The sequence below is a fragment of the Stegostoma tigrinum genome, unplaced genomic scaffold, assembly GCF_030684315.1.
Source record: "Stegostoma tigrinum isolate sSteTig4 unplaced genomic scaffold, sSteTig4.hap1 scaffold_57, whole genome shotgun sequence".
Classification (NCBI taxonomy): Eukaryota; Metazoa; Chordata; class Chondrichthyes; order Orectolobiformes; family Stegostomatidae; genus Stegostoma; species Stegostoma tigrinum.
Window position 1 is genome coordinate 107187 of NW_026728505.1, and position 72089 is coordinate 179275.

Genomic DNA, 72089 nt, shown 5'->3' on the forward strand with positions numbered 1-72089 from the left:
AGACTCCTGCACTACCTGTCTCTGCCTCACTTTCCTGGAGGTCACCCAACTAACCGTCTGCATCTTTGGTTTATGCCCCTCCCTGCAGCTACTATACACCATATCCCCTCACTCCTGCAAATTCCTCATTGCCTCTCAGTGCCACTCCAGCCTGTCCATGCAATCCGATAGGTTTAAGAACCAAGCACACTGTCTGCAGACATGAACATTAGTAACCTTGAAACGCTTCCCAATCTCCCACATCTGACAAGAAGAATACGTTACTCGATGGAAGGCCATTTTTGCATCTTAACGATGTACAGACCCAGAAAACAACACAGTCTTTCTGCTTTGAAAAAAAACACTGCTGCAGGCTGGTTTAGTATGTAAATTTTCATATTTTTTAAAATTTAAACAAGTGACAGATCTCTATAACAATATTTTTAAAAGGAACTCTACTCACTGTTGATTAGCAAAAGTAAAACAGTAAATTTACACTTTAAAAAGCCCACATAGTTGCTCCTGTGCTATTACTTGCCACCCACAGTTTTCTCCATGTCAGATGCAAATTTCATTCTTTGTTTATTTTTGTCAGAATGATCTCTGGTCCCCAGCAATACATGAAAGCAGGCAGCAAAGGCGGGAGCTGTGCAGGTTACTGCTGGGTCAGACAGTAGTGTAGGATTCTCTCTCAGATTGAATCACTTTCCATGCAGTCACTCTTCAGCTTTATACAGTTGCCGGGTTAGGAGGGAACTTGGAAATTCGGGAGCAGATTTTCAGCAGCAATTGAAGACAATGGCTTTGATTTGCTAACGTTAAAATGGAGGATATTCCTGGCCTGGGGTAATGGAAAGGGAGGGCGTTGATGCAGATCTGGTTATTGTCAGTGGGTGTGGGAAAACTAACAGTGCTTTTAGAGGATTCCATCAGTGGCAGCATGTTGATGAGAAATTGGAAAATCTAAGGATATATCCTTGGGGACAGCAGGTACAAGTAGAGCAAAGGATGTTTGCAGATAGATCAGTTGTCTGTGAAGATGGTCGGGGACAGGGTTATTTCTGAGGAAGTTGCTGAAAGTGAATATAAAGGAGTGAGGGATAAAACAAGAATAGAATGACAGGATTATTATAATACCAGTGACCATGGGGCAGTTGGATTATTGTCAGTTTAGCTGGAAATATTTGGGAGACATGTCCATGTATCGGAAATCTGACAAGCGAGAGCCAGAGAATGCTGGCTGGCAATAACAAAGTCTTGGTTTTGTTTCTGGCTGTGCCCGAAACACCCAGCCTCCCATTTATCAGCCGAATGTGCTTAGCAACTGCATCACATTCCTCCCCTCTCTAGCTCGTGGCACTGGGAGTATTCGAGATATTTCTACACTTGAGAATCTAATAGATGTGCACACAATCGGTAGGATGTTCAGTTCAGTGTTTCTTTGCCTTCTATGTTAAACGTTCATGGCTGTAAATTGTCTGGATCAAAATTTATCCATTTCCCAAAAATCACAGTTGAAAGACTGAATGGCTGCAAAGTTGAACACTACAGGGGCTTCACTATTTCGAATTGCAATATTTCAAATATACATTAGTTACCATGTTCACCGAGAATGTAAGATGGCCATGTTCAGGTCCAACGAAAGTGATTCTTTTCCAATGAAGAGAGGAAAAGGTGATAGAAAATACAGAAAGGCCATGCAATAATTCCAGAATGGAAAGGATTTCCTGACCAGAATTGACTGGGATTTTCGTCCGTCAACCCTCAACAACGATATTTGCAGATGAAATCAAACGCAAGAGGCGATTGCAAGCAGCAAACTTGAAGGTAACCATGTGAGTGGATAACTGATGGGTTGGGAATCCACTGGGTTCGCTCATGTGTAGGTTTGAATCCTACAATCTGTAGTACTGCTGTTTTCATAAAACAAGTGCTCGCAAGTTGCTAATGACACAAACACATTGCAATTTCTCGTGGTATTTTTGAGGAAGTTTGCAAACTGCGGGATCCCCTTAACCAGGCAGTGATATTGTTTTGCTTTCATTTGTTACATTTTCATTTCAATTCCCCCAGCATGTGAGAGGCTCACGGTTAGAAACAACAAATCTGTTTTGTTTCAACAAAGCGAGGAAAATGCAAGACACAAGCCTTCAGGTCATGAAACAAATCACAAATGGGTATGATTTTCATTCCGCTAACAACTGAGGTATCCATCTGCATCCTCACAACTGCGATATTCGCCAACAAAATCCAATGCAAGAGACCATGCTCGCTGAATCACGTAATTGTGGCCGAGTGATTAAAGTGATGGATTTTAAAGCCCTTGGGGTAACCCCCCCCCGCCCCCCCGGTGCAGGTTGTAATCCTACCGAATCCAATCTGCTCTGCTGTCGCTTTGCTGAAGCACAGGTCTGTCCTGTTAATGGCTAAAGCAAACCCACTTTCATTTTCTCAGTGCCGTTCGAGGAAGTTTGCTGCCTTTAATACTGCCAGGTTCATAAGTGTTCCCTGTGATTTCTGGCTGTTTCTCAAACCCGAGGGATTTTAAACCTCAGTGTCTGTGTTCTTCTGCGTGCCTCAATGAGTGCCACTTGTCTGAACTGCTGAACACGTTGTTACTGTCCAAAACTACCCATGTAGATCAGTTTTCTGGCTTTGCATTATAATTGAGCTCAGAAATAAAAGAAAGCTGGTTTACAAAACATCAAAGGACATTTTCCTCTTTCTGCCTACCATGTTTGCCAAGAGCACAAGACGGCCACGTTTCGAAACAACCAAGCATATTCTTTCCTAATAAAAAGAGGAAAGAGTAACAGAGAATGCAGAAAGGCCATACAATATTTCCGGAATGGTAAGGATTTTATTCCATGAATAGACTGGGATTTTTATCCACCAACGGTCAACAGCGATATTTGGAATGAAATCCAATGTAAGAGGTGACTGCGAGCAGCAAACTTGCTGCAATCTGTGGTGATGCTGCTTTCAAGAAGTGTTCCCAATGGGCCAATGGCACAAACACACTCGCAATTTCTCATCCGAGATAGTACAAATTGCCAATGTCAGAGAAAACAGTGTGGAGCTGGAGGAGCATAGCACGCCAGGCTGCATCAGAGGTGCAGGTAATGTATGTCAGTGTCAGTGTGTATGTGGAGCGGGACTGGTTGGGCCTGTGGTAGAGGAAGAAGCGGAGAGCTTTTAGACCAATCATGTGGGGAATGTAAGTGTACAGGGATTGGACGTCCATGGGTAGGATGAAATGATGAGGGCCAGGGAACAGGAAGTGTTGGAGGAGGTGGAGGGCATGGGTGGTGTCCCAGACATACGTGGGGAGCACCTGGACAGTAGACGAGAGCTAGGTAAACTCAAGCTAGACTACAGCTCCTGACACCCACCTTCCCACAAGAATGTGATCCTGTACTCCCAGTTCTACCACCTCCACCGCATCTGCTCCCAAGACGAGGCATTCCACTGCCTAACATCCCAGATGCCCTCTTATTTCAAGGACTGAAACTTTGCCCCTTCAGTGGTCGAAAATGCTCTTGACTGCATCTCTTGCGTTTCCTGCATGTCTGCCCTCACATCCCCTACCCTGAACAATAACAAAGACAGAATCCCCCTTGTCCTCACATATCACCTCAATAACTTCAGCATCCAATGTATCATTCTCCACCAAATCTGCCACCTGCAAACCAACCACACAACCAAAGATATACGTCCCTCTGCAACCCTGTCTGCCTTTTGCAGGGACCACGCTCTCCACAACTCCCTCATCCGCTCCACACTCCCACCAGCCTCAACAAACCCGGCACCTTTCCCTGCACCCACAGAAAGTGCTACACCTGCCCCTACACCTCCCCCTCACCCACATCCAAGGAACCAAAAAACCCTTTCAGATTAGACAGAGACTCACCTGCACATATGTCAATGTGGTCTATTGCATCCGCTGATCCCAATGTAGCCTCTTCTACATTGATGAGGCCATGGGGAGTCTCAAGACCACTTTATTTAGCACATGCTCTCTGTTCGCGATAAGCAACAACACTTTTCAGTCGCAAACCATTTTGACTCCCCCTCCCACACCCTGGATGACATGTCCACCACGGGCCCCCTCTAGTTTCACAACTTTGCCACCCAGAAACTGGAGGAGCAGCATGTCACATTCTGCGTTAGTAGCTTACAACCCAATGGTCTCAAAATGGGCTGAAACAGTTTCGAAATCTCCCCACCCCCAGCCTCATCCCATGACCAACCCTCCCTCTCGTCCCTGCCTCCTTGACCTGACACAACCTGTCCATCTTCTCTCCCACCTATCTGCCCCTCCCACCTCGCTGACCAATCCCCACCACTGCCCACCTGCTCTCACCTATCACCATCCCACCTGCCTTCCCCAGCCTCACCCCTCCCCGCTCTATTTATTTCCCAGCTCCCTTCCCCCTCATCTGTTTCTGAAGAAGGGTCAACCTTCCTGCTCCTCTGATGCTGCCTGGCCTGCTGTGCTTCCCCAGCTCCTCACTGTGTTATTTATGGCTACCAAGACCTGGTTTATAAAGCCCCAGGTGTGTCACTCAAACCCCTCTGTCCTTCCAAATCCCGGTACACCCAGCATGTTCCCAGCTCTCACTACCTGCAATATCCCCCCCAACCCTGCCCCCCCGCTCTCTGCCCTGCCACCTGGTACAGAGTAAACCAAGAGGCTTCCTTGTGAGATTAAAGGGGAAAGCGGGGTGGAAGGAGGTGTGAGAGAAAGCAGCAACTCAAAATTTCAGTCTAACGACTCCTGTCTGACCCTCCGCACCCCCCTCACACATTCACTCTGTGTCTCTCACACTCATTCATGCATGAGCACACACACACACACGCACACACACATACACACACACACACACGCACACACACAAATTGGCCGCAGACCTGATATACATAGAGAGATAAACCAGCTACATCACCCTTTTATTCACTCAGAGATAATAAGAACTGTTGATGCTGGGGTCAGAAATAACACGGAGTGGAGCTGGAGGAGCGCAACATGTCAGGCAGCATCAGAGGATTTGTCCCACTTTCTCATTGAAACTTCACCAGAAAAAGCTGGGATTTATCTGATTGACAGAAACTGTGTTAAACTCAGGGCAGAGTCAATTAATGCACAAATTTTGTATCTGTGGGCTGTATTTCTGTCTGGCTGTGTGTTCGTGTGTATGTGCCAGATGTTTCTTATGTGTGTGTATATTTCTGTGCATCTGTCTATGTGTCAGTGAGTCTGCATGCATGCATTTGTCTGTGTGTCTATGTGTGTCAGTATGTGTGCATTTGTATGTTTCTATGTGCATAGGTGGGTCAGTGTGACTGTCTGTGTGTTTGTTAGTTTGTCTGTGTGTGTGCCATTGAGTCTGTATGCGTGTGGATCAGTGTATCTGCATGTGACTATCTTTCTATATGTGTATGTGTGTGCCTCTGGATATTTGTCTCTGTGTATCTGCAAGCTTGTGTTGCCGTGTGTTTGTCCTGTGTGTGCCAGTATCTGTCTACATGTACATGTCTCTCTGTGTATGTGTGTGTCAGTGTGCCTGTGTGTGTCTATGCCAGCATGTCTGTTTGTGTACGTGTTTCTGTGGGTCTGTATGTGTGTGTTTCTGTTTATCAGGGTGTGTGTCAGTATCTGCTTTTATGTCTGTCTCTCTATGTGTATGTTTCTGTGTCTATGTATATATGTGTGTGTATCAGTGTATCTGTGTGTGTCTCTGTCTCCGTGTGTATGCATGTGTATCACTTTGTCACTCTTTGATTGAGTGAGTGAGTGTGTGTGCGTGTGTGTGTGTTTGTGTGTGTTAGTTTATACGGATTTGTGTATTCCTATATTTGTGTGCGTCTCAGTGCAGCAGGCTCTCTGTTGTTTTGGGATGTATCATTTGAAAATGGGGCTAGCCACCATCCCACAGTCTCTCAGTCTGTACCTCTTGTGTTTAAAGTGATACAACGGTCATGTTGATGTGTGTGCATATGTGTGTCTCTGCGTGTTTGTGTCTGTATGCCTATCTTTATCTTCGGTGGGACTTAGTGGAGGGAAGTTTAAGTGAATGAATGAATGAAGTAATTAAAAAGTGATGAATCAAAGTCTCACCCTCCCTCTCGTGTTTAAAGTGATACAATATCACCCTCTGGCGGACGCCTCTACACAAGTGGCAGAATTTTTTTTGGAGAAAGCAACGGAGCCTGTGAATCCTGTTGCAGAGATAGTAGGAACTGGTGATGCCGGAGAATCTGAGATAACACGATGTGAAGCCGATGAACGCAGCAGGTCAAGCAGCACCAGCGGAGAGGGAAAACTTGACATTTCGGGTCAGGACACTTCTTCAGAAATGGGGGAGGGGAAATTGATTCTGAAATAAATAGGGGGACGGGGGAGCAGGTAGAAGATGGATACAAGAGGTTGCAGCGGGAGAGGGATGAACTGAGTTTTTTTTTCGAGGGACGAGGGTAACATCTTTAAGGAAGGCATCCTAGTTTGCAGTTGTTTCGTGCTTTAAACACTGTCTTTGTACACACAGAGCAGTCTTGGCCGATCGATGTTGCCCCTTAAATGTGAGCAGAAGGAGAGATGAACAAGCCCACTGCTGGTCTCATACCCTTCACTTGTAAATACTTTTCCCAATTAGGATCTGAAAGAGTAGATTACAAAACAATACAAATTGCCGAAAGTGCAATAAAATTAACCATGTCTTCTTACAAAACGGCTCACGTAAACGTGTCTGGATACAGTTGCAGAAGAGACTCCATTTAATGTGTATAATGTCAGGAAAACTGTCCAAAGTCAAAACATTTCCACATTTGCCGAGGGAACACATACATTTCTGAACATGAGCATGTTTTACTCTGAGGAGCTTCAGCATAATTAGCATCCTCTCCACACCAGCACAGCGTGAATCGGTGTGTGTGTGTGTGCGCGCGTCTGTTGACGCTGCCGTGAGCTGCTCTTTCTCTTTGACTGAACCCGTGATGGTTTTCACGCGCCACCTTCTCTTCTGCAGTAGCGTGCGGCGGCCAGCAGAGGGAACCAATGCATTACTTTGAACAAAAGGGAGCAATTGAGACGGAGCAGTAAACTTCTACTTTCTCTCTCCAACTGGTTCCATCCCTTTCTCCCTCTGTGTGTCAGCGTTTGTATGTGTGCGTATGTGTGTCAGTGTCTGTATGCAGATGTTTGTCTCAGTGTAGGTCTCTGTGTCTGTGTGCTTCTGTCTCAATGTGTGTCTGTAATGGCTGTGTGTTTGTGCCTGTGGCTCTTTCCAGTGGGCTATCTGTTGTTTTGGGGGTGAATCCATTGAAACGGGGTTACCTCCCTTCCACGCTTTTTCTCTGTCTCTCCCTCTTGAGTCTCAAATTATTACAATGGTCATGTTGACATGTGTCTGCATATGTGTTTGTAGCTGTGTTTTTTTTTCCTGGTTGCAATCGGACTCACTGGGGATCCAGGTTCAAATCCTGCCACAGCAGATGGTCACATCTGAATTGGAGAAGATACCTCGAATTAAGAATCTAATGATGACTATGTTGAGGTTGGATGGCTCGCCGAGCTGCTTGGTTGTTCTGCAGACGTTTCGCTACCGTGCTTGGTAACATCCTCAGTGCAGCTTCTGATGAAGCGTCGGTGTGTTTTCCCAACTGGTTTTTAAACTCTTGGGTCTGTTCCGATGGATTGCCTCACTTCCGGGTTTCCTCTGTAGTGGAATGTATATGGGATTGAGTTCAATGTGTTTGTTAATAGCCTGCTTCGTGCAGTGCCATGCTTCCAGGAATTCTTGTGTTTGTCTCTGCCTAGCCTGCCGCAGGATCTGAGAACATAGAACATAGAACAGTACAGCACAGAACAGGCCCTTCAGCCCACAATGTTGTGCCGACCATTGATCCTCATGTATGCACCCTCAAATTTCTGTGACCATATACATGTCCAGCAGTCTCTTAAATGACCCCAATGACCTTGCTTCCACAACTGCTGCTGGCAACGCATTCCATGCTCTCACATTTCTCTGCGTAAAGAACCTGCCTCTGACATCCCCTCTATACTTTCCACCAACCAGCTTAAAACTATGACCCCTCGTGCTAGCCATTTCTGCCCTGGGAAATAGTCTCTGGTTTTCAACTCTATCTATGCCTCTCATTATCTTGTATACCTCAATTAGGTCCCCTCTCCTCCTCCTTTTCTCCAATGAAAAGAGACCGAGCTCAGTCAACCTCTCTTCATGAGATAAGCCCTCCAGTCCAGGCAGCATCCTGGTAAACCTCCTCTGAACCCTCTCCAAAGCGTCCACATCTTTCCTATAATAGGGCGCCCAGAACTGGGCGCAGTATTCCAAGTGCAGTCTAACCAAAGTTTTATAGAGCTGCAACAAGATCTCACGACTCTTAAACTCAATCCCCCTGTTAATGAAAGCCAAAACACCATATGCTTTCTTAACAACCCTGTCCACTTGGGTGGCCATTTTAAGGGATCTATGTATCTGCACACCAAGATCCCTCTGTTCCTCCACACTGCCAAGAATCCTATCCTTAATCCTGTACTCAGCTTTCAAATTCGACCTTCCAAAATGCATCACCTCGCATTTATCCAGGTAGAACTCCATCTGCCACCTCTCAGCCCATCTCTGCATCCTGTCAATGTCCCGCTGCAGCCTACAACAGCCCTCTACACTGTCAACGACACCTCCGACCTTTGTGTCGTCTGCAAACTTGCTGACCCATCCTTCAATACCCTCATCCAAGACATTAACAAAAATTACAAACAGTAGAGGCCCAAGGACAGAGCCCTGTGGAACCCCACTCGCCACTGACTTCCAGGCAGAATATTTTCCTTCTACTACCACTCGCTGTCTTCTGTTGGCCAGCCAATTCTGTATCCAAGCAGCTAAGTTCCCCTGTATCCCATTCCTCCTGACCTTCTGAATGAGCCTACCATGGGGAACATTATCAAATGCCTTACTGAAGTCCATATACACCACATCCACAGCTCGACCCTCATCAAATTTTCTAGTCACATCCTCAAAAAACTCGATAAGGTTTGTAAGGCATGACCTACCCCTCACAAAGCCGTGTTGACTGTATTTGATCAAGCCATGCTCTTCCAGATGGTCATAAATCTTATCCCTCAGAATCCTTTCTAACACCTTGCAGACGACAGACGTGAGACTTACCGGTCTATAATTGCCGGGGATTTCCCTATTTCCTTTCTTGAAGAGAGGAATTACATTTGCCTCTCTCCAGTCCTCAGGTACGACTCCAGTGGAAAGCGAGGATGCAAAGATCTTCGCAAGTGGCGAAGCAATTGCATTTCTCGCTTCCCATAGTAGCGGAGGACAAATCTGGTCCGGGCCTGGCGACTTGTCAATCTTAATGTTTGACAAAATTTTCAGCACATCAGCTTCCTCTATCTCTATCCATTCCAGCATGCACACCTGCTCTTCAAAGGTTTCATTCACTACAAAGTTCGTTTCTTTCGTAAAGGCAGAAGCAAAAAACTCATTTAGGGCTTCCCCTACCTCCTCAGACTCCACACACAAGTTCCCTATGCTTTCTCTGATCGGCCCTACTCTTTCTTTGACCATTCTCTTATTCCTCACATAAGTGTAAAATGCCTTTGTGTTTTCCCGGATTCGTTCTGCCAAGCCTTCCTCGTGCCCCCTCCTGGCTCTCCTCAGACCATTTTTGAGCTTCTTCCTTGCCTGCATGTAATCCTCTCTAGCTGAACTTGACCCTAGCTTCCTCCACCTTATGTAAGCTACCTTCTTCCTTTTCACAAGAAGCTCCACCGCTCTCGTCATCCAAGGTTCCTTTATCTTACCCCTTCTTGCCTGTCTCAGAGGGACATATTTACTCATCACTCCCAACAACTGTTCCTTAAACAGTCTCCACATGTCTATAGTTCCCTTACCATGGAACAACTGCTCCCAGTCCATGCTTCCTAACTTATGTCGAATCGCATCATAGTTTCCTCTTCCCCAATTAAATATCCTCCCATTTTTCCTAATCCTCTCCTTCTCCATAGCTATGTAGAATGTGAGGCAGTTATGGTCACTATCACCAAAATGCTCTCCCACCACAAGATCTGATACCTGCCCCGGCTCGTTTCCGAGCACCAGGTCTAGAATGGCCTCTCCCCTCGTCGGCCTGTCAACGTACTGCGTTAGGAAACCCTCCTGAACACACCTTACAAAAACAGCTCCATTCAAATCTTCTGCTCGAAGGAGGTTCCAATCAATATTAGGAAAGTTAAAGTCACCCATTACAACAACCCTACTACGTCCACACTTTTCCAAAATCTGTCGACCTATGCTTTCTTCAATCTCCCTGCTGCTATTGGGGGGCCTGTAGTAAACCCCTAACGAGGGGACTACTCCCTTGCTGTTCCTAATTCCCACCCACACTGACTTGGGAGGCAGATCTTCCTCGACAATGGAAGCTTCTGTACCTGTGATACCCTCTCTGATTAGTAGTGCTACACCCCCTCCTCTTTTTCCCCCCTCCCTATTCTTTTTAAATGCTCTAAACTCTGGAACATCCAGCAACCATTCCTGCCCATGAGAAACCCATGTCTCTGTTATGGCCACAACATCACAGCACCAGGTACTGATCCATGCTCTAAGTTCATCACTTTTATTCCTGATACTCCTTGCGTTAAAGCAAACACACATTAACTGATCCCTTGGTTCCTTCCCAGGAAAATCCTTCCCACTAGCTGGTCTACTTCTTGCTCACCTGCATCAACTCTCACCTCCGGTATACAGCTCAGGTTCCCACCCCCCTGTCATACTAGTTTAAACCCTCTGGAACTACTCGAGCAAACCTTCCACCCGGGATATTGGTCCCCTTCCAGTTCAGATGTAACCCATCCTTCTTTTACAGGTCCCACCTTCCCCAGAACACATCCCAATTATCTACATATCTGAAGCCCTCCCTCTTGGTGTTGTCCCAGTTGAAGTGGCGGTTCTCCTTGTCCATGTGGATTGAGATGAGTGAGCATTGTTCATGTCTTTTTGTAGCCAGTTGTTCAATGATAATGGATATCCAAAGAACTGGGTCAGGAGATGCCTACAGGAACAGCATCAGAAAGATTCTACACACCCTCGACACACACATCACACTACCCTACATCAGGAACACGTCAGAACTCACCGCAAGACATCTAAGGCCACTGGGCATCAGGGTGGCACACAAACCCACATCAAACCGACGACAAGTGACCACCCGAACTAAAGACCTACTCCCCACCATGGACAGGACCAATGTCATCTACAAAATCCCCTGCAGAGACTGTGAGAAACACTACGTTGGACAAACGCGAAGGAAACTAACAACAGTAAGAGAACACCAACCCTAACCCTCACTTAATCAGTCAGCAGGATGTGAAATGCTGGTAACTCAGGCACGAGAGCTTTTCACTTCTTGAACAAAAAGCAATTGCATGCTGTGAGTATCACTGTGACATCTCTGATCATATTTTACATTCAGAAACTGCCTTTTGTGAAACTCTAAATAAGCACCTTGGAATTTTGTAAATTTTACTCACTTACTGTTCCTTGTCTCCCACTCCGGTTTCCAAATCAGCTGGCTGCCACCTGAAATTAGTCCATGTCCAGGATTTGAAAGCTGCACAGAGAAACGTTGGGGTAAGGAGAAAGGCAAGCAAGATGGCAGCTCGTAGCTGCACCGAGGCTCGAATAGCCTCCCTATGTGATTTGTCGTTCTTGAATTCTAATGCTGGCTCAGTGTTTCAGACAGAGGGTTATCTTTCAGCCACTTCCACTGCAAAACTGGTGTGTAAGTCTAAGTTTGCTGCACGGTGTGAACTGGTGCACGATCTGCTCAGCTTGGTGCATTTCCCCAGTAGCCCGGTGGTTTTCATATTATGTGTTAACGCCAGAATTGTTCAGTTTCGAACAAAGGGTGAAATCATTCACCATCGTGAAAGTCTAAATTCCAGAAATGCCGTGCGGTTCATGTTTTCTTTATCCAAGCATAACTGTATACACTTTCTCCCAGGCACTTTACATTTGTTGCCTAACTGATTCTCACAAGATGCTCTCAGCTTTCTGTTGGTTTTTGATTTGATCGAGCTGTTGTCAGCATCTTGTGGGAAAATAACGTTTTAGTTAGGCACTGCCCGGCAGCTAAGAAAATGGATGAACAAGACAGGGATCCTTGAAGTCTTTCCCTGTGCCTTTGCTTTTGTTGTTTTGCAGTAACAACATCAGAAAGAATCATATTTGACCCTCCTGTATGGGTGTAGTGTGGCCGAGCGGTCTAAGGCGCTGGAATCAGGTTCCAGTCTCCTCGGAGGCGTGGGTTTGAATCCCACCGCTGCCATTATGCTTGTCGTGTTGGTCTGCTGAAGCTGGGTAGGGAAGACCTGTGTTTCAGTTGAAAGTAACAGAAGGCAAGGTTTTGTTTCTAATCAATGCACAATGCAGGTGAGCACAGAACATCTGCTCCTCATTTTCATCGCGTTACAGGATCAGTTTCATTATGGAAATGGAGAGAGCTGACAACCTTCGGTCTACCTCGCCAATATCGACCAGATATCCTAAATTAACGCAGCCCCATTTGCCAGCTTTTGGTCAATATCCCTCTAAACCCTCCCGATTCACACACACATTTGGATCCCTTGGAAATGTTGTAATTTTACCAGGCTCCAACAATTCATCTGGCAGTTTAATGCATACATGCACCACTTTCTGGGCAAGAAAAAATGGCCCTCAGGTCGCTTTTAAATTGCTGCCCCTCACTTTAATTGTACACCCTCCAGGTTTGGACTCGCCCACCGTGTGGTAAAGACCTTGACTACTCATCCTGTCTATATGCCTGATGCTTTTATAAACTTCCGCCAGGTCGTCCCTCATCCCCCGACCCTCCAGGGAAAACTGCCCCAACCTATTCAGCATCGCCGTACGGTCCGAAACCTGCAACCCTGGCAACGTCCATGTGAATATTTTCTGGGCAGGTTCACATGATATATTTTATTTTTCAATAGTGCCAATAACGCTGGACTACTTTGATCTGTTCGTAAAAAGAGACGTGAAGCGTTGAACAGCTGCAAATTTGAATGCTGTAGGAAGGCCAGAGTGCAGGGCAAAGCCGGGGCTGTGTTCCTGTAGTGTAGTGGTTATCACATGCACTTCAGCGCGAAAGGTCCCCGGTTCAAAGCCGGGTGGAAATAGTGGAGTTCCTCTTTTACAGCGATTGGTTCCTGGATGGACGTGGAGTGAGCTTTCTCGTTTGTTTTTCTCATCAGCCAACCTTTCTCGAAATGAAGTCGCCCATATCTGCTTTTGTTGTGGTAGGGAATTTCATTCTATTTCATTGAAGTGTGAATCTTTGTTAAATTTCGCTCCTTCCTGGCCATGAATGTGCGGAGGTGGTCACCCCTTTTAGAGTGCATTTTGCTTGCCCTAATCCTTTCTGTAGTGGAGTAGTGTCACCTTTGCCTTTCGTGCAAAAGTGCTCCAGCCCAAAGTCAAGGAAAAGCCTAATTTTCCCACGTCGCAGTGCACCGCGAATTCTTCTCTGTCAAGTACATCTCAAAGTAGTCTCTGTATGTCCTAGTTCCATCAGAATCTGCCATGTCTCAAAGTGCATGAAACTAAACCAGAAGCCCTCAGTCACATTTTGGAGTAGAGAAACATGTTTGCATTTCTTAGCAGCGAACACAATAGCGACTTATTCAGTCCACAACAGGAGTGAAGGGATTTACAAGCTCAGACCAACCTCATGACACTTGCTCTCGCAGAATCACGAGCATTAACGTATGCTCTCAAGTCAAAGACATGCTGGCATTGAAACTGAGGAAATGCAAGACAAGCTACCAATTGATATAGCATCCATTCATTTTTTTCTTTATATCAAGGAGGAGCAAGAAAGTCTAAACCAGGAGAGATAGGAAAGCAAGCCACATGAAGCTCAAGTGAAGCAACATGTAGTTTCATCACTCACCAGGATGTGAAGTGATGGTGGCTCAGGCGTGAAAACTTATTGCTTCTTGAACAAAAAACAATCGCATGCTGTTAGCATTTCTTTGACATCTCTGATCGCCTTTTACGATCTGTCAATGTGCTCATAAACTACCTTTTGTGCGTCTCTAAATAAGCAGCTTGGAATTTCGTAAAAGTTATTGCGTTTCTTTTCCTTGTTTTCAAACACAGGTGCCCGAATCAGCTGGCTGCCGTCTGACATTTGTTCGGGTCCCTGACTGGAAAGCTATGCGGGAAAATTGACTGTGAAGGAGAAAGACAAGGCAGGTGGCAGCTTATGCCTGCACCGAGGTTCAAACAACCTCACAACTTGATTTGTCGTTTTCGAATTCTCACACTTGCTTGAACCTTTTGACTTGCACTTTTGTACAGAAACGAATACTAAAGTATGCTCTTGAGTCGAAGCCACGTTGGATGTTAAACTGCAAAAAGGACAAGCCAGGTTACTAAGTAATGTTGTTTCCATTTTCTTTTCTTTCTTTTGCAAAGGATCAAGGAAAGCTAAACAAGAAGGAATATGAAAGCGAGGCTCGTGAGCTCCAGTGAAACACCTTCTCACTTATTCTGTCCTCAGCAAGTGACGTGAAGGTGACTCGGGCAAAACAGCTTTTCACCTCTTCGACACAAAGCAATCCCATTGCATTAGCACATTTTTGACATTTCTGATTGCTTTTTACATTCTGTCAATACGTGTAGAATCCGCCTTCTGTGTATCACTAGATAATTGAATTAGGACGTTGACATGAGATAATGGGAAGGAACATGATTTTCCCTCCCATTATGTCTTCCGACTTGTCTTCCAATGAACATACATCAAATGAAAGAGAAACTTCGCCATTTCACGCAAATTTTCAGAGACGAAATCTACCAGAAACATCTGCTCATCCAACATACCCGCATAATTATCAGGAAATCCAACATAGCATTCACGTTATTCATTCAATTTATCACCTTCAATATATTTAGAGATATATAACTGTTAAATTCTCAACGGGAGTTGTAAGGATAAGGTCGGAAAAATCATCAAAGTTTTAGATCCATCATGATGTTAAAAAATGGCGAGTCAGCGGAGCCAGGTTGAATGACCTCTTCCTGCTCCTATGTTTCCATCTTTCGGTGTTGTTTCGAGCAGAGAATTGTCAACAGTAACGTGGAACATAAAACAGTGTAACATAGGGCTGTGCCGAATGCTATTCTGAACTGAACTGATCCCACCTGCCTGCCAATGGTTGCATATTTCTCTATTACCTTACTGTTCATGTGTCTGTTTAAATGCCTCTTAAACGTTGCTGTCATGATGGTGAGAATGAATCTACAACACTGAGTATCAAGTCTCTCACATTTACCCCGCTGCTCTCACAACTGGAATGGACAGCTCCTGTTGCAGTTTTAGATAGAACAATGGAGGATGCTCACAGGTGCTCTATCTGACAGCATGCTCCTTCACATAGGTTTCCAACTGGGCACATGGAGCAAGTTACCATGTAGATGTTGGGGCTTCAGGGGTAGATTTCTCACTTGTCGGGCTGAAGTTCTAGCTGTGGTGCTAAACATGATATTCTAAACCCAGTTCTGGCCTCTTCTTCATTTACAATTTTAGATGTGAAATTCAAGTTACCTTTGTGTTACGTTCTTATGCATTCACTCTTCACGAAAGCATTGGAACGTGTCCTTGAATGAAGTCATGGTGAAAGTTGATGATGGCGGGTGTAGTGTGTGACCTGTCGGTTGTGTGAATTTTGCAAACGAATTTGGTGACTTGTTGCTGAATCAAATTCTATGAAGAGTGTCGTGGCATGAAAGGGCATGTGAGGGCAGCATGGTGGCTCAGTGGTTAGCACTGCAGCTTCACAGCACCAGGGACGCAGGTTTGATTCCAGCCTCAGGGAAACTGTCTGTGCGGCATTTGCACATCCTCCCCGTGTCTGTGTGGGTTTCCTTCAGGTGGTCCAGTTTCCGCCCACAGTCTGAAGATGTGCAGACTAGGTGGATTGGCCATGCTAAATTGCCTGTGCAGTTCAGGGGGGTGTGGGTGGTAGGGGAAATGGGTCTGGGAGGGATCCTTCAAGGGGCAGTGTGGACTTGTTGGGCCAAGTGCCTGTTTCCACACTGTCGGGAATCTGCTCTAAAGGCCCTTTGCCATGGGGATGTAATGTTATCTGTGAGGAATTGTTTTACTGACTCAAGGAGAGTGGACTGTGCTGTTCCCAGGAGTCAGTATTGGCAACAACCTCTCCTCAGGATAGATATTAATGAACCACACAGGTGTACAAGGTGCACAGTTTCAAAATTCTAAATGATGCAAAACTCGCAAATGGACTGAATAACGCAGAAAGCCGAATAACTGCTTTTTACCCACAAAATGTATCTTGCTGGGCATTGCTCTGTGTTCCTTTCCTGAGCCTTGTGACACGGAGCCATGGCACAATCAGGGCAACACTTGAGCGAGTGTAAAAAGGGTGCAATGCCAGAGGACATGCCGGGAGCAACACTAGGTACACAATGAAGTTAATTTCCCACAACAGGGGCATACCCCAAACAGCAGACTGAGGGGAGAGAACTCAGGGTGAGCTGAAGCTTTGAAAGTCGGTGCCCCAGAGACTGTGGAGGTCAGTTATTGAGTCTGTCCAAGAATGCAATTGACAGATTTCTGCAGAGCAAAAACATCAAGGGCTCAGGGGACAGTCGAGGAAAATCTTGAAAATGTACATTTCAATGCAGTTTAGCACTGTGTAATTAATCAAGTTCCTCGAACATCTTCGGAACCCACGAGTGAAGATTTCATATCCCAGCCCTCAGGCAATTTGCCAACCATTAAGGTATAATCCAAAATATGGAGCTACATGGATGTGCTCTGCTCCAGTGGCACAATCGGTCAGCATGTAGTACTTATTTGGCAGTATAGAGGTGTCTGCCAATGCTGAGGCTTTGAGTTCAAGCCTCACTTGGAGCAACTTCAGTTTGTCATGTTTCAAGAGGGTATTGAAGAAAGTCAATTCTGCCAAAGTTTGCAAAAAAAAGTTCTGTGCATTGTGAAATGATTCAACGATTGACAGACAACCTGCAAATATTCACAATGTGAATGAATATCTTCGGAGAGAGAAAAGAAGGTGATTTTTTTCAGCTCAAAGACATTTCTCACATGGGTGACTGCACTGAGTTAAATTGGGGGAAAAGGGCTGTGAAGATCATTTCAATTTATTCACTTTGCTGCAAACTCGCACAGGTCAGTGAAATACTATAAATGGAATCAGATTTATCGAATTCAGCCGTTCGAATGTTACGTTCTACTTTAGTTAGAAATGTTATCAGATTTAAATACAGAGCTGCTGAGAGGAAGGGAGCGTTCAAAATGCAAAAAAAAAAGACAGACCCTTGTATGTGGATTTCTTGGATGGAGCTCAGAAAGTATGAAATGTACCTCAAATCATCGGGATGTGGTTAAATCTTTAAGGCACCAGTGTAAAACGGGAAGCACGACAGTTCCCTTCCGAATCGAAAGGGTCTAACTTTACTATTTAATTGAAAATATATTCCATTTATAATGCTTCACGGAGAATGAACTGCCGAACTTATTCAGCTGCACGTGTACAATAAATTTCATTGCACGTGAAGTCAAAGAAATTTGAAACTATTCCCCACCTCCCCACAGCCTTTGTCTCACTGTTAAGGTGCCTGTTTAGGGACCGAGGGGTGCAGGTACAGAAACCTTTGAAGTTTACTGCACACTTAGACAGGGTGGTTAAACAGGCTTTTGGCGCACTTACCTTCTTTGCTTAGTCATTTGAATTTGGGAGTTGGGAAGTCACGGAAGTTGCACAGGACGTTGGTGAGGCCTCTTCTGGAATACAGTGCGCAGTTTCGGTCACACAGTTGTAGGAGCCATATTTTTAAGCTGGTGAGTATTAACAAGAAGGCTACCAAGATGTTACCTGTGTGGAAGGTTTGAGTTATAAATAAAGATTGGACAGACTGTGACTATTTTCTCTAGTCCTTCGGAGGTTGAGAGGCGACCTGACAGAAGTTTATAAAATAACGAGACGTGTAGACACTAATAATGGTAATTTTCTTTTCGCTAGTATGGGGCATGTGAAGACTAGAAGTCATTTATAAGTTGTGAGGAGATAATATAAAACAAAGATACGAGAGGCAGAGCATCACAATGACTGTGAATAAAACGATGGCAAGTTGTAGCAGTGAAACATGTGGCAGAGAAACGGGTGACAGTGATGCTGGCATGCGACATCTCAAATGTGTCATTTGCCAGTGAAATTCACCGCTTTACCAAGTGGAGAACATTGAAGTGAAGCAGTGACAGCAACTAACTTAGTTGGTTATTCATTCTGCGAATGCTCTTTCCGCGGATGTCCCTGTTAACATCACGCGTGGACAGGATGAAAGATGCAGCAACATGTGTGGAGCAGTGGGTGTAATTGGTAATGCATCTGACTTTGGATTAGAAAATGGAAATGTTGTATCTTCCCCCTCTGGAATGACATTGACAGCTTTCCCACATTTGCAAAAAGACAGTTGCTTCCAAAGATTTTTTTCTTTTTGCAGTTTTTTTTTGTTGGATTCCAAGCAGCTGAAGTGATTGGATAGCTGCATTTTGGACATTGAAAGTTGACCATGAGCAACTTCAGTGTGGGACTATTTCAACTCACTGTCCATTTCATATCTCAGCTCATGGCAATGGCTCCCATTGTCAGAGTAACTGCTTGTGTTCCACATAAAGCTGCCTTTTGCCAGGGAACCGTGTGTACGGTGAGGATACAGAGCACTTTTAATCCAAAGGCCTCTGTCATTCTCGGAGGATATATCTTTGTATCTCCCTCTGTGGCTTAAAATGAGGATGATTACTTCAAGGTGCTTTAGCATATTTTTATCATCTCAAACTTCAGTCCAATTCGTTGATTCCAGGGATAATCTCATTGAAATTTGCACTCTCAAATTAAGAAAACCAAAAGCAGTGGGAGAAACACTGGAAACTGGGACTAGAAAAGATCTGAACACACACACTGACAAGATGGACAAATGGTCTTTTTCGATACGATTAAAACCTCCAAGAGGGAGAGAGACTGACCTGCAGCCAAAATGAACAATAGGCTGAAAAGGCTAAAGCAGTGCCATTGAGAAAAGATGGCAAGGGCCACAATGCTTTCCCTGGTGGCCCAGTGGTTAGGGTTTGGCCCCCTCAACACTGTGGCACAGGTTTTGATTCCCATGTTTCGCCTCCCAACTAACAGATTTTGTTTTGTTTTTCATGTTATGGTTGGCATTGGGTAGTTTGGTTGAGCTGATGGTGAGAAATTCTTTCCACTGACCAGGCGCAGTAACAGTTCGATTCCCTCTTCTCCGAAAGTGAGACTGACACTGCAAAGGCCCATTGGCATCTCAGACGGTCTTAGATTTCATAATGAACCACATTCGTACACTCCCAAAGATTTTCGCGAGAAGATGTCAAACAGCGAAGAGAGGACACTGCTGCAGATAACAAGGGCTCAAGTGGGACTTAAACGTGGGACCTCTGAAATCCTCATCAACGACCCTCACACCTCTACACCAATGAACAGTTTCATCGAGCATCAGCTTTCTGCCGTAATCTAGTTGACTGTCATACAATGAATGACCTTTGGATGTTGGAGACAGCTTTCAAGTTCTATCTGCTCCAGAGGTGAGTAATAGCATCTTTGAACAAGCTGCTTACATTTAAAAAAAAATCTCAGTTCAGGCAGTGAAAGCAACAATGAACGGCTTTTTCCCATTCTGCCCCTGCTCCAAGGCTGCTGCTGTTTGCTCCTTTCCCCGAGCACCGGGCTGCCTTCAATGGCAGATGGATCAATCCATTTCCCCCCACGGACAGGCAGTACTTGGGAATGGTATATGTTTTGCGGCTCCTTCTTGAACACAGGAAAGGTGAAAAGCAGAAGAGGCAGAATCAGACGTCATGAAATTATAAACCACGATTGGAAACTTCCATCAAGTGACATTAATCAGAGACAAAGAGAAAGATACAGAGCTGCTAGAAAAGAGAGAAGTTGACACTGGAGACTATTCCCTTTAGAAACTTAATACAGGACATTTCTTTGCAGCGTGTTTGGTTTTCAGGATTCGACTTCATACAGCAATCTTGCAGAAAGTCTTTTGCAATGCGGACGTCAGTTTCTTTGTTGTGGCCGGGCTGGAGTTAATATCTGACGCCAACAGTTCCTAATTAAAAGAATCCAAGTGAAACACTCACTCACTGAGAGTCATCCCCAACGTCCCTGAGCTGCGGAGCTGCAGGCAGTTCAAGGGAGGGTTAAAAATGAGCCATTGTGTCTCCCTCGCCTGCTCTGTCACAGAGACAGTGAACAAAATCAGAAGTCACACGACACCAAGTTCTAGTCCAACAGATTTATGTGAAATCACAAACTTTCACAGCGCCGCTCCTCCATCAGGTTAAGTGACACTTTTCACCGGCATCGCCACATCACAGCGACAGAGACTGACGTCATAAACCCATGGCGTCATTCCCGTACAGGAAGAAGACGTTTGGCCCATCGAGTGCACGGAGATTCTCTGTCACTTGTCTCTCTCCATGGTTATCCACAATCGGTAATATCTGTCCTAATAACGGTGAACTGTATCTGTGACGTGATGCTGTCTCCGATCCTTTGGTCACTCACAACTTCTCATTTCACCTGAAGGACACTGCTTCCTTAAACAGCATGGGGAATTACTGCAGGGTATCCATTGCATGTAAAACACTACAGCTGATGTTTTTCAAATTCAGCACTTTATTCCTGCGATCTCAGAGAACTGGTTTAACAAATCAGACCATCGCAGGCCGAGACAGAACATGAGGAGGCCATTCAGGCCTTCAGACACGTGTCACCTCATTTGCGTAAACTTGGCCCATGCATCAATATGAGATATTTATTTCATTTGCATGGACTTATGGGAAGCAGCTCAAAACACATCAAAATGATGAGGTCTGATTTCAATGAGATCAATTTCAGACTGAGATCCCTGAGAGTGTTTGCAGTGAATACATTGTGCACGGGGAAGAAGGAAGCAAGTTTTAAACAAGCCCTACATGTAGTCAACAGACACCATCACTGGTGGTGAAAAGTCCTCTCTAAGTGCAGTTCTCTTTATGCTTCATGTTCTAAAATCCTATTTACCTGTTTACTGATCCTCACCTGTGGAAACAGTTTCTCACTGTCTACTGCCATGAAATCTCCATTTGACCCTCTTTGCTTGAAACAGAACAATCCTGGCCTTTTGAATATCTCCACAAATCTGAATTCCCTCAGCCCCAGGCATGATGAAGCCTGAAGATTGCAACAAAACTTTAGAAACAAAATTCACTTGGAAGGTGGTAACATGGAAATAAAACAAAACAGCAACAGAATCTCCTGCTTCACAAATCTTTCAAAACTTTCTGTGATCCAATTGGAAACAAATTGTATAATATTCACTCAATAGAGTGAACCCGGTGCCAGGAGAACAGGCAAACAGCACCGTCTCAGGAGCAGGGAGACAGATTGAGATCAAAATATTCTTGAAAGTCTTTGCTGCTTTGAATTCCCTGAACAAAGTGGGATGTACCTCACTCTGAAAGAGGTGTTCCTCTGTTCGATGGCTCGTTGGACTAGGGGTATGATTCTCGCTTTCGGTCTAATATGCCACTGACATGCGAGAGATCCCGGGTTCAAATCCCGGACGAGCCCAGATTTCTTCTCTTGACATTCACTGAATCACTCAACCAGCTTTGTGAGAAACGAAGCTGCTCTAACGTCATTGTGAACCCAGCACAGAGAAACACTTGTTCAAAGCACAAGAGTGTTTCCGAATGTGTGCTCCGCAATCTGAATGATTCTGGAGATCGCACGAACTGCAAACACTGGAGACAGAATTGTTGCAGTGTGGAACTGGAGGAATGCAGCAGGTCAGGCAGCAGAGGAGAAGGAGAAAAGTTGACAGTTAGGTCCAAGGCCAATCATCAGAATGAATTCTACCCTTAATTATTGGTCAATTATGTATGTGTGAAAGTTCAGGAAGCTGTGAGGCAAAGTGACTGGAGACAGTGCTGAACAGGTTTGCGTGAACACTGACACGTGTGAAGAATGTCATCAAGAAAGATAGATTGGAAAGTTGATATAGTTCTTCTTGGAGAACAGTAAACTGGTCTGAGTAAAGCTTTCCAAGTTGTGAATGGTATGAACAGGAGAACTCCCAGGATAAAAATGCTCACATGCCTGTAAAGATCGAGATCAATTAGGCAGAGGTGTAAAGTCATGACGAAAAGAAGTAAGAATTACATGACATAGCACATTTTTATACAACGACTAAGTGGACCTGTAAATCCCTGCCTGACTGCAACAAAGAGGCAGATTCATGCCACACAAAATGAAATTTGATGGTTCTGTGAAAAGCCACAATGTGCAGAGTTACAGGTAGAAGGCAGGAGAATGATATTAAAACAGACACTCGTGTACTTATTGTGGAGACCCGACGCACCCACAGCTAAGGCGAGCTACATGGTCTCCGTCTGCATTTTGACAAATTTTGTGATTCTGAGTGGAATGACAGCTCGACCAACAGAATGTGGGAACTTAGACAAAGGTAATACTTACACAAAGGTGACATGCCTAAGCCACAGAAGATTACAGAACAACAGTGAAGATCTTTTGACATCATTCTTTAAGGTACATGCCACACAACAGTTGAAAAGCTAAATACTTGTTGAAAAAGTCATGAGCTAGAGCAACAGAGTGATGCAGCGGGAGCATGCTGGGCCCATACTCCAGAGATCGAAAACTCGAAACCATTCTCTGCCTTTTGCTACAGGCATATTGCGCTCTGTCCCGCATCCTGTGTTTTGATCAGTTCTCTGTTTCCCATAGCTTCATGTGCCTGAAATAAATATCTCATATTGATACACTGGCCAAGCTTGCAGAGGGGAGGTGACATACTTATGAAGGTCTTCTGCTTTCTCTGTTGTCTGCCCTAAACTGAACTGTAAAACCTCTTATCTGAGATGGGAATAAACTGAGGAAGTTGAAGCACATCAAGTGCAGCTTTTTTTTCATTTCTGCCAGTAATACCCCATGCCGTTTCAGATGTGAATATTTGGAGGATCAGCAGTGTGAGAGAGCATGGGAAGGCACAATGGTTCAGTGGTTAGCACTGCTGCCTCACAGCGCACAAGACCCTGCTTCAATTCTGCCCTCCGGAGATAGTCTATGTGGAGTTTGCAAACTCTTCCGGCTTCCTGAAGTTGTTCTCGTTTCCTCCCACAGTCCAGAGATGTGCAGGTTCAGTGGACTGGCCGGGCTAAATTCCCCGTAGTGTTTGGCGATGCGTGGGTTATGGGAGGAGTGGGGTTGGTGGGATGCTTTGAGGTGCAGTGTGGACTTGTTGGGATGCAGGATCTGTTTCCACTTTGTAGGGGTTCTGTGAGCATTATGGTGCAGACACCACCATTAGGGAGATATATCACTGAGAAATACAAGTGGTTTTGGGACACTGTGGCTTGATGGGTTGAATGGCCATGGATTGATGACATCACTCTCCCTGACTCTGAGAGGGAGCGGTGGGAGAGAAACAATGGCTCATTTTGAACCCTCCCTTCTGCATTGTACTGTCTGCAGCCCCGCAACTCAGGACCGTTGGGGACGTCCATCAGTGAGTGAGTGTTTCACTCAGGTTCTGTTAATCTGGGACTGTTGGTGTCAGACATTAACTCCTGCTCTGGATGCAGCAAAGGAAAAGACTCCCGCATTGCAAAGGTGTTATTTGCAGGGTTGTTGTGTGCAGACAAATTTTGAACACCAAACAGGCTGCAAAGAAAGATCCCCTTTTAAGTTGTTGAAGGGACTAATCTCCAGTTTTGTCTTCTCTCTTTCACAGCAGCTCTCCAAGCTTCTGTCCGTCTCTGATAAATGTCATTCGACAGAAGTTCAAATTGTCATTTATTACTTGCTGCACAAGCCTGATTCCACAGCTCTGCTCCATCCCTCTTCCAGTGCTTGAAAGGGAGCGGTAGAGCATATACCATCTTCCAGCACTACCTGCCCATGGAGGGAAATTATTTGATGCATCTGCCAATGGAGTGAACCCTGTCCCAGCGGAAGGGACAAATAGAACCGTCCCAGGAACAGGGAGACAGAATGAGAAGATGCTCTTTGTGGTTTTCACTGCCTGAAGCAATGGGGAATAATTGTCCAATCAACATGTTCAGATATGTTATTACACACCTCTGGAGCAGCGAGAGCTTCGCCTCTGGTCGCCCACATCTGAGGTAGGGACACTACCACTGCGTGAGTGGCATCTGATTTATTGTTAAGTGGGGCTTCATCAGACTGGGTCATTAGTCTCGTGGTCTGATTGTCACTTCAGCTAGATGTCGTCAGTGCAAGAAGTTGCAGGTTCGAATCCTGTGTGAGGCTTTATTGCCTTTGACATGTGTTTCATTTTTAATATTTGGTAGAACATGGAGGCGGCTCTTTATGAAATCAATTTCAGATTATGATCGAAAGCGTCTTTGCTGTGAATATATTACATGCATCCACTTCACCTGAGGAAGGAGCCACACTCTGAAAGCTCCTGATTTCAGATAAACCTGTTCGTCTGTGACCTGATATCGTGTGACTCCTGACTTTATATCACATTCGGAGGAAAATGAGTCAAGTTTTAAACCATGTCTGCTCACAGTAAACTGGCTTCCTCATTGGGGATGATAAGCGCTATGTCAATGCAACCATGTCTCTTTCAACTGTCCTTAAATGAAAGTATCTGTTTACTGACCTTAGTCAATTGAAAGAAATTCTTGCTATCAGCTTAATCAAACTACCAAACCCCATCACTACCCACCCCCAACATTATAAGCGGCTCCAAAGTTGCCAGCTGGTCGTTGGAAATGTGGAAAGGAAACAAAACAGCGAACCCAGTCTCCAGCTTCGTAAATCTTTCATCACACTTTGTGATTCAGACTCAAGGGAAAGCAAAGGATCAACTTTCTGATTGAGCAGAATAAGGCAAGGCACCTTTCCCTTCTTTAAGGCACGGGGAGATTGATTCTGATGCTCTCGGTGTCATTAGCTGATCTGAGACATCGAAATAGTCAGAATTCAGTGTAAAGATCAGGAATACAAGTAGAATCTCGGCTCTGGCACGATCGGATACTTGGGAACAGACAAGAAGTGGAAAGGCTCGAAGGGAGGTGGCCCTGGGTTCAGGAGAGCTGGCTTCTTGTGACATGGATGTCTCTGCAGTGGGTGGAATAAGACTCTTTCTGTGTCTCCACAATGCATGCCCCAGACTTTGTTTTGGAAAAGTAAAACTGGCAAAAGACAATTGCTCTTCTTGTGAAATCACAGTCTTAATTTGAAATTTCATTGCCCATCCTTGTCCTTTTAGACTGAAGGAAACTCTCACTGGGCTGATTCTGGCCGATTCAGAGTGAGTGTTGTCTTTGTAACCAGGAACCTGTTGACAGCAACAAAAGGGAGCATTCGGCGGCTGCCCGGGGTTTGTGCTCCTCCCCCATTGTTCATCTGCCACTCTGCAGTTTATACTGCTTCACCTCGCTCTTCCGAACAAACATCACTCTCACCAGCTGCTTCCTGCCATTCCGAATGGTCCGCCTCAAACACGTGGAAGGGCGAACAGGAACGTGGAATTTCAGGGACATTTCTGGCCTGTGGAGGAAATGATATAGTCATAATTTCAGATAATCTTTTCAGGGCACCTTTCGATCTTGGAAGCAGAAGATGTAGAAAAATTACCAAAGGCCCCAGTGAGATTTGAACTCACGGCCCCTGGTTGACAAGACCAGTGCTCTAACCACTGAGCTATGGAGCCAGAAATGCAGGTGCAGGAAGAGAGTCTCATGTATTAGAAATGACAAAGTATTAGATAACTGGAGATGATTATAATCAAGACGTAACAAAACCAAAACACAGCAGAGCGGCATCACATGCAGAAGGATGGGAGAATGCAAGGCTGAATCAGATAGTGTCCTGAGTGACATAAACAAATCTTTCCTGCTAGTCCAGTGATTACAATTCAGTGCCTTCACTGTCATAGCCTGTTAATGGTTATCATTTACAGTAATAAATACGAAATATTGACTGATCTTCAGAAGCAGAATTACGTCACTGGTCAGTCAAAATCGATTCATTCCATGTTACAGTTCCACAGCAGCAATGCCAGCTGAAACTGCCTGGCGTGCAATAAGTTTAAAACAAGAACAGAGGGGAGGTCAGGAAAAGTGAAGGGCAATGGTAGTTTGTGAGAGGTGACTGGAGGCCAAATGGAGCCAGGCTCAATGTGGGTGCTGAAGACTAGTCCTCACTGTTTACACTGGTATACAGATCACATTGGATCAATCACACAAGGATCCTCCTTCGTGTGTTGTCCTTTGCACATCACAACTCGGGTCAGTGCCTCGAGGGGCTCGGATACTTTTAATTTGGCAACTAACTCAGGTCAGTGGTGCACAAACTAAGCTGTGTCAGGACACTATTTAAACGGGCCACCACTCATTGCAATGACCCAGACCTATGCAGAAAGAGGAAGAACATAGAACATAGAACATAGAACAGTACAGCACCAATACAAAATCTTCGCTCTGAATGGATATCCCTGCAATTTCATCCAAAGGTACTGACTAAACAGCAACACGAAGAGGACACATTATGCCCTAACACACTGGACACACTGCCACACATCAGGAACATATCAGAACTGACAACTTCTACGACCACTAGGAATTACGGTAGCACACAAGCCCAAAGGCATGCTACGACAAACATTCTCCAGGATTAAAGACACCATACCCACGACATGCAGAACTAACATTGTTTACAAAATACCGTGCAACGATTGCCACAAACATTATATCAGACAGACAGAAAGGAAACTAGCCATCAGTATGCATGAACATCAGCTGGCAGCAAAATGATATGACAAACTTTCCCTAATATCAGTACACCCGGATAATGAAGGCCATCAGTTTGACTGGGACAACATAACTGTAGAAGTGCAATCCAAACACAGACACACATGGGAATTCCTAGAGGCATGGTTCTTAATCCATAATGCAGTTGGCAAACATATAGAATTGGACCCCAAATGCAACCCATACAGAACAGAATGCACAATGACAGAAGTTGCCGGAACAGACCGGGCAGTATAAATTCCAAGTGGAGGAGAACAACATCGCTTCTTCGGAAGTCTCACTCATGATGTTACCTCGCATGGTGACGAAAAGTCTGAATGAAAACAAGCCAGCTGGGTGAGCAAGTTTACAACTTTACTTGTTAACTTTACTGTTTAATATGTGTCTCAGTGTCAATCTTTGTAATATTATACACACACTGTTCTACCCGCTTCTCCCGCTGTACACAAGGTTTCCCCACAAAAGGCAGCTTTATGTGGAACACAAGCGGTTTCTCCTGACAATGGGTACCGTTGCCATGAGTTGGGATATGAAATAGACAGTGAGCTGAAGTAGCCCCACACTCATGTTACTCATTTACCTTTCAATTTCAATTTTCAATTTCCAAAAGCCAGCGACCCAATCACTTCCACTGCTGGGAACCTGACAAAAACAGCGCTGGGCAGACATTCCTCTTCGGAAGCGTCTGTCAATTTGCAAGGGTAGAAAAGCTGTCAACTTCAGTCGAGTGAGAGAGGATACAATATTCCAAACTTCCAATTCAAATTCAGATGCCGTATCAATTACACCACTGGCTCCACACGTCTTGCTGCAGCTTTCATCCTGTCGATTGCGATGTAATCAGGGATACTGGCGGAAAAACGATTTGCAAGGTGAATATCCTGCAAAATAATCACCGTCGCTGCTGCACTTCAATGCTCCCCACTTTGTGAAGCGGTGAATGTCACTGGCAAACGAAACACATTAGCCCTCACGTGCCTGCTTCACTGTCACCTGTTTCTTTGCCACCTGTTTCTCTGCTGGAACTTGCCATTGTTTTATTCAGTCATTGCAAAGTTCTGCCTCACATATCCATTTTTACTAAATTATCTCCTCGCAACTTAAAAACATCCCCTAGACTTGAAATCTCCCATCCTTGGGAAATGACAACCACAATTCATATTATCTACATGTCTCATTATTTTATGAACTTCTAACAGGCCGCCTCTCAACCTCCTGAGCACCAGCGAGAAAAGTCAATATCTATCCAACCTTTCTTTATAAATCAAAGCTTCCGTACCAGGCAACATCCTGGTAAACTTCTTCTTTACACTCGCCAGCTTCATAATATGCCTCCTGTAATTGTGCGACAGAAACCGCACACTGTATTCCAGAAGAGGTCTCATCAACATCCTGTGCAACATCAGTATGACTTCCCAACTCCGAAACTGAAACAATCGAGCAATGAAGGCTGCCGTGCCAAAAGACTGTTTAACCACTGTCTAAATGGGATGTAAACTTCAAATAATCATGTACCTGGATCCCCTAGGTCCATGAGTCGGCACCTTAACAGTGAGAGAAAGTCGGTGGGAGGATGAGGAATAGTTTTGAATTTCTTTGACCTCACATCTGAAGAAATTTATTGTACACATGCAGCTGAATAAGTTCAACAATTCATTCTCCATGAAGAACTATAAATGAACCTGAGCATTTTTCAATTAAAAAGTAATGTGAGACCCTCTCGAGTCAGAAGGAAGCCATCGCTGTTCTGTTCCTGAGCTTATATTACCCAACAAGCTCTGCATCATGTCCATATGAAGATGGATAAGGGAGAACCAGTGAATATAGTGTACCTGGACTTTCAGAAAGCCTTTGATAAAATCCCGCATAGGAGATTGGTGAACAAAATTAGGGCACATGGTATTGGGGGCAAAGTACTGAGTTGGATTGAAAATTGGCTGGCTGACATGAAGCAAAGTGTAGTGTTAAATGGGTCCCTTTCAGAATGGCAGGCAGTGACCAGTGGGGTACCACAAGGTTCAGTGCTGGGACCACAGCTGTTTACGATATATATTAATGATATAGACGAAGGCATTAGAAGTAATATTAGCAAATTTGCTGATGACACAAAATTGGGTAGAAGTGTGAAATGTGAGGAGGATGTTATGAGAATACAGGGTGAGTTGGACAAGCTAGGTGAGTAGACGGATGCGTGGCAGATGCAGTTTAATGTGGATAAATGTGTGGTTATACACTTTGGTGGCAAGAACAGGAAGGCAGATTACTACCTCAATGGAGTCAATGTCCGTAAAGGGGAAGTACAACGAGACCTCGGTGTTCTTGTACATCAGTCAATCAAAGCAAGCATGCAGGCACAGCAAGCAGTGAAGAAAGCTTATAGTATGCTGGCCTTCATAACAAGAGGAATTGAGTACAGGAGCAAAGAGGTCCTTCTGCAGCTGTACAGGGCCCTGGTGAGACTATACCTGGAGTATTGTGTGCTGTTTTGATCTCCAAATTTGAGGAAGGGCATTCTGGCTATTGAGGGAGTGCAGCGTAGGTTCACGAGGTCTATTCCTGGAATGGCGGGACTATCATATGTTGAAAGATTGGAGCGACTGGGCTTGTATACAATTGAGTTTAGAAGGATGAGAGGGGATCTGATTGAGACGTATAAGATTATTAAGAGATTGGACACTGTGGAGGCAGGAAGCATGTTTCTGCTGATGGGTGAGTCCAGAACCAGAAGACACAGTTTTAAAATAAGGGATAGGCCATTTAGAGCTGAGTTGAGGAAAAACGTCTTCACCCAGAGAGCGGTGGATATATGGAATACACTGCCCAGAAGGCAGTGGAGGCCAACTCTCTGGATACTTTCAAGGAAGAGATAGATAGAGCTCTTAAAGATAGTGGAATCAAGGGTTGTGGGGATAAGGCAGGAACAGGATACTGATTGTGGATGATCAGCCATGATCGGAATGAATGGTGGTGCTGGCTCGAAGGGCCGAATGGCCTGCTCCAGCACCTATTCTCTATTGTCTATTCATTCACCATATCCTGATACATGGACTTTGGATCACTCTCCAAAGGTATCAGTAACTATTGCGAATCCTCAGTTACATCTGGAGAATTTGTTGTTTGGCCTTTGTGAATCAGTGCAAGTCATGCAGTGAAGTTGCACTTGTAACGATGTTCGGTAAGGAGTTACCAAATGATCGTGAAAGAACAGTGATGTTTTCCAAAAGAACAATTTAAATGTTTTCACATTTTTGATTCAATCCAATGATCTGTCATATTACACAAGGTTGTGACAAAACAATATTTGGTACCAGGCACTTATTAGGACAAGTGACACAAAACTGGCCAAAGAAGTAGGTTTCAAGGAATATCCTGAACGAACAAAGGGACTTTGAAAACCGGGATGTTTAGGGAGTAAATTCAAGAGCTTATGGCCTTGGAAACTGAAAACATGAAAAAGTTGGGAGAGGTAAAACCAGAAATCTACTGGAGGTTGGAAATCAGGGAGAACAAATGTCTTGAAGGAAAAAGCAAAAGAACAGTAGATGCTTGAACTTGGTAACACAAGCAGAAATTGATGAGAAACTCAGCTTATCTGGCAGTGCTTGTGGAGAGAGAGCAATATTATTGTTTTGTGTCCAGTGACCCTTCTTCAGATATATCCCAGAGGGGTTTGCAGCTGGACGGACTATCAAAGAAACGAGGTGTGACGACAAAATTTCAAAATAAGGATATGATTTTCAAAACCTTGGTGCTTTGCCACTCAGAAAATGTTTATGTTAGTGAGCACAGGATGGCAAAACTTGAAGATGTTAAAATCGGTGAGAATAAACACATGGGCAGCAGATTTTTGGATCATTTCAAGATTTCAGGGAAGTAGTATTAAGAAGCCGGCCGGGAGTGTGTTTGGGGAGTTAAGTCGAGAGGTAGCAAAGGAATGGATGAGAGTTTCAGCAGCAGATGAACTGAGATGCTGTTGAGGTTGAAATTGTATGTGGACATTGTGATAATGAGTGTGGGGGTGAGTAATGCGGTTGGAAGCTCATCTTGGGATGAAATATTGCACCGCGACTGTGACCAGTGTGTTACCTGCCAGTTACCAGGGGCAGGGATGGAGTCAGTGGCGAGAGAGTAGAATTTTGCTCAGAGCCTGGATTGATATTTTTCATTGTCTATTTATATGTGATCTACACCCCTTTTCAAACAGGAACGGACTTGGCAGCAGAACTAATTTGTGAACCAACTGTCAGCTTTCTTGAAACAAAGTGTGGAGTTTATCTGTTATGAAGCAAACTACAGTGACAAACTCAGACAGCTACTTACAGTTGAACGTGGATTATACTGCTAAAGTCAATAACTAGGCAGTAGAGCCGTGATACAACAAATTGGAGTTTTTGCAGGCTCGGTCTTCAAACTTTTTTTTCTGTCTTGGGCTTTTATCTTCTGATTCTCCTTGCTTTCCATTGCACAGACCTTTCTTGAGAATCTCTTTTATGCTTGTTCTTTTTTGATTAACCTCCCGCTCTGCCCAATCACAGTTCATATGAACAACACTCACCTCACGAAACCACGTGATGTTCTTCATGTTCATAATTATTCCCTTTACATCTTACCCGAGGACTGCTCGACCTGTATTTATTATCCTTATTTCACCGCCATTTCTCTATTCGCTGACAGAGCGGTATCAAAAATATCTTTAGCTTTGAGCTTCCAGAAGCCTTTTCAATCGCGACTGATTAAAAAATAACAAAAGAACTGGGATGTTGTAAACCAGGAACAAAAACAAAGTTGCTGGAAAAGCTCAGCAGGTCTGGCAGCATCTGTGAAGGTGAAAAGACAGAGTTAACGTTTCGGGTGCAGTGGCCCTTCCTCAGAGCGACTTAGTAAAACCCCAGGATCGCTAATGTAACAATCTTTCTCATCCAGTTCTCAGTCTCATTTGTCTCAAAATGCAACATTGTGACGACGATCATTTGCTTCGAACAATAACACAAAGCACTGCGCATGCTCAGCTCACAGTGAAGTCTGGCTGATTGATCAATGCGCGACCAATAGAAGCACAGGTGTGCCGCGCAGGACAGCGCGAATGTCGCCCAATCGGAATGAAGAGAGGGCGGGATCAGTGAAAACCACGTGATCATCCACGACAGCGGTCCAGAGTCGCTGAGATAACCGGAACTGCTGAGGCCGGAGAATTCGAGATAACACGGTGTGCAGCTGGATGAACACAGCAGGTCAAGCTGTACCAGAGGAGCAGGAAAGCTGACGTTTCGGGCTTGGATCTTTCGTTGAGACCAAGATTTGTGCAACTGAGGTAAGAGCAGGCCGCGGTAAAGAAAGCAAAACGGCAGAAAGCTGGAGGGAAGTGATATTCGTATGGGTTTCGAAGTTTTACAAACAGTTAGTGCACGTCGGAAAACACACATTTGAAACTCCCAGACTCACGTTTGCAGAAAACAAATCAATGCCTCAGATGACGATAGGCCCCTGTGACCGCCACCATCTTTATTGGGGGCAATGATCCGCGGGGCGCATGCGCGACAGCTTTAACTTTGAAAGAGCCGGGGTGAAGCTGGGCGCATGCGCAGCCGCCTCCAGCTGAACGTGAGAGAACAAGGTGTGGATCTGGAGGAACACAACAGGACAGGCAGCATCAGAGGGGCAGGAAAACTGGCATTTTCGGGCCTACACCCTTCAGAAATGGGGAAGGGGAAGGGGATACTGAAATAAACAGGGAGAGAGGGGGAGACAGATGGAGAGGAGACAGATAAGTTAAAGAGGTGGGGATGGAGCAGGTAAAGGTGAATGGAGGAGGGGATAGATGAGAGGAAGAACAGGTTAGGGAGGTGGGGATGAGGAGTTGTTTATTGCGAACTGAGTGTAGGTGTTCTGTAAAGTGGTCCCCAAGCCTCTGCTTGGTTTCCCTGATGTAGATGAGGCCACAACGGGTACAGCGGATGCAGTATACCACATTAGCACCTGCATTTCCCCATGCGTCGAGCTTTTCAGCCATCTGTTATTTCCTGTCCTGCAGGTCTGACCAGGTCCCCTCTACTGACCCCCTTATGCGCTTAGGTGAACTTCTTCTCATCGTCAACAACTTCTCTATCAACTCCTCCCACCTCCTACAGACAAAGGGGATGGCCATGGGTACCCACATGGGCCCAAGCTATGCCTGCCTCTTTGTCAGAACAATCCCTCTTCCGTACATACACTGGCTCTGAACCCCACGTCTTCGTCCGGGACATGGATTACTGTATCGGCACTGCCTCGTGCTCCCACGAGGAGCTCGAACAGTTTGTCCACTTCACCGACACCTACCACCCCAAGCTTAAGTTCACCTGAGCCATCTCTTAACACCTCTCTCACCTTCTTGGACCTCTGTTTCCATCTTAGGCAACCGTCTAGAGACCAATATCCATTTCAAGCCCACCGACTCTCTCAGCTACCTAGAATACACCTCCGCCAACCCACTGCCCTCCAAAAAATGCCATCTCCTATTCCCAATTCCTTCACCTCCGCCGCATCTGCTCCCAGGATTCCACTCCCGTACGTCTGATGTTGTTTCTTTTCAAGGACCGCAACCCCACCCCCCACCTCTTTTCACCCGCAGTGATCGAGAATGCCCTTGACCGTGTCTCCTGCATTTTTCCACAACTCCTAACTCGCACACCGTCCCTGCAATAACAACCGAAAAAGAATCTCCCTCATCCTCACGTACCACCCCACCAATCACTGGATCCACCGCATCATCGTCTGACATTTCCGCCATCAGCAATACGACCCCAACACCAAAGACACTTTCCCTCCCCACCCTTGCCTGTTTTTCGGAGGGACCACACTCTCCATAAATCCCTTGTCCACTCCACACTCCCCTCCAGCCCCACCACACCTGGCACTCTTCCCTGCAAATGCAGGAAGTGCTACACTTGCCCCCACACCACCTCCCTCACCCCCATCCCAGGTCCCAAGAAGACTTTCTACATCAAGCAGATGTTCACCTGCACATCTGCTAATGTGGTATACTGCATCCCCTGTACCCGTTGTGGCCTCCTCTACATTGGGGAAACCCAGTGGAGGCTTGGGGACCACTTTGCAGAACACCTACACTCGGTTCACAATAAACAACTGCACCTCCCAGTCGTGAACCATTTCAACTCACCGTCCCTTTCCTCAGACGAAATGCCTATCCTGGGCCACCTGCAGTGCCACAATAATGCCACCCAAGGGTTGCACGAACAGCAACTCGTATTCTGCCTGGCAACCCTGCAGCCCAATGGTGTCAATGTGGATTTCACAAGCTTCAAAATCTCCCCTCCCCCAACTGCATCTCAAAACTAGCCCAGGTTGTCTCTGCTTCCCTAACCTGTTCTTCCTCTCTCCTATTCCCTCCTCCCACCTCAAGCTGCACCCCTATTTCCTGCCGACTGACCTATCACCTCCCCAACTCACCACCGATACTCACCTTTACCTGCTCCATACTGGCCTCTTTGACTTGTTTGTCTCCTCTCCACATATCTTTTCTCTCCATCTTTGATCTGTCTCCCCCTGTCTCCCTATTTAGTTCAAAAACCTCTTTCCCCTCCCCCACTTCTGATGAAGGGTCTAGGCCCGAAACGTTAGCTTTCCTGCTCCTTGGCCTGCTGTGTTCCTCCAGCTCCACAACTTGTTATCTTGGATTCTCCAGCATCTGCAGTACCTATTGTCTCTTATCCAAGAGAAATGTTTGTTTCTTCTGGATTTCTTTCCCAGAGTGTGGCATAATAGCAGCTCGCACTGCTCTTAGTCACTTCTGTGCTCCCTGATCACCTTTGTCGGTGCTTAATCTCTTCAGTCTCTAATGATGGATATATTTGATCTCTGTAGTGTTTTACTGTTACTTCCTTATACCTTTCTTTTGCCAATAAATTTTCCACTGCTCCCCACCCCCTCACCATGTGCTGCTGTCTTACCAGATTAATTTTTGAATGGTATCTTTCACAGTCAGGAAATATTTTCCCAGAAAGAGAGTGCATTTTTCTTCCATTTCAGACCACCAAATTCGGCAGCATTTTTATTCTGTGTCATTCATTTTGCACTTCTGCAACATTTGCTCTGTTTCTCCTTCCACAGATACCAGCGATCATTGCCAAAGCCCTGTTGCCTGTGGAGAAGTTTAACTTTCGTGTCTTGCTGCAGCTTGTATGATGAAGGTGCTCCCACAATGCGGCCAATTGAGAAGTTACAGATCATTCTTCTAGCAATACTGAAGAGCTAACAGTGTGTGTCCAAATCAACAAACAATTTGTATTTTTATCATGTTTTATAATTTCACAAAAATATCATCAAGAAACTTTTGACGTAAGGCCATATTAGGTCAGGTGACCAAAAGTAACTAAATTTTCAGGTTTTCCTGACTATCTTAAAGAAGGTAAGCAAGCCTAAGAAGTTTATCATGGGAATTCCAGACCATGTTGCCTGGCAACTGCAGAAACAGCCTCCAATAGTGAAGGGATGATTAAGCGCATTGTTGGAGTCTGGAACTAAATGAGTTATCGAAGTCTTGAAGGTTGTGTGGTGCAGGGAGATAGGGCTCATCACAGCCAGGAATTAAATCAAGGATGAGAATTTTAAATTGTTGCTTATAAATAGGAGCCTTTGTCGGTCAGGGAGCACAGCAGTGATGGTGAACAGGTCTTGGTACAAATGAACATGTGTGCAGCAGAATTTTAGGTATTCTTGAGGTTACAAGGATGTTGAATGTGGGAGGCCGACTGGCAGTGAGTTTGGATAGTTACGTCTAGAGGTAACACAGGAATAGATGAGAGGCTCAGCAGATGAGCTGAAACTAAGGTGTCACTGTCGGGTCATTGTCACTGAAGTGGTACTAAGTGGTTTTTGTGCAGGACTCTGCAGTTACCCTCACCTCACCTCAGGATTCAGCTGTTTGTGAATTTGTGGATCAAGTCTGTAATAAGATCAGGAACCGAGTGCTCGCCATGACTCAAACTGGGTGTCACTGAGCAGGTTACTGCTGAGTAAATGCTGCTTAATACTGCTGTTGACAACACCTTCCATCACTTTACTGACGATAGAGAGTAGATTGCTTGAGGGGAAATTGGTCGGGTTGGATATGCTGTGTTTTTGTGCTGAACAGACCTGGGCAGTTTTCCAAATTGTCAATAGATGCCAGCGCTGCAGCAGGACTGAAACAGTTTGGCTTGGCGCTCACAAGCTCCAGAGCACTAGTCATCGGTACTATTGCCAGAGTGTTGCCAGGGTCCGCAACCTTTCATTCATTTATTAATATTATTTGAAATGAATCAAATTGGATGAAAACTCACATCTCTGATGTCGCGGACCTCTGGAGAAGGTGATATGGATCATCCAGTTGGCATTTTTGGCTGAAATTTGCTGCAGTCTTATCTTTTGCGTGTATAGGTTGGGCTCCTCTGTCAGTCAGGATGGGGATTTTTGGCATGCTTCCTCTATAATGAGTTGCTTAATTGTCCATCACCATTCTCGATTGGGTGTGGCAGAACTGCAGAGCTTACATCTGATCTATTGGTTAGGGGTGGCTCAGCTCTAACTCTTGCTGCTTATGCTATTTGGCATGCAGATAGTCCTGTTTAGTAGTTTTACCAGGTTGGCACCTTATTTTTAGGTATGCCTGGTGCTGCTCTCGTCATGCCCTCCGATACTATCCATTCAACCAGTGTTGATCCCTTGGATCAATGCTAATGGTTGACTGTAGGATATGCCGAGCCACGAGGTTACAGACTGTGCCGGATTAAGTTCTGCTGCTGTTGATGTTCCACAAAGCCTCATAGATATCTGGTTTTGAGTTCCTGTGTCTGTTCCAAGTCTGTCCCTTTCAGCTGAAGTTCGTGCCACCCAACGCATTGGAGGGTATTGTATCAGCGACAATGGGAACTGCAGATGCTGTAGAATCCAAGATAATAAAATGTGAGGCTGGATGAACACAGCAGGGCCAGCAGCATCTCTGATGAAGGGTCTAGGCCTGAAAAGTCAGCTTTTGTGCTCCTGAGATGCTGCTGGCCCTGCTGTGTTCATCCAGCCTCGCATTTTATTATCATGCAATTGGGGTATTCTCAAGTTTAACATGATGCTTTGTCTCCACAGGACGACGTGCTGGTCGCTGTTATCAATCCTGTCACGGACAGGTGCATCTGCAGCTGGGAAATTTGTGACGATGAGACCAGCTATGTTTTTCCCTTCTGTTTGTTGTGGCACCACCTGCTGCAGTCGCAGCCAGGCAGCTTTGTCCTTGAGGACCTGACCAGCTTGATTGGTAATCCTGCTGCAAACTACTCCTGATGGTGGGCATTGAGTACATTTAGTACCATTCACACTCGCAGTGCTTCCTCCAAGTGCTGTTCAACATGGAGTTTTTTTTCCAATTAAAATTCACTCTTGGGATATGGAAATCACCAGCTGGACCAGTGTTTATTGACCAGAAGGCAGTTAATAGTCAACCGCGTTGCTGTGGGTTTGGAGTCATATGTATTGCAGACCAGGTAAGGATGGCAGATTTCCTTCCCAAAAGGATGCAAATGAACCAGATGAGTCTTCCCTGATAATCAGCAATGGTTTCATGGTCATCATTAGACTCGTAATTCCAGATAATTACTTAATTCAGGTTTCACCATCTGCCATGGCAGGATTCGAACCCAGGTCCGTAGAATGCTATCTGGGTCTCTGGATTAATAATCTAGCAATAATACTGCTACCAATTTATCAACCGAGGAAGGATGATACATGGTAACCAGCAGGAGCCATGAGACTTCCAGGCGTCGATGTCGAGTACTCTCAGGACAAATAATCTAGTCAGAATAGCACTGTACTGCCACGCCTGCCGGGTCTGTCCTGCTCGTGGGACAGGCCTTCACTGAGGACAGTGGTGATGTGTCGTTATCTGTAAGGTTAGTTTCCATGAGTCTGATGCTGTTTTGTTGTCTAGACTTTGAGTCACCTCTCCAAGTTTTGCCGCTAGCCCCCAGATATGAGTAAGGAGGAGTTTGTGGGGTCGATAGGACTAATTCTACAGATGTCTTTCCTTGTGCTTTGGTAGATGCCAAGTGGGCCACCCAGCTTCATACCTGTGTTGAGATTTTGCAACTGAGTGGCTTGGTTGGCAAATTTCTTTACCTGAAGGACATTAGATTTTTTTGTTTTTGTTTTCTGCCATTAGCAATGGTTCCATGGCAACCAGCTGATTCTTAATTCCAGTTTTGTTTAAATTGAATTCAAATTCCACCATTTGCTGAGATGGGATTCAACCCAGACTTCTGTACATTTTAATATTCCAGATAAAAGTTAATATCACCAATGCAGGCTTTGTTCCTTTGCAAAACGCTGTCCATCATCCTGTCTCCTCCATCCTCCCCTCCAACAGCAAGTGAGGGAGAAACATGGAGTTTCTATGTCATAAGATTGAGGCAATCCAATCAGCTGCCTTTACTGCTTCCCTCTCTTCCATGAGCCCACCAAACCAAATTGCCTGGCACGTTGCTCCTCGTTTTAGGCTTAAACTTGGATCTTTGTCCAGTGTCATGTCAAGTCTTATCAGAACTTATCCTAACCCTTTTCCCTGTTCTCTTAAACTCCAAACATTCTAACTCTCTCTCTTATTTCTCCTCCTCCTTGCCTTTCCCCCGCCCCCATGCCAATTCACAGATATTGTTACTTGTTCCGTCTGCTTCTCCTTTCTGGCTATGTCCCATTCATCCCATTCTGTTTAAAACCAATGATTGACCTCACCATCATTGGAAAATCCCACTCCATCTCCACTCCTGCCTGAAATCAATGTTGTCGTTGTCCCTCAAGGGTCTATCCTTGGTCCATCCTGTTTCTCACCGACATACTGCCAGGAGGTGAGGTCTTCCACAAGCACTGTGTCAGGTTTTGCATGTATTCTACAATGTTCAGATCTAACTCCCCCCTCATCACTCTCCTTTGCTCCACTGTTACTCAATTATAAAACTGCTTATCATACTTCCACTACTTGATTAGCTGAAATCTCCTCCAATAACACTTTGTGATAGTTAAACACGTTCCCTTCATTTGTTATTACAAATTACTTTTCCTTACTACTGTACTGAATCCATCCCTCTCGCTGGGAACTGTCTGAGGTTGAACTGCACTCTTCTCAATAATGTTCTCACATCTGGCCTCACGATGAACACCCTAACATACATCTTCTCAATCACATATCAGAAATGTCAATCTCTAAAATGCTCCTTCTCTCCACCTCACTCCAGCTCATTTGCGACTGAAACCCCTCACCCATGTCTGTATGGCCTTAAACTTGACGATTCCAAAAGAGAACCCTCTATTGTCTGCCTGATCAGGAATCTGCTCCCACGATGGGAAATATCCCCTCAGCATTTACCCTGTAAACCCACTTAAGAATCCTATATTTTTAATTAGCTCGTCTCTCAGTCTTCAATAATCTAAATAGTAGATTCCAGGCCTGTTTAGTCTTAGCTTAAATGATAGTCCCTCCAAACCAGTGATCATGCTAGTCCATCTTGACTGAAATGCCTCCAGTGAAGTGATATACTTGCTCGAATAAGTGGACCAAAAACCTGCTCGCATTCCTCCAGATGTTGTCTTGCCAGCAATTTGTACATTTGCCCGAAGACATGTATTCCAAACTTTGATACTGCAAACGCCTTGACATGAGGGATAACATCCCATTATCCGTCCTAATTACCTGTTGCGACTGTGCGCTTGCTTCGTGTTTCCTGCACAATTATTCCTGAGCCCCATTGTGTTACAGTTTTCCAGTTTTTACGTTTTAAATAACACTGTTCTTTGGTCGTCTCCTCAAATGAACAACTTCACATTTTCCCACAGTTGTACTCCATTTGCCAACTTGTCGCCCGTTTATCAATGTCTCTCCATAAACTGTAACCCTCATGGAACTTGACTGTTATCCCCTTTTTTTATGAGATCCTCCCTCATTCTTTTTGTTGGGAGCACTGGGTAACATGGCGCATATGTAATTGCTGTCTTTTTAAGGGACATTCTTTTGAATGACCAGAGGCTTACTGTCCATTGCTCAGAATCGAGACACTTGTCCATCAAGCTGCATCAGCTTTTCCGGCCCAATGTCTCATTGTGGCAGTGCAGCAGCACAGAAGGAAAGAATAGGAAGCGAATCCTGCTGCCTGCATCTCACTAAATCTCGGGCATTCTTTGCCATGTGTCAAACACCTGCTGATCTGTTTAGTGACATGAAGTCCCAAGGTGGACACTCCGAGAAGCCAAAATAGATTTCCCCTGAATCAGCTGCTGACCTCCACAAGGGATAATGTGTAGCAGGGAAAATGCACAGTTATCCTCGGCCAGGAGGAGGGGATGTTGTGAATTTCTAACCGGACTGACTGATGGATTTTATGAATTTGCGTTACAGTATATTACAAGTGGACTTTCAGATGGGAATCTCAATAATTGTAACACCAAACTCTGACAGAATTACTCAATTCATCAGGACCTGGATATTCGCATTATGTGAGTATTGTGTTCCTGCTCATTTCCCATTTGCCACGTAAAATTTCTCTTTTAAATCACCCCATTCTCTCAATAGATCATCCCTTAAACTTTCAATATATGTCCTGTAATCATTTGTCTGGTCAGTTGATGAGTGGGTGTACGTTTTATCATCGTAATGTAAATCTCTTGTAAACATCTGTCAAAGGTTCCCTCAAAATACTTTGTTACAAGGAGAATAATCTCAGTTTCCCCAAACACCTGATTCCCCAATGACTGACTGTTTGTTTGCTGTCGATAAGGCACTCATCCGGCTTGTGTTGAAACATTTTCCACTTCCCTGCATCAGTGCAGCCCTGATAATGTGAACGAAAGTGAACATCCTCCAGATGAAGCACTGTGTCAGAGTGGTGTGCAATCCACCACATTCAACGTTCCCCTCTACACCACCGAGGCAAAGTGGCATCATTGTGCCAAAGGTAAAGTCACTGCAGTCCTACCTGACCATCGGGCTGGTTTAACCTGAAGATTACCACACCCCAGGTAAGGGGAGAAGTTGAGAAGGAGAGCTCATCTATTGGAGATGGATATTCTCAATATGTACCAGCAACGCCCAAGTCACATGAAAGAATAATGTTTCAAAAAAAAAGCCCTAACCATGCAACTAAAAACCCTCTCGCTACAAACCATTCTGTTAAATCTCCTCCGCCCCCTATCAGGGACCCTCCCGTCCTTCACAGTGTGTGGGGGATCTTTGGTTTGCACAGACTCAGCTCGTCTCTGCTCCTGTCTGTGATGTCATCATGCTGTGACAATGGCACTGAACCTCACTGTCTGTGAGGGTGGTAGGCACAGCGATCCTCATAGCGTTTAAGGCATATTTAGATGCCCACTTGTGATGCCAACGCAGAGAAGTCTAAGGGCCAAGTGCTGGAAAATTAGATTAGAATAGTTAGGTTGTGGTTTTTAACTGGCACAGGCTGGATGGGCCACAAAGCCTTTTTCTGGACTGTAGACCTCCGAGGCAGTTCACGTAGAAAGATGCCCAGCAATATTTCAAGCCATTTCAGAAAATGAGATATTAGAATGAATGACTCATGATTGCTCAGTGTTTTCTGGAGAAAAGTGAGGTACAAAGATGAAGTGGTTTACCAGGAAATTCTGGAGCTTGAATCCCAGGAAATTGCAAGTGCCACCATCAAGTGGAGGAATAAAAATGGGGCATCATCATTAGGACTGTATTAGAGGAAGGGACATATTGAGATTTGTGAGGCTGGAGAATATTAGAGACAGGAAGGTTTCTGAGACTGGAGAAGATTTCAAAAGTCGGGAAAAGTGAGGTTGGAGGAGGTTACAGAAATGGTGAGGATTGTGAGGCTGGATTAGATGCCAAACAAAGGGAGGTTTGTGAGGGTGAAGACAATTACAGCGCTGAGGAAGTTTATATGGGCTGGAGGAATTTACAGAGACAGGAGGGTGTTGAACAAAGAACGAAGAAAATTACAGCACAGGAACAGGCCTTTCAGCCCTCTAAGCCTGTGCCAATCCAGATCCTCTATCCGAACCTGTCACCTATTTTCCAATGATCTGTATCCCTCTGCTCCCTGCCCATTCGTGTATCTGTCTAGATACATCTTAAATGACGCGGTCGTGCCCACCTCTACCACCTTCGCTGGCAATGTGTTCCAGGCACACTCCACCTGCTGTGTAAAGAATTTACCACACATATCCCCCTTAAACTTTCCCCTCTCACCTTGAAACTGGAGGAGATTAGAGGTGAGGTTTGTGAGACTGGAGGAATCTACAGAGATGGTGAGAGTTTTGAGGCTAGAGAGGGATTCCAACGATAGGCAGGTCGTGAGGCTGGAGAGGGATTTCAGCAATGTGGAGGGTGGTGAGGCTCGAGGTGATGGCTGCAGTAGTGCAAGGAGTGAGGCATGAGGGTCATTCTCATGATAGGGAGGGTGGTGAGGTTTGCGATATGATTCCTGCAATAGAGAGGGTGGTGAGGCCTCAGGGCAGGTTATCGTCTTAAACAGCACAGTGGAGTACACAGCACATGGAGTGCAGCAGTTACAGGAAGTGGTTCAACAACACTTTCTCCAAATCAAATAAAAATGGGCAATCAATATTGGTCTGTGCAGCAAAGGCCACATCCCATAAGTAGACTAAAATTATGGGTTTCTGGTTGGAGAGAGCCGGAAGAAGCTGAGATAATTCTCCTTGGGGCTAATTAGCAATGATTTTGTTGAGTTGTAGATTTGTTTCCAGGATATTAGTTTGCAGAGAGAGAAAAATTATTAACAGCGTCAACGTTGGTAACCACAGAATACAACACTCAGATAATTGGCAAATAATGCAGGGTGAAAATGTGAAGATTACTTGACTCAGCAAGTTCCCAGGATCTGGAACAGTCTGAATGGCAGCTGGATGCAGATTTAGCAGTTCTGATCAAAAGAGAGTTGGGATTAACTTTTAAGGCATGATCAAGAGGGCGTTGGACAAATGGCAGGGGAATTGGGTCAGATTTGCAGCACCTCTGGAATGAGAGTGAAGCCTTTGACAGGGTTCCACATGGTAGACTGATGAGTAAAGTTAGATCATGTGATTCAGAAAGAGCTTGTTAATTGGAAGCAAAATTGGCTGAGTTGTAGGAGAGACCGTGGTGCTGGAGGATTTTTCAGAGTGGAGTTCTGTGACCAGCTGTGTTCCACAGCAATCGGTACAGGGTCCACTTCTTTGTTTCTCGTTAACATAAATGATTTGGAAGAGAATTTAAGGGACAAAATTAATAAGTTTGCAGATGATGCTAGAAATGGTGTTTATAGTGGTTAGTGAAGGTTATCTAAGATGACAGCAAGATCTTGATCAATTGGCTCAATGGGTTGAGGAGTAGAGGATGAAGTTCAATTTGAATAAATGTGAGATATTGTATTTTGGTAAAATGAACAAGTGTAGGATGTACACAATTGATGGTTGCACCCAGGATAGTGTTGTGGAACAGAGAAATGCGGAGATTCAGGTACATACTACTTTTGAAGTTTATGGAGACAGGTAGACAGGGTGGTTAATAAGTTGTATTAAAATAGACTGCCAAAGCTAGGACTTTTCTCACCGGGGCATAGGAGGTTAAAGGGTGACCTTACAGAGGTTTTTAAAATCATGAGGGCACAGATTATGTTGCTATTAAGGGCTTTTTTCCCTAGGGTTGGGCGATTTCAAGACAAGGGGACACTGTAAGATGAGAGGAGAAAGACATCTTTTAAAAAAAGACAAGAGGCTGAGATAGTAAATAAATATTTCACATGACTATTGACTGCAGAGAAGGATATGGAAGCTAGAGAGCTTGGAGACATAAATAATGAGTCGTGAAAAGTGTCCATATTACAGAGGTCTAGGTGCTGTACGTCTTAAACTGCATAAAGGTGGATCGGTCCCTGGCACCTGACCACAAATAGAGAGGGTGGTGAGGCTTCAGGGCATTTCCCTTTTGATGTCCTGGAACATGTACTACCGCTGGGTCCCTTGCTGAGATATTTGCATCACTGATAGACACTGGTGAAGTGCCAGAAGGCCGGGTGGCTAATGTGGTGCCATTCTTTAAGGAAAAGCCGGAGGACCATCGACCGTTGAGCCTGATGTCAGTGTTGGGTAAATTGCTGGAGGGGATTCTGAGGGACTGGATTTGCATGTGTTTAGAGAAGCAAAGACTCATTAGGGATAGTCAACATGGCTTTGTGAGTGGGGGTTCCTGTCTCACTAACTTGACTGAGTTTTTTGAAGAAGTGATGAAGAAGGCAAAGCAGTGGACATTGTCTACATGGACTTCGGCAAGGCATTCACCAAAGCTCCGCATGACAGACTGTTTGGCAAGATTAGATCAAATGGAATCCAGGGAGAGTTAGCTATTTGAAAAAAAAATTGGCATGAAAGTAGGAGGCAAGATCATGGTTGGGGTTGGGGGTGGGTGTCTATTTTTTCAGTCTGGAGGACTATGAACAGCAGTGTGCTGCAAGGATCGGTGCTAGGTCCACTGCTTTTTGTCATTGATACAAATCATGTGGAATGAATATTGGAGGAATGGTTAGTAAGTGTGCAGATGACACAAATTGTTGGTGTAGTAAACAGCAAAGAAGTTTGCCTCCAAGTACAATGGGAACTTAATCAGATGGGTCGATGGGCCAAGGAGTGCCAGAAATCAGTTTAGTTTGGATAAATGCGAGATATTGCATTATGGTAATGAAAATTAGGGCAGGGCTTAAACAGTTAATGATGAGGCCCTGGGGACTGTTATGCAACAGAGACTCCTTGGGGTGCGGGTGCACAGTTCCTTGAAGGTGGATTGTAGGTACAGAAGGTAGTGAAGATGATATTTGCTGTGCTGGCATTTATTGGTCAGTGCATTGAGTGTAGGAGTTGGGAGGTCATGCTATAGGTTGAACAAGACATTGATTATGCTGCGTTTGGAATACTGTTCAGTTCTGGTCTCCCTGCTATCGGAATGATGCTGTTAAACTTGGCAGGGTGCAGAAAAGATTTACAAGGATGTTGCAAGAGTTGGAAATTTTGAGCTGCAGGGAGAGGCTGAATACGCTGGGGCTGTTTTCCCTGGAACATTGAAGGCTGAGAGGTGACCTTATAGAAGTTAATAAAATTATGGTGGGCATAGGGTGAGTAGCCAGTTTAAGCTGTGAGGGAAAGTTTTTTTCTAAAAGGGAAAGTGGGTGGTGCCTGTGTAGAATGACCTGCTAGAGGAACTGGTGGAAGCTGGGACAATTATGACATTTAAGAGGCATCTGGATGGGCATGTTTTGAGGAATATAGGTCAAATGCTTGCAAATGGGATTAGATTAATTCGGGATATCTGGTCAGCATGGACAACTGGGACCAAAGGGATTGTTTCGTGGTGTACAACTCTGAATAAGCATTTTTGTTTTCATTTCAGATTTCCACAATTTTACTTCTGCACTGTTCTTAGTCTTTCGATCCCTCTGAAAGACTGAGTTACAGATCTATACAAAACCTGTCCTTCCTCCCTGGCTCTCCCACCTCTCTTTCAGGAGTTTTGTGCAAACACTGACTGGATCCCTTACCTGGAGGATATTTATTTATGAATTTGTTCTAATGATAATCCAGCATATTCCCCAAGTATCACTCCACAAATGTCCAGAGGATTTCTCAGTTTCACAGTCTGTGTGTTCTTCTGGTTCCTCGCTCACTGCACTCGCTTTCTGTTTGAAAGCTTAGTCTACAGTTGGAGAATTCAAACAGGAACACATCCAGATCTGACAGTCACTTTGTTTATCACAACTCAACTACCTCAGGATTTTGAACACTGAAGGAAAAAGCAACTCTCACAGTGGGGAGAAATGCACATGATCTGTGAAGATTCATCTGAAATGTCCTTCCACCAGCTCAGTGACACTGGGGAGAGACCATTCACCTGCTCTAAATGTGGGAAAGCATTCACTCAGTCATCCAAACTGTTAACACACTAGTGAGTTCACAAAGAAGCACAGTTGAAGGATTTTGCTGTCACTCTCACTATCAAATGAACCATGGTTTTGGACTGTTTGTACTGATGTTACTGATCCCTGCTCAATTAAAGGTACTGGTATTGTGGATAAAATGTTAATATCAATTGTGTATCTGTAAGGTGGAGCTTGGAAATAGTCACGTTGTCATGACACATCGACACATTCACACTGACAAAAGACTATCCACCCGCACGGTGTGTGAAAAGGGATTTCCTGGTTCATCAGGACTGGTTAACTTGCAGCAAATTTCTGAGTAACTGTTAAGTTGGTTTTTGATTCTGCTGTAAGCTATATCCAAACCATGTTTTTTGGGCTTGTTCCTGGAGACCATAGGATCCCTCCGGTGTGGAAGCAGACCACTTAGCCCATCAAGTCCACACTGAACTTATGAAGAGTGTCTTACCCATACCCTGCCTGCGTGGGTTTCCTCCAGGTGCTCCAGTTTCCTTCCACAGTCCAAAAAATATGCAAATTGTGTAGATTGACTGTGCTAAATTGCTCATAGTGTCACGTGTGCAAAATGCAAGGACAGAGTAGGGTGTGAGACTGGGTGGGATGTTCTTTGGAGGGTTTGTGTGGACTCAATGGACTGAATGGCCGTTTTCCACGCTGTAGGAATTCTATGCTGATCTCGATGGCCCTTTATTTGTTAGTTATGCCTGGTCAATATGTCTGTACACCTTTACAATTACAGATTCTATTGCTCTCCACAGACTTGTTTCAAATTTTAATAGATATTTGTTTATTGGAAACAATGCAATCTTTCCTTTTTGATTTCTATCCACAAAATGAAAGGTTTAAGTCGAAACAAAAGATTGGGATGTGTCCTGTACTATAATCCCTGATTGCATTTTCCCAATCAGCTATGAAACCTGGTGACCATTGTGACCGTCTGGGGGAAATGCAGTCTCCTCAGATCCTTACCGGTTGTCCATAGCAGTGATGGATCTCATGATGAATACATATACACTAGATATCACACAATGTCTTGGTTTATTTTCTATTTATTCTTCTGTCCATTACTCCGCAGAGACTGAGATAACGGTCTGGGGACCTAGGTTTGAAACCCACCATTCCAGATGGTAGAATTTGAGTTTAAACAAAAAAATCTGAAATAAGAATCTAATGATGATTGTAAATCCGTTTTCATTGTTGGAAAAACCTATGTCTTTTAGGGAAGGAAACTGCCACTCTTATCCAGGGATATCAAGATCCCATGAATGAATTTTTAAAAATTAATTTATAAAAAAACTCCTGCAAATACGTTTATCTCTGTCTTAATTTATTTGACAACCGACAGTTCAAACTGGTTGATGGTCACTTTCACTTTTGATAAAGTTGTGGCCTTTTCATGGTTGAAACAAAAAAAAATGCACGAATGGAACCACAGTTGTTCTCGTAGGAACAATGCATGCTTTGATGTGTTTGAAAAAAAAACCTCATCTCACTTATGAGCCAGATATCAAAGTTGACCAGATCCTGAAGCTGTGTACCATGGAAGTGAAATTCTTCACCGTCTTATCCACTTGTGTTGCTATTTCAGGGAGCTATGGACTTGAACGTCCCAAACTCATGAACACCTTGAGAATTTCATCAAACTGACCCCCCATGGCAGGAATAGACAGGGCCAGCTTGGATTGATGCTCATAATTCAGGCTCAACAAATCTACTGGAGCATTTTGAGAATGTAATTAGTGGTGAGTGTGGCCACCTCTCTGTACTGTAGTGATACAGATCCCCTGATCCTGTTTGCCCCAAATGGCTGATATTGAATGATTCCTTGGACATGCTGTGTCAGGATCTCCTGACTGAATCTTGTCTCACTTGCCCTGACTGAGAACTGTTTCCCTGAGACTTTGCGACGTGACCATTTGGTCGAAACATGAGTTTGTTGACACAGCTGCTGACCAGCCCTTGACTGACTGCTGGTAATAACAATGCTAAGCTGCCTGGTTTATGCCTGTGATAAACACCAGGCAAGACAGGAGCACTGTGAGACATTAGGTTCTAGTTGAGACGTCAAAGTGCAAAAATGCCATGCAAAGGCAGAGATACTGTGGCAGAACACATCTCAGGTGCTGAAAAGCTTGTAGAGTTCTGACAGCAAGAATATACTTTGTGGACAGGCAATTCTGCATCTTGATGTAGCATTTTTATTTAACTTCTGGCTCACTTTGCCGATTTGAAAATATCTCTTGGTCTGGCTAATGTAAGAAGTGGTAATCTGATTAAACTCACAGGCCTTGACTTGTGAAAAATGAAGCAGTCACATGCACACTTGTTTGATTGGTTGCTGTTGTACTCAAATGAAAAATGTGCGTTTGTATACACCATATCGTTTCCTGGCTCAGTGTTTCCAAAATCTCTAGTTCAATACATCTCAAGTCATCGTCATCGGAGTCAAAACGAGTGAATACTTCGATAGCTTCATTTTTTTTGAAATTCTGAAATGCTATTTGTAATGAGGTAGTGTTGGCAGGCTATTTTCTTTTACTTCTGATGCCATGTGTGGATTTTCAGGGATGGTGTTGGTGGGAAGATGCGGCATGTACCAGGGATGAGGCACTAACGTTCACAGCAAGTGCTGAACATGCAGAAAAGGAGAGATTAACAGGTACCTTGGAACAAGCATAGTTGGAGGCAGTTGGGTGAGAGGACTGAGAGAAAGCACTTTGGTGGCAGCACCAGGACACGTGTTTGATTCCAGCCGTGGGTGACTGACTGCCTGTGTGGAGTTTGAACATTCTCCCTGTGTCTGTGGGTTTTCTCAAAGTGCTCCCACAGTCCAAAGATGTGCAGGTTAGGTGGATTAGCCATGTTAAATTGCCTGTAGTGTTTAGGGAGAGGTAGTTCAGGTGGGTGACAGGTTGGGCTGGGATGCTCTGAGGTTTGGTGTGGACTTGTTGGGCTGAAGGGCTGCTATGGTTCCAGAGTGTTGAGCAGATGGTGGAGAATCTGAGATAACAGGCCAAGTAGAACTGAAGGAACAGGAAGTCTGATGTCTCAGGCCGAGACACCCTTCTTAAAGTGTTGATCAGGCTGTTTTTTAAACTTGGTTTACTGAGATTGCACCATTCCTGGAAACACTGCAATACCAGGATGATGCGTGGAGAGGATGGAGCAAGCCCCTGTTGCAATCCCTGCTCTAAAAATCAGTTTAACATAGGGTCCTTAAGTAACGGACATGTCAGATATTAAAGCTGATAAGAACAGATTTTTTTTATTTGAAAAAATATACTTCATTCATAAGATGTACAAAAAATAAAACATATTTATACACCTACCCAATCATGTAAGCTGCTCCTTGTTGCCCCGGGGGGTATGTACACCAACTAAAGGAAAAAAAAAACAAAATAAAGCAAAAGCAAAACAAAAGAAAGAAAAATACCCTGGCAGTCGTCTCCCCGCACAGTACCCGTTAGCCTCCCTGACCAGTTGGGGAAGGCGCCAGCTGGGCCCAGTTATCAGATCGGGCCCTTGTTTCTATTCTGGACGAGGGGTTTCATACGGTTGTCTTTCCCCACCGTGCCTTGGCGGCAGCTGCCCCAAGATTTAGTGTGTCCCTCAGCACATAGTTCTGAACCTTGGAGTGCGCCAGTCTGCAAAACGCGGTCGGGGTCAGTTCTTTCAGCTGGAAGACCAGCAAGTTGTGGGCAGACCAAAGAGAGTCTTTCACCGCATTGATTGTCCTCCAGGCACAGTTGATGTTGGTCTCGGTCTGCGTCCCGGGAAACAGCCCGTAGAGCACGGAGTCCCGTATCTCGGAGCTGCTCGGGACAAACCTCGACAACTACCACTGCATCCCCCGCCAGACCTTCTGCGCAGAGGGACACTCCAGAAGGAGGTGATTGACAGTCTTGTTACCACGCGCCCCCCGACCCCCGCCGCGGCCGCCTCGAGGACAGCGTGCGGTGGCGCAGAAATTCCGGGCATGCATACAGGATCTCACTGGCAGAGGCCCTCTCACCACCAGCCAAGCAATGTCCTTGTGCTTGTTTGAAAGTTCTGGCAATGAGGCATTCTGCCAAACGACTGCGGCAGTCTGCGGGGAGAGCCACACGATGGGATCCACCCTCTCCTTTTCGCTGAAGTATCTCAAGGATACTACGTGCTGAGCAGTGCCTGACGGCCTTGTGGTCAAAGGTGTTTCCCTTCAAAAATTTCTCCACAAAGGACAGATGGTACGGGACAGTCCAACTACTCAGAGCATTCCGCAGCAATGAGGCCAAGCCCGTCCTTCACAACACCGGGGACAGGTAGAACCTCAGTAAGTAGTGACACTTGGTGTTTGCGTACTGAGGATCTACACACAGCTTGATGCAGCCGCACACAAAGGTAGCCATCAGGGCGAGGGTGGCGTTCGGTACATCCTTTCCCCCATTTTCAAGGTCTTTGCACATGGTGTCCCTGCAGACCCGGTCCATCATCGACCCCCCCCAAATGAAGTGGAAGATAGCCCGGGTGACCACAGTGCGCAGGTCCAGGAGATAGGCCAGGCCTGGGCCACATACAACAGTACCGAAAGCCCCTCGCACCTGACAACCAGGTTTTTACCCGCGATCCAGAGGGACCGGATCGTCCACCTGCCCAGCTTCTGCTTCAGTTTGGAGATATGCTCCTCCCAAGTCTTAGTGCACGCCCCAGCTCCACTGAACCAAACACCCAGCACCTTCAGATAGTCTGTCCTGACGGTGAAGGGGATGAAGGAGCGGTCGTCCCAGTTCCCAAAGAACATGGCCTCGCTCTCATCCCTATTGACTTTGGCACCCGAGGCCAGTTCAAACTGGCTGCAGATGTCCAACAGCCTACTCACCGACCGACGATCAGTGCAGAAGACGGTGACATCGTCCATGTACAAGGAGGTCTTGACCTGAAGGCCTCCACTGCCTGGGATAGTCACGCCCTTCAGGCTCACTTCTTCCTGATGGATGTGGCAAAGGGCTTCATACAGCACACGAACAAGGCAGGAGAGAGCGGGCAGCCCTGCCTGACTCCAGATCTGACGGGAAAACTGTCCGATTCCTACCCATTGATCGAGACTGCGCTAACAATGTTGGTGAAGAGCAGTCGGAACCATTTGCGGATGCCCTCCCCGAACCCCAATTTGGAGAGGATGTCCCTCATGTAAGCATGGGAGACCCTGTCGAGGGCCTTCTCCTGGTCCAGGCTAACGAGGCTGGTGTCCACCCGCCTGTCCTCCACGTAGGCGATCGTATCCCTGATGAGCGCGAGGCTCTCAGCTATCTTCCTGCCTGGCACAGCACACGTTTGGTCAGGGTGAATCACCGACTCCAGGACAGACCTGACCCGGTTGGCTATGACCTTGGCCAGGATTTTGTAGTCCACGTACAATAGTGAAATGAGACGCCAATTCTTAATTTGTTCCCTCTCCCCCTTCCTCTTGTAAATGAGGGTGATGATGCCCTTCCTAATGGACTTGCACATTTCCTCTGCCTGAAGTGCACTATCGTACACCTCCAGCAGGTCCTGGCTGACCAGGTCCCACAGAGCGGAATACAGCTTGAACGGTCTTATCCCGTCGCTCCCGGGATTGTAATTCCTCTCCAAGGACTTGAGGGCTCTGGTCAGCTCGTCCAGGGATGTCGGCCGGTCCAGCCACTCCCTTGTGCCGTCGTCTAAGACCTCCGTGATAAATGACAGGAATGACTCGGAGGCCGTGCTGTCCGTAGGCTTTGCGTTGTACAGTCCGGCATAGAAGGATCTGCCGATCCTCAAAATGTCAGGCCGAGATGACGTCACTGAGCCGTCGTCCTCCTTCAGCCGGCTGAGCACAGAGATCTCTTTGTGCACCTTCTGAAAGAAGAAACGCAAGCACGTCTTATCGTGCTCCACAGAGCGGACCCTGGACCGGAAGATTATCCTGGAGGCCTCCGCGATGAAGAGGGAGGCTTGCTGCCCCCTCACCTCACGGAGGCCTTCGTGACATCGACCCCCATCGACTGCAGAAGGAGCAGGTTCTGCATCCTTTTCTGGAGTCGCGACAGCTTTCCCTGCCTCTCTCTCGCCTTCCGAACACCCTTGAGGACAAAGAACCCCTTGATGTTCTCCTTCACCATCTCCCACCAGTCGCCCAGAGACTCAAAGAGGGGTTTCACGGTTCTCCAGCCAGCATACTCCCTCTTGAGCTCCTCGACATTCTCTGGGGTCAACAGAGTTGTGTTGAGCTTCCATGTCCCCTTGCCGGCCTGCTGGTCGTCCTGTAAGTGACAGTCGGCCAGCAGGAGGCAGTGGTCAGAGAAGAACACCGGCTCGACGCCGGTGGACGTGACCGAGAACACCTGCGACACAAACAGGAAGTCTATACTTGAGCTGACAGACCCGTCTGGCCGCGACCAGGCGTGTCTCCACTGCGCTCCATCTGCAGGGATGCAGAAGACGTTGAGCAGCTTGGCGTCCTTCACCGTGACCATCAGGAATCTGGACGTGGCGCCCAGCTTACTCCCCCCACCTGCTGTCCCCACGCCGGATCTTCATCTGCATTGATGATGCAGTTGAAGTCTCCACCTAGGATGACCGGCGCGGACGTCGCCAGCAGGGGTGGAAGGTGCTGCAGGACGGCCAACTGCTCACTCCATACCGCTGGAACCTACATGGTGATCAGCCTCAGGGAACCGTTCCTGTAGGTGACATCAGCCACTAGGAGGCGCCGCCCCCACCACCTCCTGAACTTGAGAGATGGTGAAGTTGCGCCCCCGCAGCAGAATAGCCAGGCCCGAGGAGTGACAGTCATTACTCCCCAACCAGATCGAAGGCCCACAGATCCAGGCTCCCGACCATTTTCTGTACCTGCTGAGGTGCGGTATCCCACACTCCTGCAAAAACAGGAGGTCCGCCTTGACGGTGGTCAGGTAGGCCAAGGTGGACACACATCGTGCAGTAGACTTGATGCTGTGCACATTAACACTCGCAACTCATACCGTCATTGTGGGCAGTGACCGCAGTACCCTCCCCGAGTCCAAGGTCCAGTCCCTCCATCTGTCCCTTCATGCCCATTGCCCAGGCAAACTGCTGGACACTCTCTGGGCTCAGGAAACCATCCGTGCTGCCTTCCGGGTCGCATCCCACCATCGGGGGTATGGAGGCAGGAGAGTCTGCCTGTGGGTCAGGCTGGGGACACACTGTTCCCTACTTCCCATCTGAAGGTTGCAGAGGGCCCTCCAGGGCCCCAGTGGCACGTGGCTGGGTGTCGGACGGAGCCTCAGGATGCCTCCCGTCCCCTGGAAGCCGGGTGCTGCTTTCCTTCTCCCTGGAAATCTTCAGCTTCTGCTTTGGGCGGACCTCCTCCGAACCCCCCTCGTCAGAGGAGCTCTTATAGCACCCCCGTAGCTGCCTCTTCCTAACTGATGGTTGCGGTGCTGGGGCCTGCCTTCCTCCTCGCCTTCCGGACTGTCGTCCACTCCCCTGGGTCACCTGTCGCCTCCTCCATCGACTCTGGGGGGCGGGGGGTGCGGAGCCTGCAGGGGCGCTTTGCTGGCTTCGGGTCCATCCTGCTGGGCTTGTCCCTCCTGCACGACCTGGCCCTCCTGCACACTAGGGGGTCCTTGCAGGGGCCTGGTGCCTTCCTCTCCTCCAGGGGGCTGGCCCGCATTGCCCCTGCCGGCGACCTGGGCGTAGGTGGTCCTCCGGCACGGGCATGCCCTGTAGAGGTGGCCCACTTCCCGACAAATGTTGCAGCTTTTCTCTTGTGGGCAATCCTTTGCAAGGTGTCCCTCCTCCCTGCAGTTCCTGCAGATGGTGGCTTTGCAGTCGGCCGCCACGTGACCTGACCTACCACAGGCATGGCAGACTTTGGGTTGCTCTGCGTAGGTCAGGTAGCCCTTGCTCTCACCGATCGCGAAGCTGGACGGTGGGTGCATGATGTTCCCATCTGCATCCGTCCTCAGCGTCACCCTGACCTGTCTTTTCTGGTCCAGATCCCGAAGGGTCCATTATGTTGGTTAGGTCCCCTTCCACCTTCACGTACCTTCCGAGGAAGGTCAGGACATCAACTGCTGGCACATGCGGGTTGTCCATGTGTGCAGTCACCATACGGCTCCTCTGTACCGGCATCACGAACAGCGGGACGGCTGTCAGTACAGAGACGAGACCCTCACCACTTTTCTCCTTGAAAACCTCCAGGAAGCGCTCGCAAAGCTTGACACTCCTGAATGTCACATCAAAGAATTCTCCCCCGGGGAAATCCTGCAGTCAGTAAATGTCCGTGGCAGAAAACCCACAACAGTCCAACAGGACCCTCTTCTCAAAGAAGGTCCGGTGCACAGGTGCACCTTCATCCACTTTCTCCACAGAAACTCACACAGTGTTTCGGACCCCCTGACCCGGGACACGAGCCCTCGCCGCAGCCATCGTCGCAGGTCAGCTGCTCCCGTCATTGTCTGCATCAGCTGTCCATACGGGCAGCTTCACCAATCCCACCCGCTGTGCTCTTCCTTCTGCCCTGTAAATCTCTCATCATGCAAATCTCTCCTGAGGGCCACGAATGATTCTATTTCCAGTGCCTTCTCAGGCAGTGCATGGCTGGCAGGAACCACTCGCTGAAGATGGTGGGTCTACTTCCCTCAATAAATATGACTCTTCAGTACAAAAAAAGACGATTCACCACCCCCTCCCTCCAAACCCACCCCACCCCGTCTGTTTCTTTGGAATGTGTAACTGCCTGCAGTGTCAATGTGCCTGCAGTTGCTAAAAGGGTCTGATTTTGTGCTGTTCTATTCTGTGCACTAAACAAACTGAACTATTAGCAATGCAACAAATGCCTGCCTCTTCCCAAATCAAACCAAAGCAAATACTTGAAACAAATTCTAATTCTAATTCTGATCAAGTAATATCACTGTCAGGAAGTACTGGGTCACAATTATAAACATAATTTCTGAGTCTAATCCATCTGACAGAGAATATATGAACTCTGGTCCCCAAACCACTCCAACATCCGGAACATCACTCCCCTCCCTTCATGGAAATGAACAGCGTGATGGTGGATATTAAGTTCAGTACATTGAATAAGTCACAAATGGTTTGACTTTGGCTCCAAACATTCCAATTACAATCTGCTAATTTAGAATTGCAAATTAAGATCCAAGAGCTGTAGAGATATAAAGGATGGAAACAGACTGATTGCTGCAACTTGTCTATTCGAACCAGATATCCTAAATTATTTTAGTTCCATTTGCCAGCATTAGGCCCGTATCCCTCTGTCCCTTTCCTGTTCATTTCCCAATCCTGATGCTGTTTAAGAGCTGTGACTGTACCACCTTCTCCATACATGCAGCATTCTCTACATGTAAAACTGTCCCTCAGGTCCCCTTTAAATCTTTCGCCTCTCAACTTAAACCCATGCTCTCAGGTTTGGATTCCTTTCCCTGAGGGAAAGGTATTGCCAATTCACCCCATCCAAGCCCCTCATGATTTTATAAACCTCTGTAAGGTCACGCCTCAGCCTATGACATTCCAGGGAATCAGCCCCGGCCTATTTAGCCTCCTCTCCCAGTAGCTCAAACTATTCAATCCATGCGCCATCCTTGTAAATCTTCTTTTTTCTGAAACCTTTCAGTTTCACAACGTCCCTGTCGCCGGGATATTATAACCGTGTGCAGTATTCTAAAAGTGGCAATGTTCTGTACATCTGCATCGGAACGTCCAAACTCCAATACACAATACATTGATCAATAAAAGCAAACATGCCAAATGCCTTCTTCGACACCCTGTCTAACTGTGACTCCGCTTTCAAGGAACAATGCATCTGCACCCCAATGTCTCTGTTTGGTGACACTCCCCAAGGCCCTCCCATTAACTTATAAGTCCTGCCCTAGTTTGCCTGACTAATTCGCAACACCTCACATTTATCTGAACTCTATCTGCCACTCATTGGCCCATTGGCCCATCTGATCAAGGTCGCGTTGTACTCTGAGATAACACTTCTCACTGTTCACAACAACATGAATTTTGGAGCCATCTGCAAACTTACTTACCATCCCTCCTATGCTTCCATCTAAATCATTTATACAAAGTTATGGATAAGCAGTGTCCCAGCACTGATTCTTGTGACACACTACAGGTCACAGGTCTCCAGTCCGATATATAACACTCTACCGTCACTCTGTGCCTCCTGCCTTCAAGCCAGTCTTGGATCCAAACCACTAGCTTCCAGTGGATTCCATGTGATCTAACCAGTCTACCATGAGGAACCTTTTCAAACACCTTTCCGAAGTGCATCCAAACAATGTTTACCCTCTCTGCCTTCATCAACCTTCTTTGTCACCTCTGCAAAATCCTCAAGTTAGTGGGACATGATTTACATCACACCAACACCAGAGTCAGATAACTGAGAACAGCACGTGAAGCAAAATACGTACATGAGATAACAAAGTGTGGAGCTGGATGAACACAGCAGGCCAAACAGCCCACAGCCTCCACAGCCAGCAGCCCCAGAGGAGACAGCCACGCTGAGCCCTGCCGAGTTTTCACCATCACCCCTAGACCTCCCCCTGACTGAGGTCAAATGGTCAGTCCTCAGTCAGGGGCTCACCTTTGTTCCCATTCACCCACACATCCACGAATGGCAGTCACGTTGGGACATCGAGCAGTTCTTTTTTTTCTGCCACCTTTGCCTCTCCAGCTATCTTCTCCTCTATCCAAGATAATAAAGTGGGAAGCTGGATGAACACAGCAGGCCAAGCAGCATCTCAGGAGCACAAAAGCTGACGTTTCGGGCCTAGACCTTTCATCAGAGAGGGGGATGGGGTGAGGGTTCTGGAATAAATAGGGAGAGAGGGGGAGGCGGACCGAAGATGGAGAGAAAAGAAGATAGGTGGAGAGAGTATAGGTGGTGAGGTAGGGAGGAGATAGGTCAGTCCAGGGAAGACGGACAGGTCAAGGAGGTGGGATGCAGTTAGTAGTTAGGAAATGGAGGTGCGGCTTGGGGTTGGAGGAAGGGATGGGTGAGAGGAAGAACAGGTTAGGGAGGCAGAGACAGGCTGAGCTGGTTTTTGGATGCAGCGGGTGGAGAGGAAGGGCCGGGCTGGTTGTGTGGTACAGTCGGGGGAGGGGACGAACTGGGGTGGTTTTGGGATATGCTGGGGGAAGGGGAGATTTTGAAGCTGGTGAAGTCCACATTGATACCATTGGGCTGCAGGGTTCCCAAGGGGAATATGAGTTGCTGTTCCTGCAACCTTCAGGTGGCATCATTGTGGCACTGCAGGAGGCCCATGGACATGTCATCTAAAGAATGGGAGGGGGATTTGAAATGGTTCGTGACTGGGAGGTGCAGTTGTTTATTGCGAACCGAGCGGAGGTGTTCTGCAAAGCGGTCCCCAAGCCTCCGCTTGGTTTCCCCAATGTAGAGGAAGCCACACCGGGTACGATGGTTACAGAATACCACATTGGCAGAGGTGCAGGTGAACCTCTGCTTAATATGGAAAGTCATCTTGGGGCCTGGGATAGGGGTGAGGGAGGAGGTGTGGGGGCAAGTGTAGCATTTCCTGCGGTTGCAGGAGAAGGTGCCGGGTGTGGTGGGGTTGGAGGGCAGTGTGGAGCGAGCAAGGGAGTCACGGAGAGAGTGGTCTCTCCGGAAAGCAGACAAGGGTGGGGATGGAAAAATGTCTTGGGTGGTGGGGTCGGATTGTAGATGGCGGAAGTGTTGGAGGAAGATGCGTTGTATCTGGAGGTTGGTGGGGTGGTGTGTGAGAACGAGGGGGATCCCCTTTGGGCGGTTTTGGTGGGGGCGGTGTGTGAGGAATGTGTTGCGGGAAATGTGGGAGATACGGTCAAGGGCATTCTCGACCACTCTGGGGGGAAAGTTGCGGTTCTTGATGAACTTGGACATCTGGGATGTGCGGGAGTGGAATGTCTCATCCTGGGAGCAGATACAGCAGAGGAGGAGGAATTGGGAATAGGGGATGGAGATCACTCTATCCATCTCCCCTATCCATCTTTGATTCACCTCTCCCTCTCTCCCTATTTATTTCAGGACCATTTCCACATCCCCCTTTTCTGATGAAGGATCGAGGCCTGAAACATCAGCTTTTGTGCTCCTAAGATGCTGCTTGGCCTGCTGTGTTTATCCAGCTCCACACTTTGTTATCTCGGATTCTCCAGCATCAGCAGTTCCCATTATCTCTGATACAAAATGTGTACATTACTGGTTAAAAATACTGAAATAATTTCATTGTCTTCAACTTTAAAATCAAAGGCTGGAGTCTGCAGCTCAAAAGATATCAGAAGCACTGGGGTGAGAGGAAACCCACAGTTCAGGAAACGCCCAGTATTCAGGGTGATGTCACTAAGCAATTGCCCGTATGTGATAACATCACCCACTTGAACATAGAGCATTCGGGTCTGCACAAACAGGTGGTCTGCACGAAGGATGTGAGGGTCTGTGGAGTGATCGAAAGGAGATTGATGAGAATGACTCAGGACCTGAGGGATATTAGGTGTAAGGTCAGGTTGGAGAAACTGAGGTTTTTCTGCACAAAGCGCACGAGATTGATGATCTTTGACAAAGATGTCTAGGTCTATGATACTCCTGAACATCCCAGGTGTCATCTTCTTTCAAAAACTGCAACTTCCCCTCCACAGTGATCAAAAATACCCTCGACCGTGTCTCCTGCATTTCCCGCAAGTCATCCCTCTCGCCCACTATTCACAATAATAACCAAAACAGGATACCCCTCGTCCTCACGTACCACCCAACCATCCTCCAAATCCAACGCATCATCCTCCGACACTTCCGCCATCTGCAATCCGACCCCACCACCATAAACATTTTTCCGTTCCTACCCTTATCTGCTTTCCGGAAGGACCTCGCTCTCCGTGACTCCCTTGTCCGCTCCACACTCCCCTCCAGCCCCACCAACCCCGGCACTTTTCCCTGCAACTGAAGCAAGTGCCATACCTGCCCCTATATCTCCCCCTTCACCCCGATCCCAGGCCCGAGGAAGACTTTTCACATATAACCGATGTTCATCTGCACATCTGTCAATGTTATGTACTGTATCCGCTGTTCCCATTGCAGCCTCCTCTACATCGGGGAAACCAAGCAGAGGCTTGGAGACCGCTTTGCGGAACACCTATGCTCTGTTCGCAACAAACAACTACACCTCCCAGTCGCGAACCATTTCAATTCCCACCCCCCACCCCCCAACTCCTCTGACAGCATGTCCATCCTGGGCCTCCTACATTGGCACGATGATGCCACCCAAAAGATGCAGGAACAGCATCTCATATTTTGCTTGGGAACTCTGCAGCCCGAGGGTATCAATGTGGATGTCAGAAGCTTCAAAATCTCCCCTCCCTCGCCCACATGTCAAAACCAGCCCAGCTAGTCCCTGCATCCCGAACCATTCCTCCCATCTCAAGCCCCACCCCCATCCCCTATCCACTATCCTCACCCCACACACCCCCCCCCCCCCACCCTGACATGTCCGTCCTCCCTGGACTGACCTATCTCCCCCTAACTCCACACCTACATTCACCTTCACTGTTTCTAACCCCACCTCTTTGACCTGTCTGTCTCCTCTCACCCTATCTTCTCCTTTATCCATCTTCCATCCGCCTCCCCGTCTCCCTATTTATTTCAGAATCCCCTTCCCCTGCCCCATTTCTGAAGAAGGGCCCCGACCCAAAACGCCAAACATTCCTGCTCCCCTGATGCTGCCTGGCCTGCTGTGTTCATCCAGCTCCACACCTTGTTATTCTCAGCCTAGAGCATCGGCAGTTCCTGCTGCCCCCATCACCATTCATGACTGGTTGCAGCAGGATAGTTGGCCGGTTGATCTTGCAATCATTCCACCCTGTCTGTAATGCATTAGTTCTGCTGTTTGTAATGCAAGCAGTCGAATGCAGTATCTATAACAGTTGGCATCAGTTTCAGGTACACATGGTTCTGATCCCGGCACGTTTGCCTGCGCTCGTCACTGAACCATTAATCAACTTCATGGGAACCATAGACTGAGGGATTATCCGGGACAAAGAGTCCCAGATTCTGGTGGAATACAATTCTGCTGCTGCTGCTGCTGCTGAGGTTTTCATCACCACATGGATGCCCAGTTTTGAGCTGCAATAAGTGCAATGTAATGTCCCCCAGTTCAGACCGAGTCCCACCGCCCTTGTACGCAGTGACCTACTCCGTTTTCTGATGTGGTAACACTTCCATTTGAATATTCTCATTCTTCTGGCGGTCTTCCTGTGGTGTCACGCCTCCAATTTGTTACATTCCTCAAAACACATTTAACATATTCATCTGAATCTTTTCCCTTCCAGTAGGGGCATCTTCGGGTGGCACGATGGCTCAGTGGTTAGCACTGCTGCTTCACAGCGCTCAGGATGTAGGTTCAATTCCAACTGTCTGTGTGGAGTTTACATATTCTCCCCGTGTCTGCGTGGGTTTCCTCCAGGTGGTCGGCTTTCCACCCACAGTCTAAAGATGTGCGGGCTAGCTGAATTGGCCATGCTAAATTGTCCATAGTGTTGAGGGATGTGTAGGTTAGGTTGGTAACAAGGGGATGGGTCTGGATGGGGTGCTCTGAGGGTCGGTGTGGACTTGCTAGGCTGGAGGACTTGCTTCCACACTGTAGGAAGGTTTTAGAAGTGAATGTTTCTCTCCCTGACCATGACTAAGAGCTCTGCAGTGTCAGTGATGCCAGCGTTATGTCATTTGGAACCAATGCATTTGTGCACCTTGCGCTGCCACTCACTTCTCAGTGTTTGGGGATCCATGTTGCACAGGGCGTTTGAGCAGCTTTGACATACTTTTTCAGAATATATTCAAAAATACAAATTGCTGAAGAAACTCAGCAGGTCTGGCAGCACCTGCAGAGTGAAAGCAAATTTAATCTGTTGGACCCAGTGATGCCTTTTCAAAGCTCCCAGTTTCTGCAGCAATTTTTCTTCAGATTTCCAGCATGCACGGTTCTTTGTTTTGTTGAAAACTCAATTAGTGCTGATTCATTTCTGGAGAAACTCAGCAGGTCTAGGAGACAGAGAAACAGAGTTAAGGTTTCAAGCCCAGTGGGACCCTTGTACAGAACTAGAAAGGTTTGGAAAATAATCTTTTTAATACCTTGGCAGAAATGGAGGACTGGTGACAGGAACCAGAGGCTGTGGGGACGCTGTGCAAGATACAATGGGCTTTCAATTGTGGTGAAAGAGGAGCAGATGTACAGTGGGAATAAATAAAGGTGTGAGTGGGGGAGATGGGTTCTCTCTATTGAGTGCAATGTTAACAAACTCAAACAAGACAAAGTCACATCTTCTGCATCATATTGTGTTCAACATGTCTCCATTAATAACTCTGAATGTCGTGTGCATATATAAGCAATCTGATCTATCTGCACATGCACACTGATTAAACAGTGTATGTAAAATAATTTCTCCTCTATTCCATTTCAAACTACCGTGTTTTGTTTACATTGTCACTCACCATTCCTTCAGCCAAATTTATTCTGTTTCTTTCTCTGTGTTTTATTTTATTCCGTCTATGAAGAAGAAATTGGCTACTGGGCGATATCATGTTCGTCCTGCCCAGTCTGCACAGCCACTGTCCCCTCTTCCTTACTGTTTCTTAATCACTCACATAGATATTGTCTCTGACCCTTTACTCCCAATAAGCAAAGCAATTGGAAATGTAATGTTTACTTTTGGGCTAACGCCAAAAAATCAGTAAAGAAAAGCTGTATAAACTGCAAAAAAAGTTCTTTGTAACTTTAGAAGAAAATTATTGCAAGTGTTGTGTTAAAGATAAAATGTTGCCCTATTAGGGCAGTGAGAGGAAAGTTCAGCAAAACCCACATTTCGAGTCTTTCTCCAGGCAGTTGTGGCTATAGACAGTGTTTAGTTTGGCATTTGTTGTGGTGGAGGAGACATCAGCGCAGGAACAACCTCTCGATTGGCTCTTAGGTAAACGGTTAAACGTGACATCGCATGTGGATGACACGGCAGAATCATTGAGTCTGTGAAGGGAAAGCATCACCTTTCTCCTCTAACTCTATCATTGTGAGAGTAATTGGAGATGGGCACTAAGACCGAAAGCAGGCAATGTCAGCATCTCACACAGACCAGGTATTGTTGTTACATTAAAAGTGTCAGAGTGAAAGGGGTTAACTGGAGCTGTTTGTTCCGTGACTGGAATTAATGTCAGTCTCCATGGATACTAACTGTGTCACTGGAGGGTTTTCCTCTTCTGTTAATAAGGGGTTTCTTCCAATGCGTTATCCCATAGTATCAGTGGCTGTTTCATCCTCAACACGATTGGGATCAGCAGCTCCAGAGAGAGGGAGAGATCAGAATCTGTGAAGAGCAGTTTGGGATGTTCCAATAATGGATCAGAATCTCAGAACCACACACGGGAATGTTACAACAATGTACCAGAATCTGACAGGAATAGATTGGAATGTTCCAACCATGGACAGGAGTTTATCCAATGGCCTTTACTGGCTTTCTATCGATTGGTTACCATTAACATTGCAAATACAAGCTGTACTGATGGTTATTCAGGCTGGTTACTATCCCATCCTCGCTGTTGTTGGTGTTCCTGGTAAGTCTCTCTATCTCTGTCCAGTCATTTATTCTGTAAAACTTTGTGAACAGCATCTCAATTTCTATGATCTATATCTGGCAAAGATGTAAACTACTGTATTCACTTTCAATTACAAACTCTATTCTTATTCCATGGCTTTTTTCACCTTCACTTACAAACACCCACGGAGCAACAAACGAGTTCATAACCTCCATGGGCCCATTTTGTCCTGATCTGATTTATATCACAATATTCCCTTTATCACCAATAATATTCCCAGTTTTCACTTCTTATTCAATGCTCTTTCCGAATAAACTAAAATCTGCTCCTTTCCAGTTGCCGTTCTCTTCTGGCCACATTTGCAGTGACTAATATTTTAATTGTGTACTTATTCTTATCTCTACCTGGTCCTATGTCAGTTGCAAAGTGTGAGGGCAGTTTGATTCTAAAATGAGGTGGTCACAGCTTTGTGTCACTGGGTTCAGCAGAACCCGTCGATAGCCATGAGTGGGTGCCATGTCCATCATCTCCTCAGTGCAGTGCTCCAATGTATTCATTTGGTGACAGAGGCATCTCTCTTCACCCCCACTGACCCACTGCTGAGTGGGATACATTAATTCTGTCTCCACAGAAGAAGATACAGAAAATCTTCCAGAAATTCTACAGGACAGTGACTGTGAAAATGAGAAACTGTGGGAGATTAGAATTAATAAAGAAGAATTATTCAAACCTAATTGAACTGAAGTTTGGTACTTTGCTCTGGTATGTCCCAGAGTATACATGGAGGTGGCAATAGAGCTAGTGAAAGAGTTACAGGGCCATACAGCTCTTCAGTCGAACCAGTCCATGTCAAACATAACCCCAAACTATCCTAGTCCCACCTGCCTGGGCTTGGCCCATACCTCTCCAATTGCTCCCTGTTCATGCACTTATCCAAATGTCATTTAAAACTTGGAACTACAAGAAAGAATTATTTGCTACCAAACAAAAGTCTTAAGATTGTGGAATTGCTTGTTCCTGCAGAATGGAAAATAACTGTTGTAACCCAGATAAAATCCGGAGTGGGAGGGGGAAAGAAAAACTAAAATTTGGGCAACTTGTTGCCAGTTATGAGGAAAATATTGGAATCTTTTATGAGGACTGTGAAAACTTGACACTTGGGGAATCATATTATGACTTGGCAAAGTCAACTTAGGTTAGGAAAGGGAAATCATCTTTGATAAACCTGTGGAGTTTGTGTTTATTAAAGCATCCACAAATTTTGGACCTGCGTCCAAATTATCCCCAGAAACGTCTTCCATTGCTGCTTCACAGTCTTCCCTGCTAAGATTGTATTCCTATTAACTTTGACCAGTTCCCCCCTCATGTCTTTGCAGTTTCATTCCTTAATTATAATCGAGACACATCCAAATGTGAGCAATACATTTAAACTGAAAGAGGGAGGCTTGATAGATAAGACATGGAGAAAGATTGGAGTATTTATTAACTCAGTATATGTCATGTATGTATGAGAGAGAGAGAAAGTGAGAGAGAATATGGATGATGAGATGTAAAAATAGAGAAAACTGGAATATTGACAGAAGTGGATGTAATTTCCTATTTGTTTTGGCAATTCCTGTGTGTTGTGGCCCTTCATCTAGTGCATGCACGGCTGAGTAATATGTATATATTGGTTGAAGCATTCACACATGAGAACCAGTGGGAGTGATGTATTTGAATTTCCAGAATACTTTTGATATGATTGCACACAGGTGAATGAATAAAGCTGGAGTCCAGGGGTAAGGGGGAATCTACTACATGGATTGAGAATTGTTTAGGTGAGACCATACAGAGAGTTAATCCCTTTTCCAGACTGAACACTGTTATGTGTTTGGACCACAGTAATTTGAAAGGCATGCGGACAATTTGGATGTGGCCTGCAAGAGTATACATCTCATTTTGTGTTGATTAAATGGTGGGAGGTTGGGAAGTGTTGTTGTCCAAAACAACCTGCATGTCTGTGATCAAAGGTTGCCAAATATAGTACATACAGGGGTATCAGTAATGAGGGAAGTAAATGGTATGTTGCCCTTCATTGTAAATTATTCAAGTACAAAAATAAAGCCATCTTTCTGCACTTGTAGAGCCTTGATCAGAGAGTATTTAGGGTCACTGTGTGCAATATGGTCTCTTTTGTAAGGAAAGATCACCTTCCCACAGACACGGTGCAGACGAGTATCACCAGTCTCATCCCTGAGATGTTGGCACCATGAGGAAACTGGCTGTTTAATTTGTAGAGCTGTGAAAGAATAACAGATAATTCCTTGAAAACTTAGGGTTGGTGATGAACAATTATGCCCAAACAACACATTGATATGGTTAGAAATTCCATACTTTACCGATGTCAATACATCTTGGTTTTACATGTAGAATTACACAGGCTCCATGTCGATTGAGAGTGAAGTGCTGGCTCTGAATGAACTCTCTCCACATTGATGTGTGACCCGACACTGAATGTCATGTTGTTCACAATCCCGACATTAGCCATAATACCTTACTTCTGAAACAGAAAGCCACCCCAACCAGATTCTGATCTCCATAGTGAACACAAGTCTGTCTTGTCGAAGGATGCGAGCTTGAGATTTTGCACAAAACATTAGGCTTCCCACCTCACTGCTGTAAAACTGCATTAAAGTACCACATGTGTATTACGAGCAATGGGCACATGAGGAACAGCGTGGAGCAGACTATCTGTGCAGCCCCTGCCCCATTGCTTGTCGTGTTGGAGCATCAGTTACCTCACTCTGTTTCCATGTAAGTGACTGTAGAGGTTGAATGGCCTCCTCCTGTTCATATGTCAGTGACTCAAGGGGCTGAACAGCAGGGCCAAGTGCCTAATTGGGCTTCCCCGGATTCCTGTGTAACAGCTCAATGTGCGAACTAGTGTGACAATGCTGTAACTGTATGAGGTTATTTTGTCCTGGTTTCTTTTAAGAGAGGGATTGAACAAGAGGCACAAAGCTGTCTAGTTAATAAAACTTGAGGAAGCAGCTTGAGAGGCTTTGGCTTTTTTCACAACATCTGTTAACTATTTCACGACTTGTAGCTCTGAATAAATGTAAACAGAAAGGCACCACACTCTTCTGGGGAAGAGAATTCCCATTCAAAATGCCCTTTTAGAATTTCTTCTCATCCATCTTATAGAATCAGAAACTCATGTAATGTAACAATGCAATCTGATCTCTTCCCATTTCCCAGTATTTGGCCGATATCCATCTAAACCCTTCTTGTTCATTTACCAACCCAGGTTCCCTTTAACTGTGTAACTGCACCCGTCTCCACCACTTCTGGCTGCACTTTCTGTACATAGACCACTCTCTGCATGAAAATGTTGCCCCACATTCCCTTCTATATCTTTCCCCTCTCACCTTCAACATAGGCACTTTACTTCTTGACTGCTGGGAAACAGATCTTGGCTTTTCAGACTATTCATGCTCCTCATGGTTGTATAAACTTCTGTAATATCACCCCTCAATCTCCAACACACCAGGGGAAAAAGCTGCAAACTATTCAGCATCTCCCTCTTGCTCAAACCCTCAAATCCAGGAGCATGCTTGCCAATCTTTTCTGCTCCTCTCAAGGTTAACAACGTCCTTCCTTTAGCAGAGCCAACCAATATGTGCGCAGTATTCTTAAAGTCGCCTCATCAACGTTCTGTACAGGAGCAACATGCCATCCCAACCCCTATACCCAATGTTCTGACTGATTAGGGCAATCATGACAAATGTGTCCTTCCCTACCCTGTCTCACATGCTACTTCACTTTGAAGGAACTATGTGAGTGCACTGAAGGTCTCTTTATTCAGCAACAGTCCCCAGGGCCCCAGCATTAACTGTATAAGTCCTGCCCTGCTTCACCTTACCAAATGCAAAACCTCTCATTTACCTAAATTAAACTCCATCAGCCACACCTTGGCCCATTGGCGCATCTGATCAATGTCCCATTGCACTCTGAGATAATCTTCACCACTGCCCACTGCACCACTTTTTCATGTTATCTGGAAACTTACTAACCATGTCTCTGATATTCTCATCCACATCCTTGATATTAATGATAGAAAGGAGTGAACACAGCACTGAGACTTGCGGTACACCACTGGTCACTGGTCTCCAGTCTGTAAAACAATCCTCTGCCTTCAAGCCAGTTTTGAATTCAATTGGCTATCTCCCCCGGATCCCATGTGCCCTCCCATTAATAAACTGTCTACCGTTCGGAACCTTACCAAACACCATCCTAAAGTCCATAAAGACAACTCTGCCTTCATCAACCTGCTTTATCACCTCTTCAAAATAATCAAGTTAGTGAGACATGTTTTACACTGCACAAAGCCGTGTTGCCGATCTCTAATTAATGCTTGCCTTTCCAACTGCTTGTAAATCCTGTCCCTCAGAATCCCCTCCAACAACTTACCCAGCTCTCATGTCAGGCTCACTGGTCTATGGTTCCCTGGCTTGGCTGATCACTGTTTCCTTTTCCAGTCCCACTCCTCCACTGGTCACAGCAAATGTTAAATGTAACCAGGTTGGTGATGTGGTCGATGATATAGGGCTCAGACTGGGTCAGGATCAGTGTTAGGAACAAGACAGGCAGTATTCTTTAATCTGCTAAAAAGCATGTTTCTGACCAAAATAAAGTTACTCAAGCTATGCTGGAAAGAAGAATGTAAAACAGTTTGCGTCTGCAAATACGTACATTAATATTTTCCCCTTCTAAAAATAATGACACACACACACACACACACACACACACACACACACACACACAGACACGTATGTTTGAAGACAAACTGAAATGTTAATTTGAAATAACTTTGTCCACATAAGAGATGAACTCATGATTAAAGGAAAAATATGAGATTTCCCCAAATGTTATTCTGCTTCCAAATATGTTCTGTTCGCGCAAGTTGTTGGCAATGAGATTCCTTACTGGAACAGTTAGATTTGGCTGAATTCCCTTTGCTTCGGGCAGTGGGAGATTCCAGTGAATCCTCGTCATGAATCCTCCACGAGTGGTAAAGGTGACTAACCGGTGTTTAGCTCTCAAACATTGCTGAGATGAGAAAGAAAGAAAGAGAGACGGAGCAATAGGCCGTTGCTAAACAGGGAGGTTACATTATTTTTCCCTTTCTGAGTTGAGTCACACAAGAATGTTATTCGACTCCCAAACTGGAACAAGTTCTGTTTGACCGAACTATATGTTTCTGCCACATTTCCTGCTCCATGTCGGTGCATCATTGCTGCTGTCATACACAGAGCCATTTCCTTAGCAACAAATGGGCCTACTTGATTTAAAGATATGTTTATATGTGCCTGTGTAATTTAAAAATAAAATGTTTAATGTTTTCACAATATCTTTGTTAAAATGAATGTGCCTTATTCCTGAAAAAACACAGCAATTACTAGAAAAGCTCAGCAGGCTGGGAGCATCAATGAAGAGAAATCAGAGTTAATGTTTCAGGCCCAGTGAACCTTCCTCAGAACCTGTTTTTTTTTAAATTACTTCCTCAGTTTTATTCTCCCATCCACGAGGAAATATCCATCAGGTATTCACCAGGTATGCCATCTTGAAAATCTTACATAATCAAAAAGAACATTTCTCGTTCTCAGGCCTGAGCTGTTAATCCTCCAGAACATCATGCCTTCATCCCAGGGCAGTGTATAGCGAACCATCTTTGAAAATTTTCAAACATTGTCGTGTTTGCGCTGCACAGATGCAGGGAAACATGCCTAAGATCATACCTGGCACACTTTGCAAGAAACGGCATCATTCAATTCACTTTCCAAATCACTTGCAACAGCTTCAGAACAATATTATATGATTTATGTACCAGGACGCACAAATCCCTCAGTGGCACTGACCTCTGCGTTCCTTCTCCAGTCATATAATTTACTGCTGTTTTATCCTTTCGCCGAAATACAAACTTCCCATAACACACACTGCACTGTTTTATTTGCAATCCCGAAAGTTTGCTCATTCTCATCCCCTGCCGACAGCCCGTTGTAGATGCTCAGCCTCCACTCGACATCTTATTGGATGACTCTGCTGGTGTACTAGCAAATTGAGCTCCAATCCTATCAGCCCTTGATCCAAAGCGGTAATCTAGTGTGTGAGCTGTTGATGACCTCACACTGATCCCTGAAGAATTCCAGTAGTTGCAGCTTCCCAAACTGAAAATAAATCATTATCTCTACTCTGCATTTCCTGTTAGCTAACCAGGGCTCGCTGTGTAGCAGCTGGGAAAGGTTGCAGGGCCTCTCCTGTGGTGTGCAGCTGGTTGTCCAGGTGTTTCTGTGCTCAGCAACACACCGTTAGGGTTATTTGTTGTCAGATCATCAGGTAGAGGTTGTACTGTCAATGACTCTGATCCTTGAGTGTTTAAAAAACAAGCACAGCATATAGACTGACATTTGAGTAGAATGCTACACTGTCAAAAATGCTGCCTTTTAGATGCAGCAATACATCTAGTCTGCCCTCTCAATCAGGTGCCCGGTTTTCCCCGGACACGTGTTGAGGAGGAGAGGAGATTTCCTATCATCTGGTTAACATTTATCTCTTTAACAACACCATGAACACAGATAATCTAAATGATTAATTTCATTTTTGGCTGTGGGTGCTGTGTGGAAAAATGCCACAATTGGTACACAATAAAATTTTAAAAAATGTCTTTGACGAGTGACCTTCCAGATGTTTGCAAAGCCATAAGGGGCACAGAGGTGGAAAGAATCAAGGTCTTTTCCCCGGGGTTGGGGGAGTACAAGCCGAGAGGGCACAGCTTTAAGGGGAGAGGGGAAAGGTTTAAAAGGGACTTAAAGAGCAACATTTTCATGCAGAGGGTGGTGTGTTTATGGAATGAGCCGCCAGAGGAAGTGGTGGAGGCTGGTACAATTACAACATTTAAAAGGCATCTGGATGAATATACGTTTGGGAACACTTGAGAGAAGTATGGACCAAATGCTGGCAAATGGGCCTAGATTTATTCAGGATATTTGGGCAGCGAGGACGAGTTGGATCGAAGGGTCTGTTTGTATACTGTATATCTTTATGTCTCTCTGACTCCATGTCTGAATGTGTCATTTTAATCCTGTGTAACTCCTGAGAGAGGAGAAATGATCTCCTATCTCATTGCCAGAACGATCTCATTGTTTGAATGGGGAATTCCTTTCCCTCTGTAACAGCCTTGAGGGTTGGAGTGAGAGAGTAACACACAAGATACGAGTTGCAGTTGGCAAATTGGACCCTGAAGCCTGCTGCTTAATTTAGAAAGATCATGGCTGATCTGTTTGTGGCTGAACACCCCTTTCCTGTTTATTCCCAATAATGGACTCTCTTGTCCATGAAAGGTCAGTTGACCTCTGCCTTGGATATCTTCACTGACCCAGTGTTCACTGTTGCCTGGGGATGAGAACACCACAGAGAGCACAATACTAAAGAGAAAGATACATTCTTATCTCAATGTTAATTAGGAGACTCCTTAAAGTGTGTTACCCTCACAGCAGGTTGCCTCCTTTTTCAAGAACACAACAAATAGGAGCAGATGTCGGCCATTCATCCCCTCAAAACTATTCCGTATTCCGATTGACTCTGCTCTGTAAAGTATTTACCAATCTCAGCCATCACTGCTCTCTTCGGAAAATATTCATGATACCTTCTGACCAGACAATATAAGAAGATGGAGCAGAATTAACCATTTGGTCCATCGAATCTGCTCTGCTATTTGATTATGCTTGACATGTTTGTCTTCTCACCATAACCCTCGATCTGCTTGTTGATCAAAACATATATATCTCAGTCTTAGAGACACGGCTATGTGTGTGTGTGTGTGTGTGTGTGTGTGTGTGTGTGTGTGTGTGTGTGTGTGTGTGTGTGTGTGTGTGTGTGTGTGTGTGTGTGTGTGTGTGTGTGTATGTATGTATATATACACTGAGATTATTTGAATGTAGAGAGGGAGGGGTGTCTTAGATTGCAAAGAGATCCTGAACAACTGGATGATTGATTCGAAAGATGTAGCAAATCCTTTGGTCCAACATGTCCATGCTGACCAGATATCCGAATTAATCTCATCCTATTTGCCAGCATTTGGACTATATTCCTCTGGATCCTTCCAATTCATATACCCATCCAGATACCTTTACAATGTTGTTTTCAATAGCCTCCAGCATTTCGTCTGGCAGTTCATTCCATTTTCTTTTTAATCTTTGCCCTCTAACTTCTGACTCCCCATGCTCTGGGAAAAAGACGTTGACAATTCACTCTCGCGATCCCCTTCATGATTTTATACACACATACAAAGGGCAAGTTTTACTTGAATCAACACGAATGGCTGTGCTTTCTGTTATCCCGGGCCTGAATTCTGAAATTCAACCCTGATACCACTTGCTTCTCGATTAAGTCCCCAAAGTGCAGCACAGTGGTTCAGTGGTTAGCACTGCAGCCTCATCGCGCCAGGGACCCGGGTTCGACTCCAGCCTCGGGCAACTGTCTGTGCGGAGTTTGCACGTTCTCCCCGTGTCTGCGTGGGTTTTCTCCGGGTTGTCCAGTTTCCTCCCACAGTCCAAAGATGTGTAGGCTAGTTCGATTGGCCATGCTAAATTGCCTGTAATGTTCAGGGGTGTGTGGGTTACAGGGGGATGGGCCTGGGTGGGATCCTCCAGGGGCAGTGTGGACTTGTTGGGCCGAAGGGCCTGTTTCCACACTGTAGGGAATCTAATCTAATTCTAGAAAAAAAATCAACTTGTTCAAACATACTATGAGTCAGCTCTGTGAGATTTGAATCTCGACCTTTATGCCCACAGGTAGGGATATTACCACCACACTGCAATCGTCCCTGATCCCGCAACATTATTCTTCTGTTACCCTGGGGCTAAATTGTGAAATTCAACACTGATACCGCTTCTTTCTCAATCAAACCACAATTCTAGAAAAAAATTAACCAACTTGTTCAGGCATATTATGAAACATATCTGGGGAATTTGAATCCAGGCCTTTGGACCCAAAGGTGGAGACACTACCATCACACTGCGATGGCCCCTGAATCTGCAACATTACTCTCCTGTATAGTCACCCATCAGCCTGTTTTGACAGGCCGTGATACACCTCTGTGACTGGCAGGACTTGAATCCAGAACCTTTGGTTCAGAGCTAGTGACATTACCACAGATTCAGGGATGGGAATCAAATCAGAGCACAGGCACAGAGGCATTGGCGCTACCCATTACAGAAGCCCAAAGTCACGCCCAGGTTTTGGGTCACATTTTGTGCGCCAGATTTCAGCTGAGTTTGGATTTATCAAATTCTGGTTGACTTTACAGATTTACACAGGGAAGATTTTTCCGTGTTGAACAAATGCAAGGCACTTGCCTCAACTACGGGACGTTGGATGCCTTCAAGGCAGAGATCAACAAATGCTTGATCTCACAAGGAATCAAGGGCTATGGGGAGAGTGCAGGGAAGTGGAGTTGAAATGCCCATCAGCCACGATTTAATAGCAGAGTGGACTTGATGGGCTGAATGGCCTTACTTCCAGTCCTATGACTTATGGTCTTATGGTCT

At 45.7% G+C, this 72089-nt stretch overlaps 1 long non-coding RNA gene, 2 other non-coding genes and 1 pseudogene across 5 annotated transcripts; 2 read left to right on the forward strand and 2 right to left on the reverse strand.

The window, feature by feature from the left end:
• Positions 1–12249: 12249 nt before the first annotated feature.
• On the forward strand, positions 12250–12333 carry trnal-cag (transfer RNA leucine (anticodon CAG)). Its single transcript has one exon. It is a non-coding gene; the product is annotated as a tRNA-Leu (tRNA).
• A 13438-nt stretch (positions 12334–25771) lies between these two features.
• On the reverse strand, positions 25772–25844 carry trnat-ugu (transfer RNA threonine (anticodon UGU)). Its single transcript has one exon. It is a non-coding gene; the product is annotated as a tRNA-Thr (tRNA).
• A 6210-nt stretch (positions 25845–32054) lies between these two features.
• On the forward strand, positions 32055–47234 carry LOC132208887 (uncharacterized). 3 transcript variants are annotated; one of them, XR_009444992.1, is made up of 5 exons: positions 32055–32254; positions 35053–35350; positions 37063–37862; positions 40358–40455; positions 45380–47234. It is a non-coding gene; the product is annotated as an uncharacterized LOC132208887 (long non-coding RNA). The 3 variants fall into 3 exon arrangements; XR_009444990.1 differs by having other exon boundaries at positions 37063–37457; XR_009444991.1 differs by having other exon boundaries at positions 35053–35199; positions 37063–37457.
• A 1798-nt stretch (positions 47235–49032) lies between these two features.
• Positions 49033–49207, reverse strand: LOC132208918 (U2 spliceosomal RNA; annotated as a pseudogene).
• Positions 49208–72089: the final 22882 nt, after the last annotated feature.